The sequence below is a fragment of the Dasypus novemcinctus genome, chromosome 7, assembly GCF_030445035.2.
Source record: "Dasypus novemcinctus isolate mDasNov1 chromosome 7, mDasNov1.1.hap2, whole genome shotgun sequence".
NCBI lineage: Eukaryota > Metazoa > Chordata > Mammalia > Cingulata > Dasypodidae > Dasypus > Dasypus novemcinctus.
This window is the reverse complement of record NC_080679.1, coordinates 134,168,620-134,239,046: the sequence shown is the minus strand read 5'-3', so window position 1 is coordinate 134,239,046 and position 70,427 is coordinate 134,168,620. Positions and strand designations below refer to the sequence as shown.

Sequence of the window (70,427 nt, the reverse complement as noted above, 5' to 3'; positions counted from 1 at the left end):
AGGCCTCTGTTCATTTATCTTCAGTCTTTTTTCCTTCTGATCATCAGACTGCATTCAATTGCCTTATCTTTAAATCCACTGATGGATTCTTTGACCAATGCCAGTCTGCTCTTGGACCCCTCTAGGGAATTTTTAAATTGCTGTTACTGTGGTCTTCAGCTCCTATTTCTTTGTCCATGTTTTCCTTTAGCTCTTTAAGCATATTCAAGACCATTTTTAAAAAGTCTTTGGTCTGTATCAGGTCTGGTCCTCTTTGCTGATGGTTTCTGATAGCTTAATCTTCTCCTTTGCATGGACCATCACTTCCTTTTTATTTGTATCTTTTGTAATCTTATGTTGCAACATGGACATTCTTATATTTTAATGTGTTATATCAGAAACTTAGACTCTGAGGCATCTGCTCTGAGACACTGTACCCAGCTAGTCTTAGAACAGAGATTTCCTTGAAAGCCAGAATCTAAAAGGCTCAGGCAGCTGCAGTTTGACTGTTCTCTTACAATGTTCAGTAACAAAGCTCTTTGAGCTGCCTCTCGGAGCAGGGGAAGTTCTGGTATGGTAACTCTCTGAGGGGTGACCTAGTTCAGTTCTTAGGTTGTCACCAGACTCACTGGGGCAGACATACATTGACTATAAAGGTTCCTCTTCTTCTAAACCGGCCCCTGGGACCCACACCAGGAGTACTGCCTGGCTCAAGGCAGCGAGGGCTACGGGAGGAGCCGGCAAGGGCGCCATGAAATCCTACCTTTTTTAGGTTACCTTTTTCTTGATTCAGTGCCTTCCCTGTTGCTGCAGTCCTTTAACTGTTTGTTGTTGTGTGGGTTTTTTGTTTTCGTTTGTTTGTTTTGAGGCACCACGGGGCAGGGATTCAACCCAGGACCTTGTATGTGGGAACCTGGTGCTCAACCACTGAGCCACATCAGCTTCCCTGAGTTAGGATGTTTTGTTTGTTTGTATTTGGTTGCTGTGAGGGCTTTTTTGTTTGTTTTTTTGTTTTATTTTGTTTCAGGAGGCACTGGGAACCATACCCGGGACCTCCCATGTGGGAAGCAGGCACTCAACACTTGAGCCACATGTACTCCCTGTTTTTCAGAGCTTTGAGAAAGATATTTCTGCATGGGAGCTGGAGCCCTGGAGCATCTCACATTACCATCTTGACTGAGACAGGACTCCGAAGCAGCATTATTAATAATAGCTTTTTTAAAAAGTGGACACACCCCAAATGTCCATCCACCAGAAAATACTTAAATAAAATGTGGCACATGCACACATGGAATAACACTATTCAGACTCAAATGAAATTAACCACCATTTATGCTATAACATCATTAAACCTCAAAATCATTATGCTAAGTGAAAGAAGTCAGACACATAAGGCTACATATTTCTGAAATGTTCAGGAAAGGCAAAACCTATAGACAGAAATGTATTAGATGCCTGGGGTGGGAGCAGGTTTTGAGCACAAATGGGCACAAGAAAACTTTTTGGCGTGAGAGATATATTCCAAAATGAATTTTGGTGATGGTTGCACAGCCCTAGATATACTAATGACCACTGAATAGTGTGCACTTCAAAAGGGTGAATTTCATGATTTGTGAATTATACCTCAAAATGGTTATTTTTATTTCATTCATTCATTCATTCATTCATTCATTCATTCATTCATTTCTCTCCCCTTTCCCCCCACCCTGGTCATCCATTCTGTGTGTCCACCCGCTGCGTCCTCTTTGTCCGCTCCTCTTGTTATCAGCCGCACAGGAATATGTACCTCTCCCCGCTGTGTCATCACACTGCGTCAGCTCTGTGCAGGTGGCGCCACTCATAGGCAGGCTGTACTTTCTTTCGCGCTGGGCAGCTCTCCTTACTGGGCGCACTCCTTGCGCGTGGGGCTCCCCTTCGCAGGGACACCCCTGCGTGGCAGGGCACTCCTTGCGCGCATCAGCACTGCGCATGGGCCAGCTCCACACGGGTCAAGGAGGCCCGGGGTTTGAACCGTGGACCTCCCATGTGGTAGATGGACGCCCCAACCACTGGGCCAAGTCCGCTTCCCAAAAACTGTTATTTTTAAAAGGACACATGAAACAGTTGTTTTACTTGGATTTTTAAAAGATTTGAACAAGTTTGTTTTTCTAGTTTTCAGCTTTTGAAAGTGATTGTGGGGAAGTGGACGTGGCTCAACTGATAGAGCATCCGCCTACCGTATGGAGGGTCCAGGGTTCCATCCCCAGGGCCTCCTGACCCATGTGATGAGCTGGCCCACGCACAGTGCTGCTGCATGCAAGGAGTGCCCTGCCACGTAGGGGCACCCCCATGTAGGGGTGCCCCACGTGCAAGGAGTGCCCCCCGCAAGGAGAGCCACCTGACATGGAAAAAAAAAGGTGCAGCCCACCCAGGAGTAGTGCCACACACATGGAAAGCTGATGCAGCAAGATGACGCGACAAAAAAGAGAAGCAATTTTCCAGTGCCACTGGATAATGCAAGCGGACGCAGAAGAAAACACAGTGAATGCACACAGAGAGCAGACAATGGGGGTAAGGGGAGAGAAATAAGTCAAATAAATCTTTAAAAAAAACAAAACGAAAGTGATTGTGAAGGAAGCAGTGAGATCAGCCTCTTGCTAGAAAGAGGCGGCTAAAGTCTGCCTTGGGAATCACAGGCTAGACTGACCCTCCTCATAGCAAACCTGGTCAGAGCTTAATTCCCCATCCCTGCACCCCGTCGTTTTGTCAAAGATGAATTTTCTAAAGATCAAGGTGGCAACCTTGTTTACCATCATGGCCAGGGTTTGGTACAGGAATGACTCAAAAAACCCTTTCCACTGATGCTCTGGGACCTAAAGCTTTGTTGACCACATGGAAGAGAAAGGCTGCACTCTAGATTTCTGCAAAGAACATCCTGAATTTCCTGGCTAGTCCCACCCTCCTTATCTTCAAAGTTAATGTTTTAGCCTGTAAGAGCTAATCTCAAAACGCAGGCAAGCCCCTTGCATGCACCACTTGACCTCTGATCCCAGCAGCAGTTCAGCAGGGCAGACTGGCTAGTGTTGGTTAGAAGAAGTGTCCCTTGAGGAAAGACAATTCCCAAGGTACTGGAATGGGTGTGGCCCGAAGGCCCCAGATCCAGCTCCTGCTCCTGACACGGGTGGCCTAGGCAGGTCGCTTGACCTTTCTGAGCCTCAGTTTCCTTATCTGTAAAATGAAAACTTTGCACTGGATAATTGCTAAATCTTGGATTACATTATGCTTCCTGTAATAGATACAGTCATGTGTGGTTTATCGTTGAAAAGAACGATATCCAAATTTTGCGTTTCCTTCTCTCATGTTACAAGTAATTCTATTTGCTTGTTTTAAACAAAATAATGCCGATTCTGAACATTTTGTTTAACTTGCATTTGTTCATTTACACTAGTAATGTTTACTTTTATTATTAAAGGAGTACAACCTGTAAAAGAAGCACTGGCTAATACAGATGGAACCCCACTGAGGTTCTTGTCCCTGGAAGGAAAGAAAACGAGAGCCCCATTCACCTCTGCCCTGCTCTCTGCAAATTCCCCACCAGAGGAAAAAGCTGTTAACAGCTGGTACCTACCCTTCCAGTCTCTTTTCCCAAAGATAAGCATATAGGGAAACATGGCAGTGTTTTTACACTAATGGAATCTGGACTAAAACGCTTCTCGTGCGGCTTCTTTTCACCTCACCAGTTCTTAGAGCGTTTTCCTCATCTGTGTATAGAGAGCTCTGCCTGGCTACTTTTGCCGGCTACAGAGTTCCACAAGTGGATGTACCAAGGTATAGACTGCTTTTCCTTGAGGATGGCATTAGGTGGTGGGTTTTTTTTCCCACCTCACAAACACAGCTGCCCACCTCGTTTTAGTGCCAGTGTGTCCCTGCTGGGACACCCGGAGATGGGGCGGAGGGGAAACCACTCTGGGCAGCTGGCACGTATCCACCCAGCCTTTCCCACGCAGTGACACTTGGAGAAACGCACCGCAGTGTCTGCACCAAAGAATGCGGGACTGAGGATGGCTTTGGCTACGGGCTGCCAGGTCACCTTCCAAACAGGCTACGCCACCACACTCCCACACCCCCTCCTACTGAAAGTGTTGCTGCACCGTTTTAATTTTTATCAGTTTATATTGTGTTCATTTTTGCCAGTCAAATGGAAACGTTTTCATTTGCATTTTCCTGATTACTAGTAAGACAGTGCTCTTTGGTATATGGTCCATTAGCCATGTGTATTATTTACACCATCCATTGCCTATTCACAGACTGGCTGGTTTTTCTTTGAGGTCTCTCCTTACTGATTTGCGATTATTCTATAATCATGCTGAATAGGAAACTTTTGACTGTTGGAAGTGTTATACAAATATTTTCTTCCAGTGTAAAACTTTTCTCTTTAACCTTGTTTCCCTAATATTTTTACTACTTCCCTTTCATTCACAATCATATTAGTAAAAATTTACTAATGCCTTCATGTTATCTCCTAAGAAGAAAAAAAAAAACACACCAACTACCCAATTTGCCCTCTTTTAGGAACACTAAGTTATCCTATGCCTGGAAATGAAACGTTCATGCAAGTCAGCATGGGATTACATTAACCAAAGACGTTTTCCTCAGAAAATTCAGGACCGTTTATTCTGAACCTACTGGGGCAGGTCAGTATAGTGGAAGTGAGGCAGGCTAGATTAGGGGGGAAACAGACAAATCTGGGACGTGGCAGAAAAACGGGCCACGGGACAGGCGGCCAGCACCCCTACCCCCACCCCCACCCCCACGCCCTGCTCGGGAAAGACCTGACAAGACGCTGCTGGAGGAACCTCGCCAGAATTCCCCATTGGGAACAGAATTTCCTCCAGAATCAAGGGAAAACCCCAGATGTTCTAAAGCAGCCTTGCCATTGGGCCCCCCAGGGGAATTGACAGGTGATGTAACCAATCAAAACAGCAAACTGTTGTGACCCTGTTTCCATCATTAGCAAAGGGGGGGAATAATTAATGGTTTAAAAAGCATGTGTGAAAAGTGGGCGGTAATTCTATACAAATTCAAATATAAAATCTGTGAGTGCTCAGCTATTTTTAAGATCTATCCATTTTAAATCATTTTTTATTCATTGTGGTTTTTTTCCTAAGAAAGAGAAACAGTATAAAACTATCAGAAGAATTTGAGCAAATTAATATATGTTGTAGTTAAAAACAGTAGAATACAATTTCAATTTCACTTGCATTTTTCTGATGATTTGTGAAACAAAGCTATTTTACAAATTTTAATTTTTCTCAGTACTGAGAATTTTTTTATCCAACTGATTAATATCAATACTGATACTGAGGTGACTTATCGAAAGTTTTCTCTTTTACATTCTACATATTTAAATATTTTAGTCTGGTTCACCTTTAATGTGTGGTGTATTTCTACTTTCATTACTATTTCATTTTTATGAACTAAAATGTCTTTCAGTGCCATATGTGGTCATGATTTCCCCCTATCCAAGATTAGTAAAATATAAGTAAATATTTTTAGCTGGAATATGTGTCATCCCTTATTTTTAGATCCTGTTTTCAAAGCTCTTTAATGTATAAGGTCAAATTTACTTCTTTATTTTCAACTAAGTTTCAAAAATTTTAAATGATATAAGTAAATTATTTTTGCAACTAATTTTAATCAACTTTACAATTATATGTGTGTGTGACTCCCTGTTCTGTTCCACTGACCTGATTGTATATTTCTATAAAAGTAAAAATGATTGTGAATACACTTCATCAAGGCAAATTCTCTTCATTGCATACTTAAAATTTTTTATTTCTACTAATGTCTTAAAAATGTGAAATTATTAGAGGAATTTTAGATTGCTATTGATTAGATAATATAATTATTTTTGCATTGAATTATTTGCCGTATTGGATTTTTCTCTCTCAGTCATTGTGTCTTCTGGTACTTCATTTGGTTCTTATTATGAGTTCTTACTTTGCCTTCAATGTCCCTTACAATTATTTATAGTGCTACTTTGCAACTTTTAATTACTTTTACATAAGATAATATCCTTTACAATTTAAAAGAGAATATCACCTATAGACAGAAACCTGTTGATTTCTGATTATTTATCTAGCAAGAATGTGTGTCCTAACCTATGCTATTAATTCTAATGTTTTTTATTCTACAGAATTTTTAAAATAAATGATCATTTCAGCTCCTCCTCTCCCAAAAAAAAAAAAGCAAGAGTGGAGACTAAATCACCCCTTTCCCTGCCCTGCCTGGACCAGCCCGCAAGTATGCTGGGGACCCCTAATCTGTTATCTTCTCCCACTTCTCCTCTCAGTTCCTTAATAAATTACTGGCCTAACTGAACTGGCTTGCACCTAAAATTCCATTTTCGTCACATAGCCAAGGACCTAGAGGAAAGTCGACCACAAGAGGGGGAAGGCGGCTGGCTGGGCAGACAGCGTGGCCGCAGACCCCACGGCTGTGAGACCCCGCCGGGAAATCTCCTGAGAGGAGGGCTGCTGGGGGACACTGGGAGATCCCAGCTGCGGGAGTCTCATCTGGAGCGAGAGAGGAGGCCCGGGTATCCTCAAGGGGACTCACCACTGGCCCCCTGAGAAATGACAGGTGGGGCCACCAGCCAGAACAGCAGACTTAGAAATGCCCGGACTTAGGGTCCCAAGCTCGCCACTCTCCATGGCGCCTGCGGTCCCCGTGTATTTTTCTTGTTCTCTTTTTCTTAATAAACTGTTTACTCCTTTGCCTACCCTACGGAGTGTCCTTAAATTTTTTATGCAACATAAACCAAGAACCTAGAAGCCAGAACCCAGAGCCATCCAGTACCACGACCACGAGCATGACCCCAGAATGCCACTTCTTCCCAAGGAAATGCGCGTTTCAGAGTGCCTTTGACCCCTTTTTGTGTAGGAATTTAGTCCAGTTCCTTCCTTCCGCAAATACGGGACCAGAAGCCTTCCTCTCAGGTGAAGCAGCAAGGCAAGGGGCCAAGCCAGAGCTGGAACTTCCGGGCACGTCTTCTGGTCACTGTTCCACGGCCCCTCCTCCTCCTAGAAAACGCTCTGCAGATGCGCTGATATGGTCTGTGTCACTCTAAATGCCACTTCCTCGAGGGCACCTTTGTCTGGTCTTGGACACTTTTACCTGTTTTTTTGTTTTGTTTCTCAGCACAGGGCTGGGGATGGAACCCAGGACCTCGTACGTGGGAAGACGGCGCTCAACCACTGAGCCACATCGGCTCCCCTGGGTTGGTTTTTTCATTTGTTTACCTGGTGTTTGTTTTTTTCATTTTTAGGAGGCTCCAGGAACCGAACCTGGGACCTCCCGTGTGGAAGGCAGGTACTCAACTGCACCACATCCGCTCCCCCTGCTTCACCTTTGCTGTGTGTATTCTAGGAGTGTGTTGTGTGGCCCTCATACACCTAGTAAGAGGTGAGAGGCCGACTTTCAGCCCTTGCAGAGCCAAGACACACTGGAGAGAACAGGGGCCGTAGGAAGTGGCGCTCCTCCTCCCCTGCGGTGGCTAAGTCGACACTGGACGTTGCCGCTGTCCACGTGAGGTGCGGGAAACGCCTGCTGTTATGTCCGTTTTAACGCAGCAGGGCGTGAGGGAGCGGCGGCAATTATGAGTCTGCGCCTTCATAAACGTTTGTGACTGGGTTTCCATGGAAACTCAGTTGTGTGACTCAAATTAACGGTGCAATTAAGGAGCATCTTAACGTGCGCCGCCACAACTTCCTGCCGAGCGTCCTGGACTTGCGCAGGCGGAGGCGCAGGCAGGCGGCGGGGACGGCGCTCGCTGGCCCGCGGGCCGCCTCCCCGCGCCACGACGCGGCCCCGCGCCCGACCCGGTCCAGGCCCCGGGAGGGCGGGGCTTGGCACCCACGCAGGGGCCGCCTCCACGCGAGGCGCGGCCGCGGCCCCCGCAGGTGCGCTCCCGGGAGGCCCCGGAACCGCGTTGCCGGAAGGGCGTCTTTCTAGGGCAGCGGTGGAAGCTTCGGGAACGAACGCCGGCCGTCAGTGGCCGCGGAGGCCCCTGCTCGTGGCGCTCACGAGCCCTCCCCGGCCTCTTGGCCGTTGGGGTGTGAGGAAGGACGCGCGAAGCCCGGTGAGGGCGGCGGCGTTCCACGCGCAGGCCGCCCACGCGGGGGCCGCTTCCGGAGCCCACTTCCGGGGCCCACGGCGCCTGCGCGTCAGCTGCCGGCCGGGCCTGCCCCGGGCCGGGCGAGCCTACGAGGCCCCTGCAGGGAGACTGGGTGCGGGGCGAGAGCGCCGACCCTAGAGGTCGCCCCTCGTGGGCGTGGCGTTCCCGCCGACGGGCCGGTGACCTGCCCTATGACCTGTCCTTGACCCCAGAGGAGACAGGAAGTAGCGCTGCCGCCGGGCGGGAATGGGGCGCCTCGGGCGGGCGAGCGCGTCTCGTCCTCGCAGTTCTCAGGGTGAGCGGTTTTGAACCTTTACTGGTTTTTTGGTCTACTATCGTTTTACGTTCAAGTCTTAAGTACGTAAGACAACTGCACAAATCCTAAGTACAAAGGCCAGGGATTTTCCTAAAGGGAGCACACCCACGTGGTCACAGCCGCACGAGCAGCAGAGCCTGAGCCGTGCTGGGGCGCCTGCCTCCAGGGCCCCTCCCAGTCACCCATCCCACCCCCAATCCTGAACACCACACCTCCGCTTGCCTGGCTCTGGAACTTTCTATAAAATGGGACTCTACCTTCTTCGGCTCCACAAGATGGGAGACTCGCCCATCCTGGAGGGAACATGCCCAGCTGATTGACCCGTTCTGCTGGCCCTGGACACTGGGGTGTTTGTAGGAGGAAAGCATCCATCCTTTTTTAACAAGAGAAGAAACCTGATGCCCCCAAAAGATAGAGGAATTCGGCCACGGACCCAGAGTAAATGGACTTGAACTCTGATTTCCAACATAGCACAATGTCACCATTACCTCCAGATGCAATAAGAGAACCCAGAGCTAAAACTTGGGACTCACGGCACTCAGAGCAGATGGAAAGGACAGCAGGGCTTTTCCATTACTCATTCCAGGCTCCAACAGGTAACCCACCTCCGTGGACAGACTTTTTCATATAAATATATGTCCATTACGCAAATTAGAAAAGTCAAAAGGAAATAAGTCACTTAAAACCTCATGCAGGGATAAACACTGATATTTTATTATTAATAGTAATAACACCTGCCATTCATTGAGTTATCTGTGTGCCTCCTCTGATGTTTACATCCATTATCACCTAACACCTATTTATCAGATGAGAAGGTTGAGACTTTAGGATTTGGAGATCAGGTCTCAGAAAGCTCTGGCTTGTAGCCATTATTGTTTCCTTCTGTCTCTATAAAATGTATATATCCGTGTGACAGTCTGAAGTTCTTTAATGAATCCCAAAAAGAAAAAGATTTTACTTTTTAACTACTCCATTCCTGCGGATGTGAGGCTTTTTGATTGGACTACGTCAGTGAGGTGGCCAGGTTGGATCTGTCCTCTTGCTGGGTCTGACGTACATGGAGACACTGCCAGAGACTCAGGAAGAGGGAGTGTGGCCGTGCGTGTCTGATCCTGCCGTGTGACAGAGGTCATTTCAGCACGAAGGCCCCAAGAAGCTGGACTCACACGGAGCAGCTCACGGTGAGCAGACGAGCCCGCCGTAGGCCTAAGGGCCACGGGCAGGATGCCAGGGTCAACAGCAGTTGCCTTTGATGAGAGAGCATCTCTGATGGTGCCTTGATTTGGACATTCACAGCCTAGGAACTGTAAGCTTTACCCCAATGAATCACCTTTAAAGAACCAAGCCATTGGCAGTCCTTGGGCACACTAAGACCATCTGTTTTCATAGTTGTGACCAGACTGGATGTAAGTTTCGTAGTCTCCTTCCTTGACTTAACCTTACATCACGGTTTTCCACGTCTTGCAAAGAGTGTCTGCGAGCACCTGGGCAAGTGGCTGCACAACGTGAAGGAGAGAACGCTCCCAAGATCCTGGAGACGCCTTGGCTTGGGTTCCCCCGGTTGTCTTCTTTCAATCAGCTCCTTTTCGGTTATGGGTCGCACAGTCATTTGGAAGTGAAGAAGTGGAGAGATCATTTGGAGTGTGTTGGGGGTCTCGTCTCACCAGGTAACAGCCATGGCCGGTGGAGGAACTGGTGGGGCCGCGTGGCTGACATGGCATGGGTGCTTAGCAGCCTGCTCAGCCGGAACCCTCTGCTGGCACAGTGTGGAAGAGGCGCCAGCACTCATGACCCCAGGACGCCAGGCACACACCGAGCCTGTCCCAGGCCCACGGGACACACATAACGTAGAGGGAGAACAAGAACTTCACCTCCGCCTCCCTTTGCTACCCAGGAAGCCTTACTTTTAGTTGTTGCCTCCTGGGGTTCCACAAATAGGTGATTTTCTTCCAAAAGAGGGTTTTGCCCCTCTAAAGTTCGAAAACCCCTAAGTTGAGTCCAGTTCCTTCCTTCTGCAAATTAAGGAGCCAGGAAGTCTTCCTCGCAGGTGAAGCAGCAGAGCAAGGGGTGAAGCCCCCCGTAAAGGCCGGGGTGGTCGGCACGCCCTGGACTGGGGAGGCCAGGCTTCCAGAGCACTTCCCGCTAGGACAGGGCCCCGGGGGACCGAGTCAGCTCTGCCAGAGGGCCCCTTCCGTGGGCAGTTGTCCCTTTATGCCGGGAGCCAGCACGCCTCCCCCCTTCCAGCCACCAGGAGGTAGAGGGTGCCGGGCCCTGGCCCCGTCCGGCAGAGGCTGGTCCAGGGGACAGCGCCGCTTCGGTGTTGCTACCCCGGTCCCCTGATGCCACTCACTGCCCAGGGGGGCAGACCCACAGTCTGAAGCCGTCAAGCCCAAATAACCCATTTTCGAGCAGTTTGCCTTCCTTGCCTTCCTCCCACTCATCCACCCCCGCCGGCTAACACGTTTATCTCCCGGCAGCTTGCGTGAGGTTTGTGTGTGTGTCTGATTCGGAGTCGGTTGCCAGTCATCGAGGAAGTGGCTTTTTTTTTTTTAATACAGGTTTTATTTTCCTACCAACTCAGGAGCTCGATAAGCAAAGCCTCTCCCATTCTGTTGGTTTAGTAGCAGATCGATGATTTTATATCAAAATCTTTGCTGTGTCACATTACCTAGAATACCCTAGATATTCTCCTATTGCAAAGCATTTCCAGCAATGCTGATTTTAAATAAACATTTGTTCGACAAAGTATTGAGCGCCTTTTCTGTCCTTTCCCTCAGACATCTCCTTTTGGAACCAAGGAAAAGGCCTGCCAGTAATTGTGGTCCATAAGAATTTTGTTTCGGGGGGTGGGGTGTGGGGTATATGGGAACCTCATATTTTTTAATGTAACATTTTTTGTGATCTATGTATCTTCAAAAACTAAAAATAAATATTTTTTTAATTAAAAAATTTTTGTTTTGAATTTTGGCTTTTATTGGGAGTGTATTGGACTGCAGTTGAGTGACCCCCTCCCAGTCCCCCCCAGGGTGAGCCTGGGGTGCTGCCCGTTCCTTCCCAGCCTGGCAGCAGAGGCGAGCTCTTGAGGACTCGGGCAGCTTCCAGCCAGTGCTGTGGTCCCTCAGGCCGGTCCGCGCTGCAGGCATAAGCTGCTCCCGTTACTCCCTTCCAAGAGATCTGAAGAGGTGTTTATTTAAGGTATCTTGGGGACAGTTCCCTGTCCCCACCACAGTTCCTGAAAAGATCTCAGGAAAAATGCCACTTTGTAACAAGAATCCTGGCCACAAGCAAGTGCAGTGGACAGGCCTTAAAGATGGTGCTGGTTGCTACAACTTGTGCCGACCCAGCAGTTTGAATGTGAGGGCCAGGACTAAGTTTCAATGGGTAAGCAGGGCTGGCTGTTCGCTCAGGTGAAGGGCACTGGTGCCCGAGCGCACCCATCCCCTCAGTGTCTTGCTCTTCTTGGTAAAAGCCGGAGCAGGTGGCCCGTCATGGGGAGGGCACAGGTGTGCTCCACGGAGAGACAGCACAGCCAGGCCCTGGGCCAGCCCCTCCACCAACCCCGGTCACAGGACAAAACCAGCCTGAGTGCCCCTTCTCCAGAGAATCTGCCTGCAACGTGAGACACTGCCCTGCTGGGCCTGGAGTCCCCTGTGTCCCCACATGCCCTCTAGCGGAGGGAAGCAGCACCGCACTTCTGCTGTGGGGTTACCCACACTTGGGGGTCCTTCTCTGTAAAGGAAAAAGAACCTGATTCTGCCTCCCCAGATGCAACTGGCAAGTTATTCCTGAATGAGACTGCCACAAATGGGGACCTGGAAAATGGGCAGCTGCTCCTGAAAGTCTTCTGCCTTCTTTAGGGACCCTCCACTTTCGGGAGAGGGAAGGTGGGGCTTAGGTAACAGAATACCTTTTTTGTCTAGCATATTCTCTCTTCCCCGTAAACTTGGGGAGTAAAGAAACTCCCGCATTCAGACAGGGGCTGAATTAGTCAGCCAAAGGGGTGCTGATGCAAAGTACTGGAAATCTGTTGACTTTTACAAAGGGTATTTATTTGGGGTAACAGCTTACAGTCACATGGTCCTAAAGAGTCCAACTCAGAGACTCTTGAGTTACCAAACTCTGTTGCCACCTGTTGAAGCAAGATGGCGGGCGACGTCTGTGAGGGTTCAGCCTTCCTCTTCCTGCTTCTTCCCATCTCAGCTGTAGGCTGGCGTAAGGCTCACATCTCTTCCTGGGGTTTGTTTCTTTCTGGGCTCAACTGCTGTGGTCTCTTCACAGGTCAGCTGTAGACTATGAGGCTCATCTCTCTTCCCAGGCTACAGGATCCTCTTTGTATCTTTGTGTAGCTACTTCCATATGAGTCTGTTTTATCAGCCCCAGGGGGCTGGCACTCAATGTTGAGTCGCACTCTAATGACCTGGTTAACTCAAGCCCTAATCTTAACACAATTTAATCAGACGTCTCAGCTGAATCTAATATATTCAAAGGGAGCTCATGCCCAGGGGAACAGACCAGTTTACAAACACAGTATCTCCTTTTGGAATTTATAAATAATATCAAACTGCCACAGGGACATTTTTGTTGTCTGCTATTGTTTTGAGACATTTGACTTTCATGTTTTATAAAAAGGACATAGTTTATTAGTTCCTGGGGCAGTTTGAGACTCTATGTACTCCAGAAAATCATGTCCTTAGAGCTAGCCCATTCCTGTGAGTGTAAATCTATTATTATAGGTGGGATCTTTTGATTGGGTCATTTCAGTGGGGCGTGATCCAGCGTGGGTCTTTGTCCTCTTACTGGAGTCTTATAAATACAGAGAGAGAAAGCCAGAGAAGCCAGAAACTGAAGTAATGAAACCGGGAAGAGAAAGGAGAGCCAGCCGCCGCCATGTGCCTTGCCGTGTGACAGAGGAGTCCAGGATCACCAGCAGCCCGTCTTTGGGAGGAGCATCGCCTGATGAAGCCTCGATCTGCACGTTTTCAGGGCCTCAGCACTGTAAGCTTACAAGTTAATAAATTCCCAGTGTAAAAGCCAACCCATTTCTGGTATATTGCATTCCAGCAGACTTTAGCAAACTAAAACAGATCCCGTAAGTGACAGATCTGGAGGTACTCTCATCTCCAGGCAGAGTCTCAGACAATGTCACTGGCAGGGATTCTCCCCCCAGCAAATCCGGATGCCAGGCCTCTCCATTCCAGGAGAAGGAGAGCCACGGCTTTTGCTCAGAACCTCCTGGGCCTGAGGGGTCATGGGTTTCTGCCTGAGTCAAGCGCCAGAACCAGGGGACCTCTCAGAAATGGGGCTCCCAAGCTGTCTTAGTTTGCCACAGGGCTGCTGAAGCAAAGTACCAGAAACGGGTTGGCTTTTATAAGGGTATTTATGTGGGGTTAAAGCTTATAGTTCCAATGCCCTGAAATGTGCAAATCAAGGCACCATCAGAGATGCTTTCTCACCGAAGGCAGCTACTGTGATCCTGTTGTCCGGTCACACGGTGAATTGAGATGGCCACTGATCTCTGCCAAGTAGATTCCCCTCCAGAATCTACTGTCTCCCAGAGCAACGGGAGAGGCAGCCAGGCACAGGGCTTGTCTCTTTCTGGACCTGCTCTATCAGCCTCAGCTGCTCTGCTTCCTTCCCGAGTCCAGCTGCGAGCTCTCAGGTAGAGAGCTCACCTCTCCCTGAGCCTCCGCTCCTGCAGCCTCCCGGGGCATCTCTCCTGGAGCTCAGCTGTGGGCAAACCTGCAGTCCATTCTCTCCCGTGCCAGGATCAAACATGGTGGCTTCCTTTTCCCATGTCTCTCTGTGTCTCCATCTGTATCAGTTCCAGTAAGAGGGCGGAGACTCATCCTGAGTCACACCTCACTGGCATAGTCCCAATCTAATCAAGTGACCTGAAGTGCATCTCCTGGGAGGCAGACATGGCTCGACTGAGAGAGCATCTGTCCACCAGCAACACGAGAGATCCAGTTTCTCTGCATCGTCTCCAGCATTTGGTGTTGTCAGTATTTCTTATTTTAGTGATTCTGATAAGTGTGTAGTGATATTATGGTTTTAATTTGCATTTCCCTGATGGCAAATCTTTCAGGTGCTTATTGCCATCTGCATATGCTCTTCATTGAAATGCCTGTTGAAGCCTGTTGCCCATTTTCTAATTGGACTTGGTTTTTTACTATTGAGTTTTGAGAGTTCTGTGAATATTCTAGATATAAGTGCTTTATCAGATATGTGGTTTGCAAATATATTTTCCCAGTACGCAGCTTATATCTTCTTACTCTTAACAGGGTCTTTCATAGAGCAAAAGTTTCATGAAGGCCAGCGTATTGATTTTTTTCTTTCATGTCTCATGCTTTTGAGGTTATGTCTCAGAAATGTTTATCAGACTCAAGTTATGAATGTTTTCTTCTGTAAGTTTTGTAGTTTCATATTTTACATTTAAACCTATGATCCATTTGGAGTTAATTTTGGGATAAGGTGTAAGGTTTAGGTTAAGGTTCTTTTGGGGGGAAGACCTATGACTATCCAATTGCTTCAGCATAATTTTTTAATATATAAACATTTTTATTAGAGAACTTATGGACTTACAAATCATAAAATGTGCAGAATTCCCATGCAACACTCCTCCACCAACACATTACATTGTTGTGGAACATTTATTATAGATTATGAGATAACATCATCAGACTATTACAGTTCTAGCATCATTTGAAAAGAATATCAGGGGAAGAGGACTCGGCCCAGTGGTTAGGGCGTCCGTCTACCACATGGGAGGTCCGCGATTCAAGCCCCAGGCCTCCTTGACCCGTGTGGAGCTGGCCATGCGCAGTGTTGATGCACGCAAGGAGTGCCCTGCCATGCAGGGGTGTCCCCCACGGGCAAGGAGTGCACCCCATAAGGAGAGCCGCCCAGCACGAAAGAAAGTACAGCCTGCCCAGGAATGACACCGCACACACGGAGAGCTGACTCAGCAAGATAACGCAACAAAAAGAAACACAGATTCCCATGCCGCTGACAACAGAGTGGACAAAAACAAGAACACGCAGCAAATGGACACAGAAAACAGACAACTGGGGGGTGAGAGAAATAAATAAAATAAACCTTAAAAAAAAAGAGAGACAAGAATATCAGTCCTCCCCATTCAATTGCTTTTGTACCTTTGTCAAAACTCAGTTGGCTGCAGTCCTCACCACTGGCACCCACCATTGGTGGGGTAGCCAGCAACAGCTGGTCCCCTCCCCTTAGCATTACAAGGGGAGGAATAATTACTAGTTTAAAAGGTAACTACATAAAGTAGAGCTCGCTGTCTAGAGGAGCCCATACCAAATCCCAGTACATATCTCCATCCTTCTCTCCCATTTCTCAGCAAGCTTTGTTCTTTCCCCTCACTGCCCAATAAATTATTTTTACTGGCTTAACTAAAAAAAAAAAATCAGTTGGCTGGGGGAGTAGATGTAGCTCAGGTGCTGAGCACCTGCTTCCCACGTACGAGGTCTTGCCTTCCATCACTGGTACCTCCTGAAAAAAAATCAGTTGGCTGTACTTGGGTGTGTCATGGCTGGGAACTATTTCTGGGTTCTGGGTTCTAGGACCTATGAGCCTGTCCCTCTGCCAATACTACACTGTCTTGATGACTGTAGCTATATCATAGAGTGATTCCTTCCACTTTTTTCTTCTTTTTTTGAAATAGTTTGAGCTACTCTTGTCCCTGTGCCTTTTTTTTTTAAAGATTTATTTATTTCTCTCTCCTTCCCCGTCCCCCCCCCCCCCCAGTTGTCTGTTCTCTGTGTCCATTTGCTGCATGTTCTTGTTTTTGTCCACTTCTGGTGTTGTCAGCGGCACGGGAATCTGTGTTTCTTTTTGTTGCATCATCTTGCTGCGTCAACTCTCCGTGTGGGTGGCACCATTCCTGGGCAGGCTGTACTTTCTTTCGCGCTGGGCAGCTCTCCTTATGGGGCGCCCTCCTTGCACGTGGGGCTCCCCTACGCGGGGGACACCCCTGCGTGGCAGGGCACTCCTTGCACGCATCAGCACTGCGCATGGGCCAGCTCCACACAGGTCAAGGAGGCCCGGGGTTTGAACCGTGGACCTCTCATGTGGTAGATGGACACCCTAACCACTGGGCCAAGTCCGCTTCCTGTCCCTGTGCCTTATCATATAAATTTTAGAATATGCTTCTCTATGCCTCCAAAAAAACCCTATCCTATCGAAACACTTGTGATAGGAATTACATTAAACTTATTGATCAATTTGAGAACTTCCATCTTTACTATTTTGTCTTCCAATCCATGAACACTGTATGCCTCTTAATTTATTTGGATCTTCTTCTTCCATTTCTCTGTTTTGTAGTTTTCAGCATACAAATTCTGTATGTGTTTTGTTAGCTATACACTGACGTGTTTTGTTGGTTTTTTGTGGTTGTTGTTGTTGTTCATTGGTTGGTTTTCTTTTCTTGTCTTTCTTTTTTTTTTTTGAGATACTGAGACCAGGACCTCATATGTGGGAAGCTAAGCTCAACCACTGAGCCATATTGGCTCCCCGGAGTTGGTTTCTTTGTTTGTTTTGCTTGTTGTTTTGTCCTTGCTTCTAGGAGGCACAGGGAACAGAACACAGGACCTCCCATGTGGAAAGCAGCCACTTAATCTCTTCAGTCACACCTGCTCCCCTGTTGGTCTTCTTGTTTAATGATTATAAATGGTATTGTATTTTTAATTTTGGCTTCCACATGTTCATTGCCAGTAGGGAGACATACAGTTGATTTTTGAATGTTGATCTTATATCCTGTGACCTTGCTGAACCCACTTATTAGATTTTTAAGAAAGATTTCTTGAAATTTTCTATATACACAATTATGTCATCTGTAAATAAGGACCCCAGTTTAATTTGCTCCTTTGTATTATATATTCCTTTTATTTCCTTGTCTTGCCTGATTACTCTGGCTAGAATTTCCAACATTATATTCAATACATACTCCCATTTAAAAGAGAATAAATAATTTTTCTCCTCTTTTACCTAAACCAATTTCAGCATGTTTTTTCCTCTTCATTTTATCTGTTAAACATTAATTGAGCATGTACTATGTACACATCCCTAGGCTGAGAGCTGTGGAGATGGCGGTGAGTAATGGCAGTTCAGTTGTGGAACAGCTCTCATCCCAGAGACAGAAACAGATAAGGAATCAAATAATAACAGAACAGGGAAAAACTGGAAACCGAGGAGGTGAGTACAGGCACTAGAGAGGGCACTGGTTGCTCCAAGGGACTGCATTCCCCCTGACCTCTCCTCTCCAGCGGACTGGGCAAGGGGTGGTGGGAGATGGGCATGAGCCATGGCAGAGTGGTCCAGGGACATCGGCAACACCCCTCCTGGGACCATCGCTTCTCTACAAGCACAATATATTAGAAGATCCTTGAGATCCAAAAGCCTTGCTTGTTTTAAATTCAAGTTTATTACTAAAGAAAGTGAAAAGGCAAAATGCAGTTCTGACTTGGGGGCATTCTAAGTTAACTCCTCTCTCTGAGTAGGCAAGAGATAGATATATGTAGAGGAGGCCTCACATCTAAATTGGGCAGCTGGCAGAAGCCGAGCTATTGTTGTCCTGTTGCGGTGCTGAGTCAAAAATACCTCTGTGCTCAAAGGCTGGAAAAACCATATTCACTCCCTGCCAGACAGTGTGACGCGTCCCCCTTGCATGTCTGTCCCCTCCTGCCTCACCGTGAGCAGAGCATGCTCCGGCCCCATCCGGCTGCTGGACTTCCGAGGCCTGTTATTCCTGCACCCTCCTTCCTGCCTGTTGGTGTAGCTGAGTATCTGGGTTCTCTGTATCTCTAGAGAAACATGTGCTGGGGGTTCCAAGGCTCTACAGTTTCTTCATCAGGTAAGATGCCTGCCCTGATAAGGAAGAAAATATCCTTGGTACGTTTAGTCCAAATCAGGCGCATTTGTGCCCGTGCTGTAGATGTGTGTTGCTTCACCTTTTGACAAGTTGAACCCACCAGCTGCATAGCTTCAGCAGGCAAGTCCAGATACTTGTGAGAGCAGGGAGACAGCGCGGCGGCGGCGGCCCTCTGCCGTGGTGTCGCCCCGTGTTTCAGTGCGCTGCGACCCTGTGTTCAGGGCTTTCCGTTGGACGTGGCTGCTCTCTGTGATCCCTGAGCAGGCCGTGGTGCTAGCTGTCATCTTCCTCACTATGTCAGTATCTGTTGTGTAGCTTCCTCTGGGTCCCGGGATCCTTACTTTCCCTTTATGGTTAGATGTTAATTGTCTAGTCAGTCTAGTTGCCCCATCCTATGTTTGGACACCAAGGCCTCCTACAAGAGCATCTCTGAAAAGGTAACTTTTGTAAGGCATTCACCCTCAGGCTGTGTCCCTCTGACTCAGCCAGGGGCAAGAAGGGACGCGCACAGGACCTCTCTTTCCTTCTCAGTTCATCCAACAGCTGCCAACCAAGGAGCCAGAAAATCAGAAGTGAGGGCCAGCCATCAGGCACCAAGTGCTTCAAGGACAGGGACGGCCTACGGCATTTTGGGAGAAGCCCCAGGATTTCTAAGGTTTCAGTAGAGATCAGTAAGAGTAGCTATTGACATATTCCCAGAAAATCAACAGCTAGCAATCTTACTCAGATTAACCCTTGGTTAATGGTTATTTCCCTATTATTGCTCAGGGCAAGCCCATCTTCTCTGTTTGCTGCACTGCTGGGCCTGGATCTGCACATGACACCTCCCAGGCTCCTTGGCCCCTTTCCCTTGAGGTTCTGCCCACGGCAGGCGCTGGAGGAAGACTGGTTTTCAGCAGCAAGGGCTCTCCTCTGGCTGCTGGCGCCCGCACCTGTGGGCTCTTTGAGCATAGGCCTAGGGTGGTCTCTCTTGCCTGGCCCTAACAGACACAGTACTTGGTACCAAGATCAGGGTTCCTCTCCCACCTTCTGGATGCCATGTTGCTTTCAAAAGCATCTACAGCACATGTTACTTTCTGCTCATTGGGTCATCAATGTCATGGGCTAAAGCGATGTTCTTTGGGACGTCAGGATGGTTAAGTTCCCCACAGCCGGGCTGGCAGAGGGCAGGACAGGCGGAAGCCTGGGGCCAGAGAGCGAGAGTTTTAGTTTGCCAAAGGGCTGCCGATGCAAAATACTAGAAATGTGCTGGCTTTCATTAAGGAGATTTACTTGGGGTAAAAGCGTTAAGTTCCAAGACAGTGATACGTCCAAATCAAGGCACCATCAGGATGCTTTCTCACCAAAGTCAGCTACGGCGGTCCAGGCGTGCTGCCAAGTGGTGAAGAAAGATGGCGGGTGATCCCTGCCAAGGTATCTGCCTTCCCCTCCAGAATCTACCATCTCCCAGAGCTCAGCTGTGGGCAGCAGGCCACAGGGCTGGTCTCCTCGACCTTTAGCTACTCCAGGGACCCAGCTCTTGAGCGCCGGTTTCCGCTCCTCATCGCTCTGCTGGTTCCAGACCCCAGGACCTCAGCCCTCGGGGCTTTTCTGTTTCCCTCAACATGGCAGAATCAATCCAGTGACTTCCTTTTCCTATTTCTCTCCCTGTGTCTCCATTTATATCAGACCTAGAAAGAGGGTGGAGACTCAGCCTGAATCATGCCTCACTGACATAATCCAGTCAAAAGGGTCTCACACCCAGAACAGATTAGTTTAAAAAGGTAATAAGGGGAAACAGATTTGGCCCAATAAATAGGGCATCCACCTACCACATGGGCAGTCCAGGATTCAAACCCAGGGCCTCCTGACCCATGTGATGCAGTGCCCATATGCAGTGCTGATGCACACAAGGAGTGCCCTACCATGCAGGGGTGTCCCCCACATAGGGGAGCCCCATGCGCAAAAAGTGCACCCCGTAAGGAGAGCCACCCAGCACGAAAGAAAGTGCAGCCTGCCCAGGAATGGCGCCGCACACATGGAGAGCTGACGCAGCAAGATGACACAACAAAACGAGACACAGATTCCAGGAGCTGCTGACAAGAATACAAGCGGGCACAGAAGAACACAGGGAATGGACGCAGAGAGCAGACAACTGGCAATTGGGGGGTGGGGTGGGGAAGGGGACAGACATAAATTTAAAAAATTAAATTTAAAAAACATAATAAGCAGCAGATGTGGCTCAAGCAGTTGGATGCCCACCTCCCACATGGGAGATGAGCAGATGCAATGAGCAGACACAACAAGTATACAAATGAGCAGGGAGTGAATGTGGCTCAAGTGGTTTGGGCATCCACTTCAAGCTTGGAGGTCCCAGGTTCTGTTCTCGGTGCCTCCTAAAAGAAGACAAGCTGACACAAGGAGCAGACAATGAGTGGAAACGAGCAGACAGACAAGGGAGCCATCTTAGTGTGGGGTGGAGAAGGGAAACAATCTTTTTCTTCTGGGAATTCCTAAAAGAACTTCAAACTGCCACAGAAGGAATATGACTTTCTCTGAAATACCTGTTTTCTGCCTGGGGAACAGCTCATCTTTGAACTCCAGTGGTCTGAGGGTGAACTACTTTTACTGTGTAAAGGAGCCATATCTGCCTGCCTTCCCCTCCCATGGCCTTCCCTGGGGTTGCAAAAATCATGAAACCTTGTAATGACTAGAAGGTAGCAAAAGTGTTTTAAAACAAGGCAGGAAATTTAAAAAAATAATGTGGGATAAACATTGTGGCACATTCATGCAATAGAATACAGGGCAGCAAAGAAAAAAATGAACTGTAACTGCACACAGAGGAATGAATTTCTTCAGCATAATGTTCTACCAAAGAGTAGAGACTGTATGGGTCCACTATGACATCCACTAACAGGCAAAACTAACAGTGAGAGAAGTCAGAATAACAGTGACCTTTTGAGGGGGGTTATGAACTGGGAGGAGGGGCAGGGGGACGTGTGGGCTGCTGGGAATGTTATACATCGTGCTTTGGATGGTGGCTAATGGGTACACACAAATGTAAGGCACCACCATGCTGTACACATGAGATCTGTGCCTTGTACTGCATGTATCTTTCAATAAAAACCACAACACACTAAAGCACAGCATACTGTACAGTCGTCCTTAAGGGAATATTTATAGAATTAATCACTGTGTGACTTGAGCCCTTCAATTGTGTTCCATTTATTTCATTGGAAATGCTAGTACCTATTTAGAATCTTTTGATGTTCAAATGTGTACTGAAGGGACAAACTAAGTTTGAAAACACACCTTCTCAGAGTAACACGGTTTAATTACACCACATACAACATACTGTGGGATTTATCAATTTATTTAAACTTACTTCATATTTCTGAAATCTTCAACCCATGTACACATCTGTATATATGGACAAAAGCTTCTTATAATCAGCCAAGTGTTGTTCATCCTTTGAAGTGCTCAGCTGGTCACGGTTGTGGGGGATACAGAAGAGACAGTCTCTGTGCCTGGAGATGATTACTGTCTCTTGTGCCAAAGGACAATTACGGACTCTATGTCCAGCCAAGAGCATACTCACGTCTGGAAAATGGGATGGATAAAATGTGCATCACCCCTCGTTATCTCCTGTGAAGACTTAGTCCATTCCTATGGGCTGGAAAATGTCCATTGCTCACCAATTCATTGCTCACCAATTCATCACTCACACAAGAGGCAAATCCAAAATAGTGGGTAGGACTGGTGTTCAGGCTGACCTCCTGCTTTTCTCGATACCTTGTTACTAATGAAGCTCAGGTTTGTCAAGCATTTGTGACATGCCAAGACTACAGCAGACTAGTATGTACTAATTTATTTAAATCTCATAACAACCCACTGAGGTAACTACTGCTATAATCCCCATTTTACAGAAGATAAATCTGAGTCATTGACATATTAACTTGCCCTAAGTTATAGCTATTGTGTCAGGACCGGAATTTGAACCCATGCAGTCTCATTCCAATGTAGTCTCTTAATTATTGCCATATATTCTCAACCACTTGAGGTAAGTGAGAAATGATAGAAAGCCGTGCATTAGTAAGCAGACAATCTGGTTAGGGCTATTTTGATAATGAACCGGACAGCTGTATCACAGCAGATTGGGGTGACATTTCAGGATCATGCAGGATCAAGCTTGAGCCACTTAACTCTTCTTTTAAAAAAATTTTTAAAGATACTTAGATTACATAAATGTTACATACACCTAGCTTTTCTGCAGTTCCCCTCTCCCAACTATATTATCTTCCTACTGCTCACTGCCTTCCTTCTTCATTTCTTCAGTGACACTACAAATAATTATTATACACCTATTATGTACCAGGTTTCTGTATGATGTGTAGGAAATGAAGAAGAAAAAAAAAAAAGACACAGCCTCTTCCATATTTATGGCATATATAACCTTCAATTTCTTCCTCTTGTGCCTAACTTCATATTGTTTCTCTTTGATTCAGTTCAGGCTGTTGCTTGGTGACCTCAGAGTAACTTTTGTGTAAGTCCTGACCCTTTGCCTTTCAGCATCAGTTAAATTCTGCAGAAGCATCTGGATCCTACTTTCCAGTAAAATGTCTTTTTAAGCTCAAAGCAAGGTTTGTTTTTATTTTAATTTGGGAGTGTTTCAAGTCCAACTTAGTTCCATCATTTATCTTCTGGCAGCTGGATAACCAGGGAGCAATAACTCCCTTATCTGTAGGCTGTTTAATGACTATATAGCACCACCCTGGGAGCAATAGACTAAGGCCTGTTTCCAGATGCCATGTTTTAAAACTTTCAGCTGAAAAGACCTTCACTATGTGAAATTTATTCTGCTGATTTTAAGTCAGGATTTGGCCTTCTTATTCAGAAGCAAAAACAAAACAAAAAAAACTGACCTCTCTGGCTTGCTGCCTCCTGCATTTCTGGCTTTAGGCCATATGATCATCTAATTTGTAGTTTTTCAGACAGAGGAGGTTAGAATCTGGCAAATGTAGCCTCAACAGCAGATAAGCAAAGCCAGTGACAGGAATACTGAAGGCTACTCTAGAAAGGTTTGTTTGTTTTGTTTACTTTCTGCTCCACAAAACACAGCTATCTCTTCCTTCCAGTTTCCTTTGTCAGGCTCTGTGACCTCCAGGACCAGGAGGCACCAGACATTCAGTTGCCTTGGTTTTTGCTGCCCTAGTATATCGTATTATGCTTGCATACATTATGCATTCTGGAGCAGAAATTTTTGCTGGAAAGCTACACCACTAGACTTGATTTGCATTTTTTACTAGATACTTTTCTTTGGCCCTTAAGGACAAACATGCTAAGGATGCCTTTGTGCAGGAACAGAAAATAAAACACAGTCTACTTGTGAGCTTGAATTCATGTTCTTAACTCAGAACACTTCTCTAAAACAGGGCATGCCTAGACGGTTTATGTTTGGAGCAGAAAGGGTGAAAGAATAGTGCAGAAATAAATCCTTTTAAGTGAAATCCCATCTATAATTTTTTAAAAAATGCTAAGCCATAAAGTCAAACTTTGTCAAAATGACAGGTATTTTAAATTAAAATAATGTACTTCCAATTAAAAGGAAAATAATATTGTTGTGTTTGAGGCCCTTGCTCTGCTAGTCCTTAAGAACGTGCTTAGTCGGTCTGCTGGATAATCCTGTACTGTGGGTAATTCTACTACAGTAATCTCTGCCCTACAGACCGGGGGTGGGGGGTGATAGAGATCGACTCCTAACGCGTGAGGGGGCGCCGCTTCCACAGCTAAAACAGGGTGCATGGCCCCTCCCCAGCTAGTCAGGCGCCTCGGCCGGGCCGGGGGCGAGGGCCTGGGGTCTGGGCAGGCGGGCCGCGGCCGCAGCTCGGCCTCCTTTAAAGCTGGCCTGTGCGGTCCTTCCCGGCTGCTTTCTAAGGCCGCGGCCGGGTCAGGCGAGGCCACGGGAGCGTGACCGCTCCAGGAGGCAAGACGCGCTGACAGCGCGTTGGGCCGCGGAGGCTAGAGAGGACCCGGTGCCGGGCTGGCGTTCCCCAGCGGCAGGGCCGGGGGCGGGTCTGAAACCGCAGGGAGGTGGGTCCCACCCGGCCCCGAGGCCCCAGCGCGCACAATGCCGGCCCCGACAGCCGCACCACAACTCCCGGCGCGCCCCGCGCGCGCGAGCCGGCGGCCCAGCGTGCACTGCGCGGGCGGCCTGACAGCTGGCAGCGGCGGCGGGCCGCTCCGCTCCCTGCAGGCCGCAGGCCCCCTCTCGGTGCTCCGGGTGGGAACGCTCAGCCAGCACTTGCCTCTTCCAACTGCCGGGGACCCGACCCCGCGAAGTGAGAGCGGCCTCGCAGACTCAACCCCGTGCAGTCGGCGCCAACCAATGAAGCGAGGGGCCCAGGGCCACGTGACAGTGGCGGGGCGGTGCTCTGGCAGCTCCCCGCTCTCTATGGTCGTCGCGATTGCTAGAGGGCGTGTGGCCCACTGGAGGACTGCTTTCCTCCCTCCTCCATTACCTCACTGCCTCCGGGGGCTGCTGGGATAGCGGAAGACCCGGGTCCCGGCTCGCTCAGTCCTCCAGCCGCTCGGGGACTACCTCCAGCCGCGACTCCCGGCCGCCGCTGCCGCCTCCGCCTTCTCCTCCTCCGCCCGCAGCCGGCCTGGTGAGGCCCACTCCGCCCGCGCCGCGCGTCCGGCCCGTCCGCGGGCCCGCTTCTCTCGGGAGCCCCCGCCCAGGCGCATGGCTCCATGAAGCAGCAGGAGGAGGCAGAGCGCGAGAGGTCCCGTCCGCCCCGGCTGCGTCTGGGCCAGAAGGAAAGGTGGGGAACTCGGGCGAGCGGGAGGCCGTCGGGGCGCCCCGACCCGCGGGCCCCGGGGAGGGGGTGGGTGGGCGCCGGCTCCCGGCGAGGGTCCGGCGTGGCGCTGGGAGGCGCGGGGGCGCGGGTGGGTCTCGCCGAGGGCAGGAGTCGTGGGTAGCCGCGGGGGCCGGGGCTGAGGGCGGCCGTCCCCGCCCTGGTCGCGACGCGAGGTTCGCGCCCGGACTCCCTCCTGGAAACAGTCCCGGGCCCCTGGAAAGTTTGGTGGTCTCCGGCGCCGCCTGGCGGCCCCCGTCCCGCCGCCCCCTCCCCCGCCGCGTGTCGGGATTCCACCCCCGCGGCTCGGCCCTCGCCGCTCTACCCGTCGCTCGGTCTTCTCCCCAACTCTCCCCAGCTCCCCGCGCTCTCCCGCCCCACACCCTTTTCCCGCACTTCTCTCCTCTCCCTCCGGCCTCTCTCTCCCCATCATCACCTCTTCTGGCTTAACTCTGCTCACACACGCGCTTCCTCCTCTCCCTCTCACCACCCCCAACCCCACCCTCCAGTCTTTCCTTCCTTACCCCCCCGTAGCCCTCCTTTCCACTTTCTCTCCGCCTTACCCTTCTTGGGTTTTATGCCTCGCCGCTTCCCGGCTATGGGTTTTGCCCTTCATTCCCTGTCCTGATCTGAACTCCTCTCTTTGCCCCGCTGCCTCACCCGCATCCCTTCGGGCCTATCCTCTTTCACTGCCCTCTCCTCGGATGGAGTGGGTGGGGCCTGGAGTCTCGTGTTTACGTCTTTGGAAATAACTCAGTTCTCAAATACTGGGGTGGGGGTAGCTGGGACTGGGAAGAGCTGGTTAAGAGCAACTGTCAAGGAGTTTATCCAAGACTGAGAGTAAGGATGGCTGATTGTTACTAACCAGGATTCACCTCGACCTGGATAACAAGGCGAACTGTCTGCGTGCCCTGGCCCTACAATACTGTCCAGTAATTCTTCAGAATCGTTTTTGCAGAGGATTTGGGAATATGTTTGTATTCTGGAACCAGTGGATAGCCCCCAAACCGTCTATATTCTGGCCTGAGAGCAAGTTTTGGTGTAAATTGGTAGTGGGGGAAGTTTTACTGTGTGGCTCGTGTTCCAAGTTCAATAAAACCTTTGATCCTCAGAGTCCTTCCCCTTTGATGATGATGCTAAGGACGAGGTGACTCAGATGGGACTGCCATCATACCCTTATCTTGCGATCTTGAAATGTTTTGAAGTAGGAGGACCAGTTGTCTAGCTATGTTTGTTTTCCAGAAATGGCTCTGTTAGGTTGTGATTTTTCAAAAGCTGTCTCTTGCACACCTTGATTTTATCCGTTCACTGCACGTGCATTCCCACCTTAGGTACAGGAAGAAGGGATGGAATCCGAAGGAAGAGAGTTCATTCCTGAGACAAAATAGCTCCTCTCTTCTGTTATAGCTGTTTTCCTCGCAATACAGACTTTCTGCTTTCAGTGAGTATTACCTTGGATATATTTAGGGTAGAATTTCGTTGCTGTTTTTGGCTTTAGGCCTGTGTTAGGACTTCAGAATGTAGGTGCACTTTGCTCCCTTATATTTTTTTACTCCCACGAGGGAGTCCAATGTTGACAAAGTTCCTTCCAGTTGCTCTCTCTTAAAATAATTTAAGTACGCAAAGATAAGTTTATTTTCCATAACCCTCTGGAGTGACCTAGATGGTGATGAAGTTTTACACTTCTTTTGCATTCTAGTACATAGGGGCTTGCTCCCAGCTCTTCCCGTTTTTTGAAAGATAACCAAAGATCATAGCCCAGAGGGTAAGGTAGTTCTGGATCAAGGTGAACTGTTGGGTCGTTTTCACATGGTCAGAGTCTTCAGAGATTTCTGGAACTTTATGCTCTAACTCCACGCTTTTACTGGAAATCCAATCACAGATTTGAAAGTAATTGAAATTCTACATGTAAACTTTAAACAGAGTTCTCGGGAAAAGTTTGTTACTGCTGCATCCCCTCTAATTTATTGAAGCTATTTATGGTAACATTTGTAAGATGAGTTTTTCCAAGTGCCTCTTATCACACCCCTCAGTGAGGGAGGCAGGGAACAAACATTTTCGTTTCACGAATGAAGGGGAGGCTCAAGACAAGACTTTTGATTCATGTTTATGTTTTTCTTAAGCTTAGTTGACAGGAAAATGCATAGTTGTGCATATTTTTCTAAATATGTTCATTTAAAAAGCAACCATATAGGAAAGCGGATTTGGCCCAATGGGTAGAGCATCCGCCTACCATATGGGAGGTCCAAGGTTCAAACCCCGGGCCTCCTGACTTGTGTGATGAGCTGGCCCACGCGCAGTGCTGATGCGCATAAGGAGTGCCGTGCCACACGGGTGTCCCCCATGCACAAGTAGTGCGCCTGGTAAGGAAAGCTGTCCAGAGCTAAAGAAAGTGCAGCCTGCCCAAAAATGACCTTGCACACATGGAGAGGTGACGTAGCAAGATGACGCAACAAAAAGAGACACAGATTCCCACAGAAGAACACACAGCAAATGGACACAGAGCAGACAACGGGGTGGGGGGGGGATGGAGAAGGGGAGATAAATAAATTTTAAAAATAAATCTTTAAAAAAAAAAAAGAAAATCAACTGTATAGTGGAGTAGTGGTGTAACTCAGTGGTTGAGTGCACACTTCACATGTATGAGGTCCCCGGTTCAGTCCCCAGTACCTCCTAAAAAAGCTAAAAGGAAAGAAAAGGCAATTGTATAGGTAAATCTGTATTTTGAGGGGAAATTTTCCACATACCAAGTATTTTTGGATATGTGTATGTGTATGTGATGGGGTTTCAAAAAGATAGAAATGATTTTTCAAAATGCTTGTCAGAATGTTTGTGGGTTTTTTTTACTCTATTTCCTGGAATAGTTCTATAAGTAGGCCAGAATTGTAGCTCAGGTGCCATTTCGGTACCCATAATATAATTATTAAATTGAATTTCAGTTCAACTCTGTGTCACAAAGGAAACAACAGCCTGTTCCATTCTGTGGAAAGCTTATTTGAGCAGACATTTGGACATTAAATAATAACAGAAGAAAATGCAGAGAACCCCTTTTCTCTTTGCATTTTTCCCACCTCCCAAATCTGTTTTCTTTATATGATGTCATGTCCTCCAATAAGCTGTTTTGAAGTTTCTCTTCAAAAGGTAAAATCTAGAGATTTTTTAATCTCCAGACTTGTCTAGATCTTTTAATCTGGTTATTATTTTGAAATGAACCCCTGTCTAACCAGTTTTACACCATAGTTCCTATTAGTACTCAATATATATCATGACAAATTTAGTCTCTTTTAGTGTTTGTCTGTAAGCTTAAATGAGGATCCTAATAGAATAGAACTCTGTACAACTCAAATACAACCCAAGATTCTTTCTGTAAATTTCCTTGCATCTCAAAGAAAAGAACGGCAGATTTATTATTATAGAAGCCATTACTTCCAAAGAGGGAAATCATCAAGGTCATCGGAGTGATACTTCATGTTAATAATATGATCATTAGACACTCGATCATTCTTAATAGAGTTCTTTCAGGAGGGTGTTTGTTTCTGTAGAAATGGTAAGAACTCAGAAGTAATACAACTTTTATTAGAATGGGTTGTGGTGGTATTAGTAAGAGCGGCACTCAATAAATAGTAGTTGCGTGCCAAGGAACTGTGCCAGGTCGGTTCATTGAATGCTCGCAGGGAGTGCTCGCAGGGTAGTGGGAGCCCAGGTCATGCAGAGCTGTGGTAACTTGCCCGAGTTTACACACCCAGCCCACGGCAAGTCAGAGGAGGGCTTTAGCCCTAGACTCTCCTCAAAACCTACACTGTCTTCCAAAGATGGGAGCTGCTCTGGGAAGCGGTCAGCTTGTTTCCAGTGGAACTTGTGCCTAGGGAGGGCCCTGCAGCGAGAAAGGAAGGTCCCCAGTCAGCCAGCCACCTTGGTCAGGTCACCCACTCCCCCTCTCGCTACTGGGCTTGAAACCTTGTTTTACAAACATCACCAGTTTATAGAAAAGGGACAAATAAATGCCCCAGTGCGTAGCTCTTAAAACACCCCCTCGTTCTAAAAGGGGAAGAATTCTTCTCAAGTGCAGTTTAGGTTGCCTGACCTGTCAGGAAAGCCTTGAGCCACCTGAAGTTGTCCCCCAGTTAGAGCACTGGAAGCCAAGTCTCACCTCGCCATTTATTGGTGGACTTCAGTAGAAGGTAGTTACTAGTGTAAATTGGGTCAAGAAGTGAATTTTGCTGTGAATAATCACAAAATCATCCCTTTTGGGGCTGAATAGAGTTGGTATTGTTGCTAACACAGATCCTTGCAGTTCTGTCACCCTCCCCTAAGGAGACACCCCATGGTGAGCATCTCACAGTAGAACCAAGGAGCTGAAGACCAGGTTGTGCCGTAAATGTTCTGTTTATAAAAGAGACAAACTTCAGTAAAATTCCTGGGAGCTGGGTATTGAAGGTTTTTGGTGAAGACCATCTTTTCAGTCACAGTTTTGCTTCTTTTGCGTGCCGCCTCTGCGCAGGGCACCGTGTGCAGTGCTGTGAGAGAGAGCAGGGATGCCACCAGCCTCCACGTGGAAGGCGAGGGTCAGTTCAGTGCTGGCTGGACTCTCTAGAGGGCACTGCAAGCCGCCTGGCCCGCGCCCGCAGGGCCTGCTTGCTGCCCCGCACAGGGAGGGAGAGTCGTGCCTCTGTTCTCCATTGTGGACCCTAATGAAGCTGAGGACCCCACGCTTTGCTTGTGGCAGGCCAAGAACTGGGGAGCAGGGAGGCAGCAGCACGACTGAAGAGGGTGGGGTGGGGTTTTCAGAGCTGAGGGAATCCTCCTTTCTGACTCATGCTGAGCGAGTGAGGAGGTAACAGTTATTTCTGTTTCCTCCAGCTTTTTGTTGAAGTGTGGCTACTGGCTCCATCTGGTGGAAATCCGCTTGTAACTAGTTTATTCCATTGACTGCTGGAGTGGACGCACAGCTCTTCATGCGGCCCCTGGAGTTTAGCTCCAGGTGTGGCAGGGTCTTGGTAATACAAACATAGAAAGCAAGGATTTTCACAGCTGATTCCATCCAGTTATTTCAAATGAAATGTTGACTGAACAGCAATCATTAAGTTACTTGTACTATGCTCGAAAGCTCATAGATTGTTAATAGTTTTTATGAGGTTTTAGAGAATGGTGAAAAATTCATACACAGTTTTAGAACAAAAAGTAGGTTGTTGGACAGGGTAACTATTTTCAGCTGGTCAGACAGGTTAGTCAGTTGTATTAAAATGCTCCTACATTGGAGGTATCTTGTACTCTACCCGCAGAAGCCAAGCCTCTGGAGCACGCGTCTCTTTGATCATTGCAAGGCAGTCCTAGACTTGAGTGTAAGATTCCTTATTTGGGTGTGATGCCCACTTTGTTGGAGTCAGATTAGAAAAGTCTCAAACCTAGACAGGAAGCTTTGGTGAAATTGTGGTCGTTGGTTCATGTTGTCAAAGAAGCCTTTATTTATTTACCACCAGCACCCTGATTTACTTTACATTCTTTTCCTGTAGTTCATTGTAATATCTGCTTTCTCTTGGCAGTTAAGTAAAATGGTGCGCTTAAAAACGTACCTTCAAAATGATTCAGACCGAAGGAGGAGTGACGGAGTGAGTAGGTGGGTAGGTGGGGTATAGATGAAATAAGACTGAAAGTATATTGAAATTTGGGTATTGGGTCCTCTGGGTTCATTTCTATTTGTTTATGTTTGAAATTTTCCATAGAACTAAACTTATGGAATACATTTTTCTTCAAGAAATGCCTTCTAATATATTTTTTCTTTTTTTTTTCTAATATATTCTTTTTTTTTTTTTTTAAAGATTTGTTTATTTATTTAATTTCCCCCCCTCCCCTGGTTGTCTGTTCTTGGTGTCTATTTGCTGCGTCTTGTTTCTTTGTCCGCTTCTGTTGTCGTCAGCGGCACGGGAAGTGTGGGCAGCGCCATTCCTGGGCAGGCTGCTCTTTCTTTTCACGCTGGGCGGCTTTCCTCACGGGCGCACTCCTTGCGCCTGGGGCTCCCCCACGCGGGGGACACCCTTGCGTGGCACGGTACTCCTTGCGCGCATCAGCGCTGCACATGGCCAGCTCCACACGGGTCAAGGAGGCCCGGGGTTTGAACCGCGGACCTCCCATATGGTAGACGGACGCCCTAACCACTGGGCCAAAGTCCGTTTCCCTCTAATATATTCTTGATGCAGAATGTTTCTAACTCTGCCTTTGGTCACTAATTGAGAATATCAATTGAATTGTTTGCCTGGGGGACTCCAGAGAGATGCTTGGTCCTTCAGAGTCACAAGATTGTGCTTGATTCTGTTGGGTTCCAGTCACAGTGTGGAAGGGGTGGGGCTTGTAGAAGAACCATCACTTGATGAACTGTGGTGGGGTCCCGCCGCGGCCAGGGGATTGTGTCTGCTGTGGGAGAGTCTTCTGGACTTGAGGCCCCTCCTACTGCCCTGTGGCCGGTGTTGAGCCATCAGGTGGCTGGCCGCAGCTGCACCACCCAGGGGCATGGAGCTCTTCTTCAGGTGCGGCTGGGCAGGGGGCTGGCGGAAATGAAGGAAGACATTTGTTTTTTCCCCTGTGTGTCTGTCGTCCCTGGTTCCCGCTGCTGTGGCCCTGTTAGCCAGCCTTCTGGAGCTAGTGCTGTTGCTTCATCTGACATGCATGGCCAGAGCCCCCGCCCGCCCAGCTGTGCAGCAGGTGGAAAGTCAGGTGAGGACCCGGCACGCCCCGGGGACTCGGGCGCAGCAGGTGTGGAGGTGCTTCAGGAGGTACCGAGGTATTGCCTTTGGCATTCCTTGTTGATCGCTGCTTCCTGCTCCGTTTTGCTGGCAGGATTTTGCAAACTTGCAAACTATTAGATTACATTAGTTTTTAGTATGCTCAGGATTTTTTTCTTAATCGTGCCCTCGGGAAAGGGACTGAATCCAGTGGATACTCTCAGCAGGCCTCCTCTTCTTTGTGGCTTGCCGGGCAGGCCCCGGCCCTGAGGTCTGGTGGACCAGGAGCAGCCAGGCCCTGTTCTAGGCCCTTACAGACTTTCACTTACTTAACCCCGGGGAGGGGGACGGGTCGGAGTGTGGGGACTCCACTTCCTGCAGGATTTCTCTGTAAACCTCCAACTGCTTTAAAAAAAATTAATTAGGAAAAAACTCATTTAACTCTTTAACAGCCCCATGGGGCCACTACCATTGTAGTGTCCCCATGTCGAAGAAGCGGAGTCAGAGAGAGGCTAATCCTGGAGGAACTGAGATTTGAACCCAAACCGTCTTGCTTTGGAGGCATTTTTAACCAAGACCTTATGCTCCCTCTCCTAGCAATATAAACTTGACAAAGATATTGGGCTCAAAAGTAATCTACTCCTTGGAGGTTTTAGTATATCAAATGCATAAGGTCTTTGTTAAAAGCAAGCCCATTTCAAGCCAGTTTTATTCTTCAGACAACTCATATATCTTCCATTTCACAATTCACCAGTATGTTTATTCTGTTACGGATCAGCCTACATGAAGAACATAATGGCTGTCAAAATTTTACATCTCTTTCAAACTAGAAGGACAAGTAGTTGTAGTGGAAATGGCTTTGCCAATGGGTATGCGGTGTGCGAATATATGTTTTGATTTTAAAGGCTGTAGAATTTACAACTGAATAGGATGTAGTAGAGTCATGCCTGTGTGCCCAAATCATTGGGAAAACTTTAAGTAAGGTAACGTGCTTTTTTTTTTTTGCCAAAAATATCACACATATAATGAGTTCAGAAAAAAAAACAAAAGTTTTCCTAAGTTAGCAGAGTTGTACAAACTGATATATCAACATTGAAGTATGTAGGATCTATTTACCTGATTCTGTGTAGTATCAACACATAATACTACATTTGTAGTTCAGTTTTTAATGAATTTTATTGAAGCATATCACAGACTATACTGTCCATCTAAAGCGTACGATCAGTGGCATTTGGTATAATCACAGTTGTACATTCATCACTGCAATCAATGTTAGAGCATTTTCATTACTCCAAGAAGAAAAACCCCCTACCCTTTAGTAATCCTAAATTCCTCAATCTTTCCCCTGTCATACATAACTGCTAATCTGTTTCCGTCTCTATAAATTTATTTGTATTTATATATTTACATATGGCTTCTTAAGGGAAAAAAATTGAAGAAAAGAACGACCCACCTCACCCTCACATGATGAGATGCAGCGTGCTGGCCCCCTAGCCCTCAAATTCCGGGTCTTGGGATAAGTGACTTTGTGTCTGCCTTGCTGTGTGTTGTGACAGGGTAGACACGGCTACCTCATAAAAGGACTGGGGAGCTTGGGTCAATTGTGTGAATAAAGGTTGCTATGAGTTGCAGTTTTTTGTGTGGTTTTGCAAGGAGAGAGACATATAGAAACTAAAGTGAATTAAGAGAAGAACCAATGAGTCAGTGAATAAGGTGTTGGAGGAGAACTGTGAGTACAGAAGGTGAGCCTTGTGCTAAGGTGGGTGCTTTTCAGAATGGCAGCTAAGTGCTGTTCATCTTCATGAGCTCTGGCCTGAAATAACACAAATAGATGTCCATCAGGCGCGGTGAATTCTGAAAGGCTCTGCCTAGCTAGGAAAGCATAGAGGTTCTTTTGGAGTTCTTTCAAGTTAGGATGATTCCATCAGGGGCCAAAAGAAAGATGGAGAGCAGCCTCAGGAGGAGTCTGTCTGGAAATGTCCTCCTACAGCTTCCAGCAGGCTGCCACCCTACCCTCATCCTGCCCTGGGGAGAGGGAGCTGTTGGTGGCCGCCTCCATCGCACGGTTTTCAGCTGTATGGAAAAGAATTGTTTCCCTCAGGAAAGACGAGGAGGCTCCGGACTGGCCCTTGGCTCTCCTCAGGCCCTGTGGGTCTGCAGCCTTTGTGTGACCAAGGGGCCAGAGCTTCAGGAGGGAAAGAGAACTTGACAACTCTTACCCTCTCATGCAGGCTCTTTGCTCTTTGATTTTCATTTTCTCCTTTTAACTAGCCATTTGATTTAATGCTTACCTGTTCTCTTTTTGGTTAGGGTTCTGCAGCATTCCAGACCTCAAGCACCGAATCAGGATGGGAAAAAGACGTTGTGTTCCTCCACTCGAGCCCAAGTTGGCAGCAGGCTGTTGTGGGGTCAAGAAGCCCAAATTATCTGGAAGTGGAACGCACAGTCACGGAAACCAGTCCACAACTGTGCCCAGCTCTAGTTCAGGACCTCTTCAAAACCACCAGCATGTGGATGGCAGCAGTGGGCGGGAGAATGTGTCGGACTTAACTCTGGGGCCTGGAAACTCTCCCATTACCCGAATGAATCCCGCATCGGGAGCATTGAGCCCTCTGCCCCGGCCCAATGGAACTGCCAACACCACCAAAAATCTGGTGGTGACCGCGGAGATGTGCTGCTACTGCTTCGATGTCCTCTACTGTCACCTCTATGGCTTCCCACAGCCACGACTTCCTAGATTCACCAATGACCCCTAGTGAGTAGTTCACTTGCAGGGGCAGTGAGCAAGGCAGAATGGCATCTTGCAGAGGTCATCCTTTTGAGAGGGCCAGCTGCTTGTAAAAAGTTTTAACATCATTTGGGCAATGGGTAATGGGAATAGGATGGTGAGAAATGCCCAGACAATATTTAGAACATCCACTGGATTTGGTAATGGAAGAGGACCGATTACATGTGACAAGGACTGCTGGTTTTTGTTTTTGTTTTTGGGAGATGCTTTTGAAGCATCTGCTGACCCAGGATCCTTCCTTGCCTTTTAATACCACACTGAGGCTGTGCACGGCCCTGCTGGGCAGGGAATGGAGGGCATAGGAAGAGTCCTGCCTCTTTGAGATGGCAAATCACATGCACAGCAGAGCAAAATAGTGCTGCAGGGCAAGTTATTCACATAGGATTGAGTCAGGAGAGAAAACGTAGAGAGAAGTGTGAAGACTTTTTAGGAGAGTAGTGCCTGGCTGAGCGGGTGGGAGTTATGATCCTGAGTGGGATCGAGGTTGTCCATGCCGGAGAGGGACATAAGTTTGGAAGAGCAGATGGTGGTCCTCACATGCAGGCTACCCTAGTATACTCTGGTTTGTTACCCTCCTGCAGGCTGTGGAAATCTTGTGTGTGTGTGTGTGTGTTGGGGGGGGCGTTGAGGATATTTTAGAACAGCAACTCTGGCTGGTGCTGGTCAGGTGTTTTAGTGGTGGGGGATAAGCTGGGAGCCTTCGTAACACTGGTCAAAGACATGAGTAACTTTTAAGACTAAAGTGGCTTTTTAGAAATTCTTAACTCAGAAAAGAGGTAGGGCAGAGGAGTGTGGAGGAGGGTGGGAATTTCTGGAAGAGGAGACAGCCCTGTAAGTTCTTTCTGAAATATCTATCACCATGCACCTGATATAACCTGGTCAACCATGACTTTGTCTAGAAATAGCTCATAAAAAAATTTCTTGAGGAGACATTGGTTTTCTTTGCTGGAAAATCATGCCAGAGACAGGCATAATTATGGGGAACAATGTGATGTTGCAAAGGAAGCTTGCAGGATGGGCCAGGTGGGCCCTAACGAGGGCTGGAGCTGGGGAACATGGGTGGTTGTAAAAATAAGAGGAGAAAGACATGGAGAATTAGAAGATGGAGAAGTTAAGTCCTGGGCAGAGGAAGAGTTAAACAGCACATCCATGTGGTCAGAGGGCGTTAGAGTTGTCGGCATTGGGAAGGCAGCACCACGAGCGTTTTTCAGGCCACCTTGCAAAGTTTTTCTCTCCGTTTCAACCCAGGGGCTGTACAACACCCAGAAAGGCAGGGAGTCCTTCAGATAGCTGGCAACCCCAGATACAGTCCTCCAGGGGGAATAATAGAGATGAGCAGGGACAAAGCCAAAAGGGTATGATCTCATACATGATTAATGTGGGGCTGGAGACTGTTCTGTGTTTGCTTCTTTTAGTCCGCTCTTTGTGACTTGGAAGACAGGGCGGGACAAGCGGCTTCGTGGCTGCATTGGGACCTTCTCAGCCATGAATCTTCACTCAGGACTCAGGGAATACACGTTAACCAGGTAATGGCACCAGAAGTGAGGAACTATAGATAGATTTCCTATATCTGGAACAGCTGCCTGACTCTTTTTCTTCTAAGTGATCAAGAGGACCTGTAGATAAATTTGCTAGATTCGGAACAACTGCCTATTTCTTCTAAGTGATCAATTTTGAGCATTCTCTTTTTGGTAATCAAGAAATGGAGGGGTAATCTGTAACAAATATTCCACAACAGTGTAAGGTGTTGGCGGAGGGGTGATGTGTGGGAACTCTGCACCCTATGCATGATAATTTTGTAAGCTTAAAACTTCTCTGATTGAAAAAAAAATGCAGGGGCTTTTAATCTGGTGAGTCACTTAGCAGTTAAAGTGTAGAAAGTTCATAGCAACAAGTTTGCCATAGCATATAGCACGGATGGATAATAGATAGTAGCTCAAGATTCACAAATATTGAGGCTCTGTGCCCATGATGTTGGCTTCCAACTCCAGAGCAGTCTCACTTGTGTTTTCTGTCGCCCTCCAGTGCACTTAAGGACAGCCGATTTCCCCCCCTGACCCGAGAGGAGCTGCCTAAACTTTTCTGCTCTGTCTCCCTCCTCACTAACTTTGAGGATGCCAGTGATTACCTGGACTGGGAGGTGAGAACAGCCGCATTTGGAACTCTGCATCTCTCGTTGCATTTGGGTTCGGGTTAGTACATGGTAATGTATCTCCTTCATTGAGAGAGGGTATAAGGCTGGAGCCAGTTGAGGGGAACACAGTTGACTGGAAAAGTCTGCCATGTTAAGAATAGGAAAAATGTAAAGGCGTTCTTTTATTCCCATATTTTTCCAGTCCATTCTTTCTCATATCCTTTTACCATAATGGGTAAAGGAAGATATTCCAGATCCCTCTGAGTAAGCCCTTGAGTAGAAGTTTTTGTTAGGTATCAGATGTGAATCCTTGTGGCATGTTTATTTAGTGCATGGTACTAATGGTAAAATGGTAAAATATTTCAAATTATTGGATGAGCTATTTAAAGAATTTATGTCTAAAACCTTCACATGCTCAGAGGTGGCTACATATACTAAAGCTGAAACTTTTGTGGCATCCCTACCCAAGGGAGAGTTAGCCATGAAAAGCAAGAGATTCTCTTGTCCTTTTCCCAAACCTGGGGTCAAGCCAATTGAGGGGGCAATGTCGACAGCTATGTAAATGAGTGAAATGCCATTGAATAAGTCAGTGCCATTTAGTTGGTTGTATTTTTCTGTAGGTAGGGGTCCATGGGATTCGAATTGAATTCATCAATGAAAAAGGCGTCAAGCGGACAGCCACATATTTGCCTGAGGTTGCTAAGGAACAAGGTGAGTTGGATGGCTGGGATTTTGTAACAGTGCGACTAGGTTTTGCCAATTAAGGGGCAGGAAGATGAAGTACACTATCAGCCCAACTGCAACTAAGAATAAGTGCCTTTCTTCTTCCTAGTACATATCAAATCCATAGAGAACTAGGAATGAACTTTAAAAAAGAACTAGGAGCTAGGAAGAGATGGGGGATAAATACTCTCCTTATTTGCTTACTTGTTTCAAACATTTACTTTCATAGAACAGTTTTATTCCTATGTCCCTTAAACTGTAATGGTAATTGTAGGAAACTTCCAGCAATTAACTTGACCATATTATACAGTTTATTGTAAAGGAAGTTTCCCATATCAGTGCATCCTTAAACAGTGTTATACTTGGAAAAAGGCAAAAGGTAATCCCTACTATTTTTTAAAGAACTCAGTAGTTAATCACTTCTTATTATGGAACATTGAAAAGGTAGGAAGCTGATAGGGCATGAAGATTATCTGGAAAACTACCTTTAACTGTGGGTTCTGTAATATGAAACCCAGTTTGCTTTTTGTCTTGAAATTAAGTCTGTTCTTGAAAAGACTATGTGAAGCACAGTATTTGTTGGGTGTGAACCTGGAATAGAGAAAAATAATATCACTGAAAGGACTCATTATATGGAAAGGATTGCCATGTTAGTTTCTATTGTGGTTATGTTTAAATTTTTTCAGAAGCACGGTGGATTTGGCACCCAAAAAAGGAAGCCTTTTAGCGACCTCTTTGAGGTCATAACCAGCACATTCTGTAGAGGGGAAGCACATCCTAAGAGTTTTTAATAGATGAGATAACTGGGCAAACGACAAGCCATTTGAAAGCTGGTTGAGAAGAAGGCTTGGGGCACCTTATGCTGTAATTTAGGGGGTTTTCTTTGATTTTCAATTTGATGTATTTGGTTTTATCCATTAAAAGCATATCAATATATGTATAGGAACAACTTCCCTGTCCTTCCTAAAGGAACAGCTTCTTTCCTTCCATTAAATTCTCTGTATAATAGAAAACAGGTTTCCTAGCAGTCATCACACTGAAGGCAGGCCACACACAAGAGTACCTGCTGCAGAATTTAGCTGCTTTTCTTCTCGCAGAGTGGCCCTGGCTGCCAGCACTAGGCCAGTAGATCAGTCTGAGCTGGGACTGTGTTTGCTCATAGACACTTGCACTTGGGTCACATCTGGCAGAAGGGGCACAAAAGCAGGCACCTGGGCAGCCAGCGTCCATTGTCAGGCTGTCAACTCACCTTTCAGAGCCCCCACTCAGACTGTCAGAGGCAGAGGGGCTCCAGGTGCGTGAGCCGTGCTGGGATTCCGCTGGCCCCACACAGACTTGGCTGCTTCTCGCACCCCATTTCTCTCTTCACGCTGATTGTATGAAAGCACATGCCTCTCTCGTGGGATCCCATATCCTTCTCATTGTGGCCTCTCCTCTCCCTAGACTGGGATCAGATCCAGACAATAGACTCCTTGCTCAGGAAAGGTGGTTTTAAGGCTCCAATTACCAGTGAATTCAGAAAAACGATCAAACTCACCAGGTAAGCCACTGCCTTGTTTTCCTTGTCAGTTTAATCGGGGTTAGATGGAAGATACTTTGATGGAAAGGGGAAGGAAAAAAACCTCCCTGCTAAGATTCCTAAACTTAAAGAAGCTTGGGTGAGGTTTTAGCTCTGAGGAAGCAGTGGCAGCAGAGGCAGAGACTGACCCACAGGCCCTGTGCGTCGCCACAGCTGAACTGATGCCAGAGTTGGAGCAAGAGGCAAACGGCTCTGCCAGACCCGCTGGGTTGGGGGCTGAGGGCAAGGAGTGGAGTGAAGAGAGAAGGCCGCGAGTGCAGAAGTATGGAGTCTGAGAGGTGATGACTACCTCGCAGCACCTACAGCAGGTGGCAGCGGGTACAAGCGGCACACCAACAGAATAGTCTGGAAGTGTTTTCTACAGAAAGGGAGAAGGAAGCGCCTCTGCCACTGTAGGGCAAGTACTTCGTGGGGAGGCCGTCTGGTGCAGTCGCATGCACATGGACTCGGGCTTTGCGTCCCAGCTGTGCCACCTGCTAGCTGTAGGACCCAGGCATATTCTTCAGCTGCTCTGACCCTGTTTCCTCCCCTGTAAAAAGTGAAAGAGAATGTTTTCGGGTGGCTTACGGTGAAGTCAGGTGATAGCGTCTGTGAGGCGGTTACTACCTCACAGCATCTGCAGGCATGTGGCAGCGGGCCCAGGGCCAGGCAGCACTGTAGGTGGGCAGTAGTCGGCAGTGCTCTTCCCTTCCCTGTCGAAATCGGTAACACTGAGACGCTTAGCCTCTGTGGCCCCTCATCTCAAGGTACTGATGATCATGTACTAACCTCACAGGTCTGTTTGGAAGATGACCCAGTACTTTTGAAATGCTTTGGATTCCAAAAAGAGAGAGAGAGAGAGAGCAAGAGAGAGAGAGGAAAAGAAAGAACACTCTTCAAATACAAAGCATTATTATTATTACTATTATTATAATTTATTTGAACAGCCATTTCCCTGTCAAAATTCAGGAATAATCACCTTGCAGTGGAGGAGTGATTTCAGTGGGAAAGAGATGGCTCTGGGTAAGGATTGTCACACCCAGCTCCTGTGGTCTGTAGTAGGCTCCATAGGTTTGTAACACCCCATGCTTTGCATCCGACTCATGGCTCTTTCTGAGAGCAAAGCCAAAGTGCTCTGAATTCTGTTCTGATGACCCTGTGATATGACATACTCATCTGGGAATTGGGACCCGCCGTGTAGCCCCAGGATCCTTTAGCCTGCTTCATCAGGATTTGACCCAGAATTAGGTACCTGTGCCCCTTTCAGTTGCAAATAACTTGTTTGTTGCTCTTCTGCAAATTGAGGTACACACTGTTGCATTTCTGTCAAATTTATCACATTTTAACCTGAAAGTAGATTGTGCAGTTTAAACTGGACTTTGGTGTAACCATCTTTCAGTATTCCTCCCATGCAATTTGACACTGAAATTCTTCATCCAGATCCCAGTAGCAGATTGCTTAAGAGCAGCCTGATGTTAAGCTTATGTAGCTCTTAAAGGTGGGATGATCTGAAAATACATTCACAGGTGTGAATTGTGATTGTGCTTTTTCATCTTGTTCATTCGTAATAACAACATTGTTTTCTTGTGCTGTCTTTCATTTTTTGTAAACAAGATTGCTCTTGGTCTCCCATTTTATCCTTTCAAAATGTGGAAAAAGCTTTTGGTTTTCTCGGCTGAGTGATTCTACAAAATGAATGGTTGGCATTTCCTAATACTCTTTCCTGTTTGCTCATGCAGGTACCGAAGCGAGAAGGTGACAATCAGTTACGCAGAGTATATTGCTTCTCGCCAGCACTGTTTCCAGAACGGCACTCTCCATGCCCCGCCCCTCTACAATCATTACTCCTGACACACGGCTGCATGACCAGTCCCACCCCCCTGTGGCCGCCAATGGCTATGACATCATTGGAGCAGACGCCTCCTCTTCCTGGTCCAGTTACTTCTATTACTGCACCATTTTATGATGCTAGCTTCCGTTGCCAAGTCTGCCTCCAGCTGACTGAGGGGGGTGGGGTTCCACTGAATGAAAGAGAACTTGAGGGGCCCAAGCCTTATCTCAGCCTTGCCTCAGTATGGGGTTCAGTTGGATTGGGGCTCCTCCACGACTGGTAAGAAGTACTGTGTGGGTTCAGAGGACCGTTGGCCTGCAGGTGCCACTGGCGAGCTACTGCATGTGTGCTTGCCACACAGTGGAGGTGGAGTTGATGCTCTGTGAGGGCTTACCCCCACACACACCCCTGCCGCCTCCCCACAGCAAGGAGGCGTGTTCCCTGGCAGTCTGGCAACGGAGACCAACAAGAAACATTTTTAGGTTGTTTTAAATTCCTTTTTTTAAACTTCCAGTTTATTGCGTACCAAGAGTTGATCACAACCTCCATGCTTCAAAAGCGGACGCTGTGTTAGGGTTGAGTGTGGGCACCATGGATCCTTCGAGGCTCCTGGCAGAGAGAGACCCACAGCAAGCCTGGATGCCCTGTGGATGGCGTGGCTGTTCTCATTATGGCTCAGTACGCCGCCAAGGTTTTCCCTCACCCCGCTCGGTGGGCGTTCCCAACACTGCTCCTGCATCAAGTCTCTCCTGGTGTCGACAGCTCTGCTGAATGATCGGAGGTGCCCCCCGGAGGGCTGGCTGCATTGTGGCACGCGGGCACGAAAGGAGCAGCTCTTCCTGACCACCAGGCTACCTCACTCCTCCACTGGTAGCAGTGCCTATAGCCAGATCTAGGTTCTCAGAAGGCGGAGAGGTTCAAACAAGCAGGTGGGTTGGGCTTTAGGAGGGCACACTGGCATAGGAGAGAATCCAGGGTCTCCAAGCTCCTTTTCTTTTCAGGCAAGGGTCCCAAGGGACTTGGAAGCAGGGGAGTTCCTTTCCTAGTTTGCTTTGGAAGTGGGAAGACTTGAAGTTTTAGTCCTTTACAGGACTTTAGAACAAAGCTGTGTAATTAAATAAGATGAATCTTTATCTTGCCTACTACCATGCTGGGAACTTTCACCCCACCAGGGCAAATTTCCAAATAGCTTGTTTTATTCTAGATCATTCAAACTTTTATGGGATATATTTCCCTTTCCCATTGTTGCTGATTTCCAAGTATCTGTCAGCAATTTCCTCCTCCTCCTTGCCTATTCTTCATTCATTTGGTGGCAAAGTTCTTAGAACTAGGGGACTTGGAAGATGCTTTGGAAACACTGTCACAAAGGCACTGCTAAAATGATTCACAGGAGGTGGCCAGATGGAAGAAAGGATCCTAAAGATGACACACTGGTTTTCAAAATGCTTGAGAAACTCGTGAAGTGGATTGGGTATCAACCCATAAACACAGCATTTTGATTTAATATATTTTTTCTAGTTTATACGGTAATGGTGTGGCTTTCCAAAATGGGCAGATATTCAAGCGAGATCTTTCTAATTTTCTTCTGACAGAAAGGAGGGGGCAGGGGGAGCAGGGGCACCATCCAAGAAACAACGTGCATGCTATTCTAGGCATTGCTGTCTTGTTTCTTGGAAGACACGGAAAGGGTGAGTGGATCTGCTTGGCATCCTCTGCCGTTGGCGAGGAGGTGAAGAATGCCAGGGCAGAGGCTGATGTCATTGGGACACCCATAGCACGTCATCCCGGGCTTCCTGCTGAGCCGGGTTTCCACATCGTGCCATTTTCCCTTGCAGTGTTAACAAGGAAAAGCTTTTGAAGATGAAGGGATGGTTTCCTGATTTCCTGCTGCTGAGAATAAATGGGTCTTGTTACCAACCAATGTGATGAGTTGCTCTTAGGTGCCAGGGAGCGATGTCAGGGTGGTCAGCTCTGGACTCAGCCACCCACCTTTGATTCGTACAACAGTATCGATACATAGGGCTACACTCATTACTGTTCAGATGTTCTACGTTAAGAGTTGTGTTTAATTTCTAGAGATTAAAAAAAGCAAAAAAACTGGTGCTAAACTTTCACCCCTGAGCACGCTCAGTGAGACTAGTCATGCAAGCATCTATAGTGCCATGCTCTTAAAGCCTTTTTTTTTTCTTGTAGAATTATTGCCCTATTTGTCTTCCCCAACATAGAGTATGTTTTTTGTTTTGTTTTGTTTTATTGAGGGTGGGGTAGGATACCTGCCATTTAAGAAAATGAACAGAAAATTTTTAAACCCATGAAATGGGGAAAAAAAAAATCAGTGCACAAGAATCGGGCTTGTTCAAGCCCAGCACCACACTGAAGTGGGCTCAGTGGTTTTTGGAGTGAAGAAGCCTTACTCCCTGCACATTCCCTCATGCTCCCACACAGGTCCAGCAACAGAAATGCTCTAGGTCCTCTTGCCATGTCAAGAGGACGCAGGAGTCGACCAAGGAAAAACACCCTGCGAGGCATGGGCACGTCAGTGCCAGTCCTGAGCAGGGCCTCATCAGGAAGCAGCCTGCAAGTACACAGTCACGGCCACCTTGTGGAAACGTGGCAGGTGGCGCTCAGGAGAAACGCCAAGTCTGGGTCATCACCGCAGCTCTGAACCAGAACTGAAACTGCCTTCCATGTGCTTGACCAAAGCAGCGAGGAGGGTGGCCAAGTACCTGTGGTGTGATGATTGGTAGGTTTGAAGAAGAGGGAGTGTTTTCTGCTGTAGTGTTTCCTTTGTCCTTGGGCTGCTCAAGCTGAACAGTAGGTAACCACGGTTTTCAAGGAACCGGCCCAACTGTGCTGGCTTGGTTTGGAGTTGGTTTCATCCCTAGCTGTGAGTGCCTTTTGGTCTGGAAAGTTGGTTTGTCTCACGATACCCACAGCTAGGACATTCTCTCTCTGTAATTATGAAATGTCCTTGTTTTACATTAACTAAAAGAGAATGTCTTTGATCACTAGAGTTTGTCGGTGTTGGATTGTTTCCACTGTGAGGTTCTTAAAACTTTTTCGCTTCATAATATTAAAGCAACTCATGTTAGAGACCCTTTCAACATGAAAGGTTTGTAGTTGAAACATTACATATATTTTATTGTTTATAATAAAAATCTATACAAAACAAGTCCTGGATGTTAATATTTGCACAAGATCTGTTTTCCATGTGTTAACATCTACAATTTCACTAACTGTGGACGTTATTTTCTATCGGAATTCTGGAACCTAGGAAGCTATATGTTCTTTTTATTTGTTTCCACTCTTATTTCCCTGAAGCAAGAGACTGTATGGCCTTCATTACAAAGACTTCAGACCAATTCTTTGTATTACACTTGGTTGCCTCTTGGCTATATAACTTCTGAGTGCAAATCATTGAACTCTTTAATGAAGTATTGTAGAGAATAAATTATAATGGGTAAAAAATTGATTTTTTTGGTCCTTTTTTAAAAATCATGTCTTGAATTACATGTAGTAACAGTGTTGTGTATTTTAAGACAAGCAACACTACTGTATTCAGGCAGCTTATTCTGTGTGTTTATGATACAGACACCCAATAACTTGGCACTCCGTATACATTTTGTTTGGTGGCAATGCCAGTGGTTTTAGTAGTCAATTTTCCTGAGCTAGCATTCCCAAACCCTTTGAAATTGTATGCAGTCCTTTATATGTTTGTGGGTTTTTCTAGAATGAGGGCTTGTAGTTTTGATTAGGTTTTCAAATGAAACTGACCTTGCCCAAAAACTTAAAACTAAAGAGGAAAAAAATACCACTTCAATTTAAGAGATCATTTGGTGATGGTAGGCCAATTAAAGATTCCCATAATATGGGGATGATATGGCCTAAGGGGAGAAAAACTGTTGCCTTGGGATATCCCAGAAAGAATTAGGTGTAAATTTAGGAAAAACCGGCAAACTGAATTCTCTAACAAACAGTTTACTACTGGGGATTGTCAGTCTTTGGCTTAAATTCATACTTGAAGGAAGGTGAACTTCATTTTTTAAAATACGCCAGGTTCTGAAGCCCTTACTCCTGCCAGAACTCAGAAATACATGGCCACAGTTATTCATGCTCTGAGGCTCATGATAATTTTGGAAATAGGCTACAGATGGCTGGTTAAACATTGAGACTTTGGTAGTAACTGGTGTGTGCAAAGTGGAATCCTGTTTCTTCAGGAGAAATGGAGCTTCTAGAGACTACAGTCACAGTGCCTGTGGTTAAATAGCATGTAATTCCTTCTTGCCTGCTTTTTCTTAAGATTAAAGGGCAGCTTTAAGGAACCCATAGGCCTTTATTCCTATGGTCTTTTTAAATGGTAAAATACGCCATCTGGTCTGAGAGCTGGTGGGGGCAGGGGATGTGCTCTAAAGCTGCTTCCAGGGCCTTCAACCTAGGTGCTGGGACCCTGTCTTGAATATCTGGTTTTGGTTGACCAAACTTGACTTTCTGAATCATACCACACAAAGAATCACAGTAGAGACCAAAGGAATGCAATGCATTGTGCAACTGCCTGCAAGTCCTGTTCACTTCTGACACTCTTACTCCTCATGGTAAAACAGCTGTCAGGAGGATGCTAGGGTCTCTTCCTGCTCCTTAACTTGCTCCATTCCTGTGCGTGCAGGTCCTGGATGCCAAGTCCAATTGAAAAACGAGACCCTCCAGTTACAAAACAGCAGCACTGTTGGATCAGGAAAAGGAGCAGGAGGCATGTCCAGTTTACCCCATCACCCAAAAAATTCCTGCTGCCATTATACACTGCCCCCAGTATCCACACACTCTGCTGTTTCTTTGATCCGACAGTGGCTCCCAACCTAAGTTGCTGCGATCTGCACAGGTTGGACTCTTGACAAGCCTGAGCCAAAACCCTGCTCCTGCCAGACAACTCACTAACGCCACTGAGCCTGATCTGCTTTGTGTCAGAACTGCCCATCTTCACTGCGGCCTGTTGGAAACGCTTTGCCCTGGCCCAGCAAGCCAGTGGTCCCCAGTGATTCAACGGCTAGGTGGCTGTGGTTGTCTGCACCATCATCCAGTGCTGGGTGTATGTGGGGACACTTGGACGTGTATCAACATTAAGCTTCTCTAGGCCCTTCAAGTTGCATAATCAGGTGTGCATGGCCCTACACGTCAGCCTGTGCTTAACAGGCTGGAAGTTTAGGGAAGGCTCCTCGAAGGAAGCCTAGCTTCTTAGGCAGATAACAGATTTTTCAAATGTATGGGAGAAGATCTTTAATTGGGAGGTTCTGAACACAAACTTCAAGTGTATAGAAAACCGGGACATGCTGTTATTTTAAGTTAAGAGCAGAACACCTGGGTCCATGAAGGACTCAGCTCACAAGGGGTCCTTCGAAAAGTACTGTAAAAGGTTATAAAAAGTGGCTACTTATTATCTTTTTATTCTTTTGATTGAAAACTTGATAGAGTGACATTGATGAAAAGTTTATTATAGCAAACATTGATCAATGTTTGTATAAGGTCTGTATAATGTATTTTTCCTTCATTTCTTAAGAATGGTACCTTGAAAATGACATTTAAGGAAGTTGAAATTTTAATTTACCTTGAAGAGTGAGTATTCCTCTTATGTACCTGATGATTTCTTTCTTAATACTCCTCTCCCCATCACTTTGACTAAATGGAAGGGGAATGATTCCAATGCCAGTTCCTGCCCCAAATCCTCCTGTAGCTTACCTATCCCAGCTAGGAGTGGAGTGACTTCTTTCCTCTGTAGCCATCCATAGCACTTTCTTTGACTTCCCACATACCACTGGTCTCTTTCTGTTTTTTATTATATATAATCACTAGTCTTTGTGAGCTAGTTGTGGTTTACGATCTGTGACTAACTGTCCCAAATGTAGCAAGGAGAGGCTGTATAAAACGACAGCTTCCTGCCAAACTGAAAGGGATACATCAGACAGAACGACTTGGACAAGTCCAGCTTGGCAAGCAAGCGAGCATTTATTGGGGGCTTACATGGGGTCCTTGGCCTCAATGGTTGGAGGAGAGGTGACAGTTCTGTGCTCGACTGTCCACACTGGCCACAAACAGAGAAGGGCCTTTATAGTACGTGTCTACGTGCCATGGGGAAGGTGAATGAAGGGGATAACAAGGGAATAAACATTTACCATGTTTATCAGTAGGGCAGAAGTTACACATTCAGGTGACTCCTTAAAAGATCTATTGATACGAGGGTAAAGTCAAGCATTTCAAAAGAACAGGTTGCTCTGATTGTCTCTGGGAGAAAAGGTTAAGTATTTATGATGCAGGGACACTGATCAGTCATCACAAACAACTCGTCCTTGCTTGCCTTTTAACCATTTGGGAATGGAACTTTGCTGTGACTGCAAAGGGAAAGAACTGAAAGGGTTGGGGGGAGAAAATGCATATATCCCATAGTTGGGGCAGACAGTGCACATGTATATACCACACATGATTTATCTAACTTGCAAATAACTTCATAAAGATTTCAGAATGAAAGAGTGTCATGAACAAATGGATCTATGAAACATCTTTATATGTGTTATGTATTATTTTCCTTTCCTCTTTCTTCACATGTTGACATCCTGCTATGTGCAAGAGGAACCAAGTGTTGGATATCAGGCTAGCTCTTGGGCCAAGGTGTAGTAAGGTCTAGTAGTAGGTGTTCCATAAAGGCCTACTGGATGGATAGATGGAAGGATGAGCTGGAAATCCAACACTATATAATCTACTATGACTTGACTCAATATATTAATATTTCTTCTGGAAATACAGATACAGAGCAAGTCAATCTTTTTGAAAAAAGTATTTATAAAGAAAAGGAATGTAGGCGCATATTCTTGTATGGTATATTTTGATTCACTGTTGCTGAAATCAGTAGAGTTTACACTGTGACTACCTAAATATTGTTCACTGCTAAGCTATGTCCTGCATTACGATTATTTTATTGTACGACCTTTTGCTTTTCTCTGGAGTTAAAAAAAAAAAAAAGAAAACATCACTTCCCGTTTGCTTAATTTTCCCTGTACCACCCAAATGTTGCAAAAGGTCTGTTAGAGGTCTGCCAGTATTACTCAGAAGCATCAGACAATCCACTACAAATCAATCGCAAGTTGTAAATGGTTAAGGCATTTACAGAAACCCCACTCTCGGGGTCAACTGCTCAGTTCTCCATCCGAGTCTCACCTAGTCCTTTCCTGGGCCCACGGAGGTCGGTGTAGGGGCCACCCTCTGCAGGTGAGGAAGCTGAGGCTCGTGAGCACTGTCCCGGCCCAGGACGCGCAGCAAGGGTGCCTCCAGAGGGGGAGGGGAGCGCGCTGCTCCAGACCCCGCCGCCCCGCAGGCCTCCGGCCGCCGCGCCCGCGCGTCGCGGCTACCCACGCGGCCCGCTGAATCCGCGCCGCCGCCCAGGCCCCGCCGCCGCCCAGGCCCCGCCCGCCAAGGCCGTCCTCCTCGGCCCCGCGCTTCCGCTTCCGGCGGCGTGCGGCCCGGCGCGCGGCGCGGCCATGGCGGCGGGCGGCGGGGACCCACGCACCGGCGACGTGGAGGAGGATGCCTCGCAGCTCATCTTTCCCAAAGGTGAGGCAAGCTGGAGACGGCGAGCGCTCTCGGGGCCGCCCGCGGCGCGGCGAGAGCCAGGGAGGAGGTGCGGCCGCGGGAGGGGCCCGCCAGGGACCCGGGCGCCTTCGCGGGGATGGGGCCAACTGCACCTCCCGCCGCCGGCCCTGGCGCCCTGGGCGTCGAGCGAGGGCTGCGTGCGTTTTCGGGCCGACCCGGCTGCGGGAAGCTGTAGGAGTCGGGCAGCTCCCGGAGATCCGGTCGACACTAGCCCGCGCCGGGACCTGCGAGGTCTCGTAGGGGGTGGCGGTGGGGCGCGAGGGCCCCGTTTGCGGGGAGACGGTAAGCCCAGCTCCCGCGCTGCCCGCTCGGCCTCGCGGGGCGCTTCCCCTCTGTAAGACACTCCCCGGGGCCAGAGGGATGGTAGCTGGGGAAGCACACTTGGTTGTCAGGGAAGTTCCTCTGTGAAGGGGGAGGTACTCGATTCGTAATTTAGAAACCCAAAACAGCAGGAAGCTTAAGATTTTTAAATGCCATATCTTACTATAGGTGCTGAAAAATACAGTCAGTGGGGAAAAATTTTTTTCCCGTTTAGAAAAATTTTATGTACAACGTAAAACGTAGAAGTCTTCACCCTTTTCGTCCAGAGGAAGCTACTTCAAAGAGTTTAGTGCCTGCTTCTACTTCCGAACTAATCTTAGGCTTTTTCGAATATCATACACTTACACTTTCTTTTTTTTACAGAAATGGAATTACTCTCTAGAAATCCTACAGCTTGTTAATTTAAAGATATGTTGTAAAGAAATGTTCTGTTCTTTTAAAGGGCTGAATAGTACTTAATGGTTCCTCTATAGAACTAATTGCCACTTACCTACTAGTAGACATGAAGGTTGTTTCCAATGTATTTCACAGAATTTGGAAGTGGTAGGCAAACTTCTGTGCTATTTCCATAGGAAAAACGTTTGTTTTCTTTTTAAGGGTTAAAGATATAATTTTTATAACTCAAAAAGAGACCGTTTTTTTAATTTCATTACAAGTTAACCTAGTTTTTTGTATTTGGCTTTTGTCTAGGTACTTTTATTTAGTTTTTAAAAATACTTTTGAAAATATTTGTTCTGATAAAATTAGTAACATCTGGTACAATGAAGTTTTATTGAATGAGAAATAATTAGAGGGAAGCGGATGTGGCCCAACTGATAGTGTCCGCCTACCATGTAAGAGGTTCAGGGTTCAAACCCAGGGCCTCCTGGCCCGTGTGGTGAGCTGGCCCATGTGCAGTGCTGCCCCGTGCGCATGCAAGGAGTGCCGTGCCATGCAGGGGTATCCCCTGCATAGGGGTGCCCCACAGGCAAGGAGTGTGCCCTGCAAGGAGAGCCGCCCCGCGCGAAGAGCGCAGAGCGCAGCCCACCCAGGAGTGGTGCCACAGGCACGAAGAGCTGATGCAGCAAGATGACGCAACCAAAAAGACACACATTCCCGTGCCACCTGATGAGAATGCAAGCAGACACACAAGAACACACAGCAGATGGACACAAGAGCACACAACTGGGCAGCAGGGGGGAGAGAAATAAATCTTTAAAAAAGGAGAGATAATTAGAGCTTAGATCCTATGAATTTGCAACATCAGACTTCCAAATGTCTCTTAACTTTTAACTTCTCAGCAGCTGTAATGATAATAAAGTTTATATTATGTATTTTAGAATGTATTTAGATATTTAGAAACAGCAGTAAGCGCTGAAAAAGTTTGGAATGCCTTTGCTGTGGGATGGAAATTAAAAATGTGTAATATTTCATTTTAAGACTAAAAGTAAACTACTGGAAGTTTCTGAGAGTTTTTAGTGGTAGTCTTCACAAGCCTATTTGCTCACAAAATTTCCCCTCATCTTTGTGATGTAATTAACAGCAATTCTATTAAAGATATAAGGTAGGAGGCTAATTTTTCCAAAAGGAATGAAACAATTTCAGTCACCCCCTCCCTTTAAAAAATCCCTTAAACTATTTTTTTCTTGAGAGAAAACATACTTTATAATTGAGTGCCTTCTGAAATTGCTACCTGTTAGGCGTGAGTCGTGTCCCCCACCAAGACATGTTCAAGTCCTCATCCCCGGTCCTGTGGGTGTGAGCTTATTTGTAAATAGGCTTTTGGAGGATGCTTTTAGTCAAGGTGAGGCTATGGCTTGAGGGTGGGCTTTGAGCCCATGTGCCTGGAGACCTTGCAAGCAGAGGGCAGACTCAGAGGCAGATGTGTTGGGTGTCGAGACTGAGTTATGCCGGCGTGGCACCACCAGAGCCTACAGATTTCACAGAAAGCACAATCCTCATGACACATAATTTTGGACTTGTAGCCTCCAAGACTGAGAATTACAAATTCTTGTTGCTTAAGCCAGGCTGTAGTATTTGTCACAGCAGCCCTCACAAACGAAGATACCACCTTTACAAAATACATACTAATGGTTGTAATGGCAGGAAAATTCCCTGCCAGGGAGCTGTTTTTCCTTTTTAAAGGAACAGGGATTAGTAAATTTTGGCAATTATTCTTAAAGCATCTGCACAGAGAAAAGAATAATATGCAGGTAACTTGTGAGTGGCCTCCAAGCTGCCCACTCCTTCCTCCTGCCATGGGAGACAGATCTCCTTGGCCTGTTTTCTGTTTCCCTTTTGTTTCCCAAATGAATGTATACACATTATATATAAAAAATGGAGTTTCACCTAGAAAAAGTATTTTGGAATTAGCCATGTGGCAAGGTCTTGGGTCCCTCCTCTCTCCAGTTTTCAGAAAAGGTCTGCACTCCATCCTGCCCACCCCCATTTGTTTGTGCCCAAATCTGGAAATCCCCCACAAGGCCCTGTGGCGTTCCAAGTGGGTTTGATTCAGCAGCACCATGTTTGAACTTTCCTTGAAGCTGGGTGCTGAGAGGAGCAAGAGTAATGTGTAAATAGCACACAGCCATCGCTGAGTAGTCTCCTGGGATTCTGAAACTTGGGTGCCACTACTCTTTAACAGGTGAATTGGCTTCAGTGCAGAAAAGGAGGCCTCCCTAACTATGGCCCTTTTTCTAACAGTATTTAAAGCATGAACAATTGTAACAAATTTACTGCTGATTCTCATTAACTCTTGTTTAGCCTCTTAATTCCCATTTTCTAAGACTGCATTAATACTGACCAGCTAATTGGCATTTTTTGACCCTATGCGGGTTGTTACTCTCACTTTGAAGTTTTGGGGTCATCCTGTTATTTAATGCCTTCTTCACTCTCCTCTGAGGCAGTAGCTTTTTCACCTGTTTCAGCAACACCTCGGAGGGTTGAAGGTGAGAAGTAGTAGTTTTAGGCACAAGATAGGCTCTCAATGAGGTATTATGGGATGGAAAAGAAGGTGCTCTGAGGTTCCTCCTTGTGGAACTGCTGCCCTCAGGCTGAAAATAGTTGGGATGCTTAGTCTATTCAATAGCAGTAAGTACCTTTCAAATAAAAAAGTTACTCCCTGACTTAACACAGAGGCTGTACATGCTGTGAAAGGAGCGGGCAACTTGTCAGCGAGGAGATGCTGGTACTTGGAGTAGAACTACTAGTCTGACTGAGGTGTTAGTGGGTTCCCCAATGGCAGCACACCCTAAATCGTGTAAAGGATAAGTTACAAGTAATTTGGGATTTTCCTCACTGTTGCTTCCTCTTCAGTGTGGGAATTATAAACATGAATAAGACATGGCTCCTGATGTGGGAAACTCACTGGTAAATGAGAAAGACAGGTACAAACCAGCTCTTCATCCTTTGTGATAAGTATTATGAACATGTGTTTTTATGAGAATGTAAGGGGGAGAATGATTTTCAAAGGGGGATAATTTTTTTTTACAGTGTTTATCTGAAAATTCAGGAGGTTGGTGAATATTGTAGAAAGGAGCTATGTATTGTTTTTTTTCTGTCTTTCAAACCTAATGTTTAAAGATTGTGTATCAGTATTCCCATTGGTTGATTATTTTATTTTATTTATTTTTAAAATATTATTTCTCTCCCTATCTCCCGTTGTCTGCTCTCTCTGTCCATTCACTATGTGTTCTTCTGAGTCCACTTGCATTATCAGGTGACACCGTGAAACCGTGTCTTTTTGTTATTGTTGCATCATCTTGCTGCATCAGCTCTCTGTGTGTGTGGACGCCACTCCTGGGTGAGCTGCACTTTTTTCACGCAGGGCAGCTCTCCTTGCAGGGTGCACTCCTTGCATGTGGGGCTCCCCTACGCGGGGGACACCCCTGCGTGGCACGGCACTCCTTGCACACAGCAGCACTGCTCATGGGCCAGCTCACCATACAGGTCAGGGAGCCTGAGGTACTGAACCCTGGACCCTCCATATGGTAGGCGGACATTCTATCAGTTGAGCCACGTCCACTTCCCAGGAATTATTTTAAGTGAAGATAAAGGGCAAGAAATTTTTTAATGGGGAATATTTGAAATGGGTTTAGTTGATAGGCTACATGAGACTGTCAGATCTGGAGGGTGGGGGCTTCCAGGGCAAACTAGGCAGTGACCTGGTCGAATCAGTAAATAAAAATTAGTGCAAGTGCAGAATTAGAATTGGGGGTACATTATTAATATGCGTAGTCATACCTTGGCTGTCTCTAATGTGATAATCCTTAAAATTGAGAATATGATATTAACATTATAGAAGTATGAAAGATGAGCTCATGCAAACTAGAGGAAAATTGTTGGCTTTGCTCCATTTTGAAATCCGTAACTGGACTTTTATGATAATGTATCATTAATTTATAGTGTGTGTCAGGTTCCTTGATGTTAGAAACTCCCTTATCCCCATCTCCCCCCCCCCACATTATCTAAATTGTAGTATCTGGTGGACTCTAACGTACCTTGTGGTGTACTAGTGTGAGTGAGGGTAAGCACGTAGAGTCCAAAGCCTTTCAGTTTCAGCAGAGGCAGAGACAGGCCGTTAGTGTCAGGTGCAGAATGAACGTTTAGAAGCAGACTTTTGAATGGGTATTTTCTGCTGTTGTTTCTGTGTCTCGCAAACAGAGTTTGAAGCAGCAGAGACTCTTCTCAATTCAGAGGTTCATATGCTACTGGAGCATCGAAAGCAGCAGAATGAGAGTGCAGAGGATGAGCAGGAACTCTCGGAGGTCTTCATGAAGACTCTAAACTACACAGCTCGCTTCAGTCGGTTCAAGAACAGGGAGACCATAGCCAGTGTCCGGAGGTGAGTGCTAGAAGAAGGTTGTTGTTAATCCAGGCGCCTCGCGTCTGCTCGTGGAAAACCTTCTGTTTCCCCGCCGCCCGCTTCATGTGCGAGTTCACTGTAACTAAACTATAATGGCTTTGTCAGAAATGTTAAAACTACTTATAAGGCCAAAGTCTGCTTTGACCTCCTTCTCCTCTAATCCAGCTATCTTCTGGCAAAGTCAGTGCTCTCAGGAGTTGGGTGAGTGCAGCCATCCACATCACTTTCCATGTATTCAATATATACCTGTAAGAAATATGTAGTATTGTTTTGTAGGTTTGTTGTTTGCTGGTTGGTTGGTTTTTAATAGGACAGGCTTATTTGTTATTCACCTAAAATGTTTATAGGTCCTTTTTTTGTTTAAGATTTGTTTTTATTTATTCCCTCCCCCCTTGCCACTTGAACTCATTGTCTGCTCTCTGTGTCCATTCACTGCGCATTCTTCTGTGTCTGCTTGTCTTCTCTTTTCATCGTCTCTTTCAGAGGCACCAGAAACCAATCCTGGGACCTTCCGACATGGGAGAGAGGCACTCATTCACTTGAGCCATCTCACCTCCCTGGTTTGTTGTGTCTCTCATTGTCTTTTCCTCTGTGTCTCTTTGTTATGTCATCTTGCTGCGTCAGCAACTCTCCACATGGACCAGTTCTCCACATGGGCCAGCTCTTAACACAGGCCAGCTCTACCGATGGGCCAGCTTTGCCTTGTGGTCCAGGTCACCTTCACTAGGAGGCCCTAGGAGTCAAACCCTAGGCCTCCTGTATAGTAGACGGGAGCCCAATTACTTGGGCCACATCTCTTTCCCTCTTACAGGTCCTATTGTATCTTGATGATTACAGAGGCCTGTATTAGTCAGCCAAAGGGGTGCTGATGCAAAGTACCAGAAATCGGTTGGTTTTTATAAAGAGGTGGTTTTTTTTTTTTTAAGATTTATTAGTTTATTTGTTCCCACCCCCACCCCCCCATCTGTTTTCTGTGTCCATTTGCTATGTGTTCCTCTGTATCTGCTTGTATTCTCGTTAGGTGGTTCCGGGAACTGATCCAGGAACCTTCCAGAGTGAGAGAGAGGTGATCATTCTCTTACACCACCTGAGCTCACTGATCTGCTGCATCTCTTATTGTCTCTCCTCTTTGTCTCCCCCATTGGGTCATCTTGTTGTGCCAGCACTCCTGCACAGGGCAGCACTCCTGCATGGAGCAATACTCTGTGCAGGCCAGCTCACCACACGGGCTAGCTCGTCTTCACCAGGAGGCTCTGGGCATCAAACCCTGGACCTCCTCTATGGTAGATGGAAGCCCAATTGCTTGAGCCACATCTGCTTCCCTATAAAGGGTATTTATTTGGGGTAGGAGCTTACAGATACCAGGCCATTAAGCATAAGTTACTTCCCTCACCAAAGTCTATTTTCACGTGGTGGAGCGAGATGGCTGCCGATATCTGAGGGTTCAGGCTTCCTGGGTTCCTCTGGGCTCAGCTCCTCTATTTCCTCCACAAGGTCAGCTGTAGACTATGAGGCTTTCTAGGCTTTGCCTCTCTCCACAAGGTCAGCTGTAGATTATCAGGCAAATGGCTCTGTCTCTCTCCCTGGGGCTCTTGCTTCAGCATCAAACTCCAGCATCAAAACTCTTAATATTAAAAGCCCCCAACTCTGTCCTTTGCCGTGCCTTTTATCTGTGAGTCCCCAGTCACCAAAGGGTGGGGACTTAACACCCTACCAGCACAAGAGGTTTACATGATCACTTAATAAAGCAAACCTCTGAATCCAATAGAATCTAATATGCCCAGAGGAGATCAGTTTGCAAACATAATCCAATATTTCCTTTTAGAATTCATCAGTAATATCAGACTGCTACCAAGCCCTTTCGTATTAATGAATATAGATTCTCTATCGACTTTTGCTTTACTTTTCAAAAGGTGACTGACTTCTAGACTTGTTCCTAAGGTACCACTTCTTGCATTGGGTCAAGTGTGTCTGGGAAACACAGCAATGTGCTGGAAATATAGGAGACCATAGGGAGAACAAAAGTATAGGAATTTTTAAATCATGAGACTTAAAAGGTTGATGTTGCAGAAAGCCACTTCAGCCTGTGCCTCCAGGTCCCCTAGGGGTATTCCTTTGCTCTACTTTTGTGAAACAGTTTAAGAAATACTGTCCTAGGGAAAAGGCAGAGACAGACAAAAAGATGTAGATACATGTAAATTCTTCAGAGAACTATTTATTATCGTAGGCCAAGGATGTAAAACAACTTAAGCCTTTAATGGTGATTAAATAAATTGTGGTAAATCCATTTGATGCACTACTCTATTGCTGTTAGATGTTGTGGTAGAAAGTGAAATTGAAAGGTATTCACATCTATTAAGGATGGGGACAATGAAGGTGGTAAAGTGTCATGTGAAATATAATCTGCCTTAAAAAGATTGGAAGGAAACATGCAGAGCTTCCATACAAACTTCAATCTGTTCATCTAAAATAGTGACTTGCATTAAAGAAGGTAATATAACGTGTTCAGGAATAGGAGATTTTAATAACATAAAAATGTCATTTCTCTGGATACATAAAATGTGGCTTATACATACAGTATGTCTACAATGAAATAGTCAGCTGTAAAAGAATACTATTATTCAGGCATCTGATACATGGGACAACATGGAAGAAGACCTCATGTTCAGTGAAATTAGCCAGACGGAAAAGAACCGATTTGAAACAATTAAAATAAGCAAATGCGTAGAGTCAGAACCTAGAGTGTTGGTTACCAAGGGACAGGAGGGGAATAGGGAATGAGAATTGTTAAGGCTTAAAATGAACAGGGTTCCTGTGTGGAATGATGATTGATATTTTCATAATGGACGGCAGTGATGGTAGCATAACGTTATGAACACAACAGTACTGAAGTATATATATCTGACCTCCACATGGGAGGTCCCTGGTTTGGTTCCCGTGTCTCCTAAAGAAGAGAGGTGGTGCAACATGATGACGCAACAAGAGGCACAAGAAGAAAACAATGAGAGACACAACAAAGTGGGGAAGGAAGGTGGCTCAAGCGATTAGGCACCTCCCTCCCATATCAGGTCGCGGTTTTGGTTCCTGGTGTCTCCTAAAGTAACAGGGAAGATGAACAGACACAACAAGTGCAAACAGTGATGGGGTGGGGAGAAATAAATAAAATAAATCTTTTCTTAACAAGAAAACAAATGAAACAGCCAACTCAAGGGAGCTGATGTGGCTCAGTGGTTGAGTGCCGGCTTCTCACATACAAGGTCCCATTCAGTCCCTGGCCCTGATACCTCAAAAAATAAAAATCTTAAACTTGGAAGAATGGTCAGTAAAGTTATTTAAAAGAATAATGAAGGGGAATTTGCCCTACAAGATACTAAAATACATTAATAAACGACAGTAATTACATGGTCTCATATTGGTGTCAGAATAGACAGATAAGTGAACAGAATAGCAAGTTTGGGAATGCACAGAAATATGAATCTGCTATCGTAGTTTTTTTTAAAGATTTGTTTTTCTCCCCTTCCCCTGCGTTGTCTGCGCTCCATATCCATTTGCTGTGTGTTCTTCTGTGTCTGCTTACATTATCAGGTGGCACCGAAAAACTGCATCTCTTTTGTTGCATCATCTTGCTGCATTAGCTCTCCATGTGTGCGGCACCACTCCTGGGCAGGTTGTGCTTTTTTCATGCAGGGCAGCTCTCACGGGGTGCACTCCTTGCAGTGGGGCAGCCCCAGGTAGGGGCATGGCACTGCTTGTGCACTGCAGCACTGCACGTGGGCCAGCTTACCACACGGGTCAGGAGGCCCTGGGTATCACACCCTGGGCCCTCCATATGGTAGGTGAATGCTCTGTCAGTTGAACTCCGTCCACTTCCCTGCTATCGTAAGTGAGTCCAGTACATGAAAAAGGTCACACTGTTTTGGATTTTTTTTTTTTTAAGAATTATTTATTTATTCGCCCCCTCCCCTATTTTTTTTTAAGATTTATTTATTTTTATTTATTTCTCTCTCCTCCCCCCGCCCCACCCCGGTTGTCTGTTCTCTATGTCTGTTCGCTGCGTCTTCTTTGTCTGCTTCTGCGGCATGGGAATCTGTGTTTCTTTTTGTTGCGTCGTCTTGTTGTGTCAGCTCTCGGTGTGTGCGACACCATTCCTGGGCAGGCTGCACTTTCTTTCGCTCTGGGCAACTCTCCTTACGGGGCGCACTCTTTGCGCGTGGGGCTTCCTTATGCGGGGGACACCCCTGCGTGGCACAGCACTCCTTGCGCTCATCAGCACTGCACATGGGCCAGCTGCACACAGGTCAAGGAGGCCCAGGATGTGAACCTTGGACCTCCCATGTCGTAGAAGGACGCTCTAACCACTGGGCCAAGTCCACCGCCCCCTATTGTTTTTGCTTTCACTGTCTGCTCTTTGTGTCCATTCGCTGTGCCTCTGTATCTGTCTTCTCTTTAGGTGGCCTTCAACCTTCTGGAGTAGGAAAGAAGTGCTCATTCTTTTGCCCCACCTCAGCTCCCTGGTCTCCTGCATCTCTTATTGTCTGTCCTCTGTGTCTCTTTTAGTTGCATCATCTGGCTGCACCAGCTCTCTGTGTGGGCCAGCACTCCACATGAGCCAGCTCGCCATGCAGGCCAGCTTGTCTTCACCAGGAGGCCCCAGGAATCGAACCCTAGACCTCCCATATGGTAGGCCGCAGCCCAGTTGTTTTCAACCACATCGACTTTCCCGGAAGTTTTTTGAAACCGGCTTTTTTTTTTTTTTTTTTTAGGGGAGTGGGTGAAGCAGCTGATGAGAGCTAGAGCTTTTGAACGTACAGGCAGTATATCACACATAGTTTCTCACTGAGATTTTCTATTTGGAAAGAGAAGAAGCCTCCCTCCTCCATGGGCTTCCCTCTCCCCTTGCATTGAAGAGGGTGGAGGACATACGCGCATGCTCTAGTTGGCTAGCCAAAGCTAGAGCTAGCCAAAGGGCACCTTGCTGCTATAGGGGCTGTTTGGATTTGGGGCTGCTCTGTCAGCTTTCTCCACCCCTCCCCTGAAACAGGCTTTTTTTGTATGTACTTTTTTTTTTTAACTTTACCTTAAAACTTATGCCAAGAAAATAAATTCCCAGGGATTAAATATTTATATGTAAATTATAGTTAACAAAAGTGCTTCTAAATGTCGGGACAATTGATAGTTTATAGTTGAATTTATTTATTATTTTTAGTTGTTTGTTTTTTTAAAGTGGTACCAGGGATTGAACCTGGGACCTCATACTTGGGAAGCAGGCATTCAACCACTGAGCTATACCAAATAACTCCCCTGGTTGAATTTTAACTTCATAAGGACAGGAACTTAGGTCAGAATTACCACTCAGTGCAGGCATTAAATAAATATTTGCTGAATAATTAAATGAATTTGCACAGACATCTTTAAACTTCTCTGTGTCAAATGCCATCTGTAAAATTTAAGCATGAGCAAACTAGGAGTCAATATCCTTAATCTTAAGAACTCTTACAAATAATTAGGGAAGAGATGGGAACCCTAGATCTTTTGCCTGACAGCATGTGATTTTACAATACCCATCCTCTTCCTTCTACCACCCGGATATGTTCCACTTGGCCGTGGTACCTCCAGGTTTAAGATTCACTTTGTAAAACATTTGTAATGTGATGATTTGTTTTATTCTTTCTGCATATGTGACTTTATACCATTACATATAAACTTTAGGATGGCAGAATTCTTCAGATTTGTGATCTTCTCTCAAGGGTGCTATTAATAATAAACATTTCAAATATGGAAAAAGATGACAATTTTATTAAATGGACTTAGTCTGTAAGAACTTCAAATGGCTAGCTTAGTCACGTGAAATAATGTTCAACCTCAAGGAAATCAAAGAATTGGTAATACACCAAAGTGTAATAGATTTTAAAAGATTGACCAGAAAGGGAAGCAAATTTGGCTCAATGGATAGAGCGTCTGCCTTCCACATGGGAGGTCCAGGGTTCAAACCCAGGGTCTCCTGACCCCTGTGATAAGCTGGCCCACGCACAGTGCTGATGCACGCAAGGAGTGCGGTGCCACACAGGGATGTCCCCCGTGTAGGGGAGCCCCACGCGCAAGGAGTGTGCCCTGTAAGGAGAGCCACCCAGCGCAAAAAAGAAATTGCAGCCTGCCCAGGAATGGTGTCGCACACACTGAGAGCTGACACCGCAAGATAATGCAACAAAAAGAAACACAGATACCCAGTGCTACTGATGAGAATATAAGCGGACACAGAAGAACACACAGTGAATGGACACAGAGAGCAGACAACTGGGAGGGAGGGCATGGAAGGGGAGAGAAATAAATAAAAAAATCTTTAAAAAAAAAAAAAAAAGATTGACCAGAAGGGGAAACCCAGTGTAACAAATAGAGGAAGCACTTTACTTGTTGTTGGTGGAAATACACATCAGGAAAGTCTGCTTAGGGCACAGGCTGGCCCTGCATCTCAGAACCCTTCAAAATGGGCATGTCCTTGGTCTGTGTAAATCTGCTTCCAGGAATTTATCTTCTAAAACCAAGGTAATCACAGGCACAAGGAAGTGGATTTGCAATTATATTCAAAAGGTGTATTTTAAAATAGTGAATAATAGGAAATAGCAGGAAATTTGATAGAAAAATCATGGCACAGTCCTTCAGTAGAAGGCTACATTCAAGGAAACCGACTTGGCCCAGTGGTTAGGGCGTCCGTCTACCACATGGGAGGTTCGTGGTTCAAACCCCGGGCCTCCTTGACCCGTGTGGAGCTGGCCATGCGCAGTGCTGATGCGCGCAAGGAGTGCCCGGCCACGCAGGGGTGTCCCCCGTGTAGGGGAGCCCCACGCGCAAGGAGCTGGCCATGCGCAGTGCTGATGCACGCAAGGAGTGCCCTGCCACGCAGGGGTGTCCCCCGTGTAGGGGAGCCCCACGCGCAAGGAGTGCACCTGTAAGAAGAGCCGCCCAGCGCGAAAGAAAGTGCAGCCTGCCCAGGAATGGCGCCGCCCACACTTCCCATGCTGCTGATGACAACAGAAGCGGACAAAGAAACAAGACGCAGCAAATAGACACAGAGAGCAGACAACCGGGGGAGGTGGGGGGGGGATTAAATAAATAAATAAATAAATAAATAAATCTTAAAAAGGGGGGCTACATTCAAAGCAGAGTTACGGGTGTACCAACATGAAAGCCATTTACTTTATTGTCAAGTGGAAAAGAAGCCAGTTACAGAATAGCATTTGTTAGGATTTCTTTTGATTTAAAAAGTTGTGTTTTTTTTGTATTTATGTTGTTTGTGAATGCATGTTCATTATATAACAGCCTCTCCATACACAGACACTGCATTGTGAACCACTTCCCAAGTTGCTAAGTCTACAGTATTGTCTTTACAAACTGAAAGTTGCTTTATTTAGTGACAAAAAGTTTAAAAACTGAAACGTGTGAGTTTATGTTCAAAAACAGGTGTTTGGAATGGTATACTAAAATGATAACGTTGGCTGTGTCTAGGTAGCAATGTGGGTGGATGTCCGTATTTGTCAGTCAAAGGGGTGCTGATGCAAAGTCCCAGGAATCTGTTGGCTTTAAGGGTATTTATTTGGGGTAGAAGCTTAAAGTCACAGGACCCGAAAGAGTGCAACTAAGGGTACCATAAGAGGTACTTTCTCACCCAAAGTCGTTTGCCACGTGTTGGAGCAAGATGGTGGGTGATGTCCGTGAGGGCTCAGCCTTCCTCTTCCTCTTAAGGCTCTGTGGTCCAGCTGCAAACTGTCCCGCTCATCTCTCTTCCTGGGGCCTCTGCCTTCTTCCTCCCTGTTCTTGTCTGTGTGTTCTTTGTTCTTGGCTGAGCTTTGTTTCTGCAGCCCACCAAGGGTGCGGGGACCCAACCTTGCATGTCCTAATGACGTGGTCAAATCAAAGCTCCCAATCTTTTTTTTTTATTGACTTTGTAATAATATTACATTAAAAATATATATATGAGGTCCCATTCAACCCCACCCCCCCACCCCACCTCTCCCCCCCCCCCCCCCCCCCAGCAACACTCGTTCCCATCATCATGGCACATCCATTGCGTTTGGTAAGTACATCTCTGGGCACCTCTGCACCTCATGGTCAACGGTCCATATCATGGCCCACACTCTCCTCCATTCCATCCAGTGGGCCCTGTGAGGATTTACAATGTCCGGTGATTGCCCCTGAAGCACCATCCAGGGCAGCTCCATGTCCCAAAGACGCCCCCACCTCTCATCTCTTCCTGCCTCTCCCCATACCCATCAGCCACCATGTCCTCTTTTCCCAATCCAATGCCACCTCTTCTGTGTGGACATTGGATTGGTTGTGTCCATTGCACCTCTATGTCAAGAGGAGGCTCAGATTCCCAATCTTGATTTAATAAAGTAAGAGTGAAACCTCTGAATTCAATACAATCAAAGGGGATCACGCCTCGAGGAACAGACTAGTTCCCAAACATAATCAGTATCTCTTTTTGGAATTCATAAATAATGTCAAAACTGCCACAGTAGCTTTTACTTTTCTGCCTTTCTCTGTTTTCTATATTTTGAGTATTGACTAATATTCTTGTAGTAGAGTGATGAGCACAGTAAATGTTTTTGTTTCTTAATGGAAAAGGTCACTTGGGATTCATTGAGATTATTGGCAGTCCTCGCTGAAACCAGTTTTTACATAGATGAGCTCAATTTTTAAGAGGTGAATGCATGAAAATCCAAGGTACTTTTTCTTTTAACATTCCTTTATACAGTTGGAAGAAATCTAGTACATTAAAGGGAGATGCAGTTTGCACATGTATTTTTACAAAATAAGGCATACCTATATTTATTTTTAGATAAATTTTAAAGAGAATTTCCTTAAGTCAAAATACCTGATGGATTGGAGATATTTAACATCATGTGTCTGACATAAAATTTAAAACAAGAAAAGCAAGGTAAAGCAGGGAGCAGCTAGATGAAATTCTGAGCCAAAGGTTGTCTAGCTCCTGAGTTGTACATATAGTAGCTTTCCAAAGTTGTGATAACAGGCTGCTCTGCCCTTGTGTGCTATCTTCATTGTCATTGTCTCTAGCTGATTTCTTGGCAGCTTCCCTGTTCTGCAGGGATAGGAACAGGAGGGGTTGGAAAGCAGGGCTTTGCAGCCATACCTGCCGAAGTGGAAGGATTGCGAGTGGCCACTTCCTCTCCTCCTTGCTGGCTGTATTTGACCTCCCTTTTCCTATTGATCATGCCTTGATTTTTTTTTTTTTTTTCTTTGTTTGGATTTTCTTCCCCATGATCAGCTTGTTGCTCCAGAAAAAGCTTCATAAGTTTGAGTTGGCCTGTTTGGCCAACCTTTGCCCAGAGACTGCCGAGGAGTCCAAGGCTCTGATCCCAAGGTTAGTACTGGGGGTAATAGGTTCTATGTGTATTGGATTACGTTTAAAATTTGGGTACATACAGCCGACTTTGAATGAAAGTGCCATTTTGACAATGTATGAGAACACTGGCTTTATACTACACCAACTGTTAGCAGAAATGTGGAGCAGCTGCTGGTAGGAGTGCAAATTAGTACACTTTCAAGAGCAATTTGGCTGCATGTGGTAAGGTTGGTGATATGCCCTGTGATCCAGGTACCATTCCTGGGTATGGAGCCCCTCCCTAAAGCAGCTCAGGCAGGTTCACAGGAAGACATGTATTACCATGTTCATTGCAGTTTTGTTAGTAATAGCAGAAATTTGGCAACAGTCCGTCAGTCAGCAAGAGGATGGATGAATAGATCATTAATAATCATACAGTGTGTACTTTACAGCACTAAAAAAATTAATGGGCTAGAACAACATGGAATAATGTGTTAAAATAAATTTTGAGAGAAAAAGGTGCAAGAGGAGATGTAAAAGTTGAAAAACAGTGCTACATATCTTATGGATAAATATATATAGTAAGTGTAAAAATAGGTATAAGAATGGTAAGTACTCAATATAGGATAGCGGTTACCTCTAGGGAAGGAAGGGAAAGTACTGGGATGAGCCTACATACACAGGGCCGTCCATTGTTTTTGACAAGTTTTAGTAAAGAAATCTAAAATAGGGCTAACTGCTAAGATTAATCTATTTTTTATACCTTTCATATGTTTGAAACTTTTCATAATGTTTTTAAAAGGAAAAGAAGCAGATAGAAAAGAAATATACTTGGTATAGGCATAAATGTATGGTGGGCTTAAAGATAAGTGTGTGTTAAAGAAGAGTGAGGAGAATTGTTGATTACTAATCACCATTTCTTTTGGATTTCTTGTAGCCTGGAGGGGCGGTTTGAAGATGAAGAGCTGCAACAGATTCTTGATGATATCCAGACAAAGCGTAGCTTTCAGTATTAATCTCCAGACCTTACAGCAGCTGGACAACATCCCCAGCACAGGGGCTGGGCCAGAAACTATTCCAGAAAACACGCAGGCTTCCTATGGCTAGAATGACTCCGCTTGGTCCTGGCTTGTTGCCATCTGAAACCAGACTCTTGGACCCTGGCAACCATGTGGTCTTAGAGGGCCTTGCCATGGAGCCTGTGGCTTCCAGAGCCTGCTCAGTCTTCTCTAGCTTCTGGGAAGGCTGAGGTGGGATGATTGGACTATAACCCACACTGTTGACTACCTCGTACCATGATATTTGGCCCCTGCCTATGTTTTTCGTTTGTTTTGTTAATTTAGAAACTCCATTTCTGAAATCAAACCCATGTCCCTGCATCATTTTTGTATTTCATGTTTTAGTTTCAACGTGTATGTAGTTTTGAAACCAGACTAGACTGTATAAAATAAATTTGGGGAAAGTGGATGTGGCTCAACTCTCTGGGCATCGTCCTGCCACATGGGAGGTCCCAGGTTTGGGTTCCAGTGCCTCCTAAAGAAGATGGGCATGTGGCTCAGGCCGCTGGGCACGCGCCTCCCATGTGGGAGGTACCGGGTTCTGTTCCCAGTGCCTCCTGGAGAAGGTGAGCACACGACGAGCAGACAGACCAGAGAACCATCTGGGGAAGGGGAGGTAAAAAAGAAGTACATAAATCTTTAAAAAACTAACGGGAAGCAGCTGTGGCTCAAGCAGTTGCGCTTCTGAGGACCTGGGCTCGATCCCCAGGACCTCCTGGTGAAAAAGGAAGGAAAAATGGTGTCCCAGATCCGCACGGTGAGCAGCAGGCTTCCATGCAGCATGGAGGCGCAAGCCCCTGCGTGGGGAGCAACACGTCAAGAAGATGATGGCTGCAACCAGACAGGGAAAAAACAGGTTTGAGGGAAGAACAGTCTTGCCTAGATGCACAAAAGCAAAATTAAACCAGAACAGTGTGTTGATTCTTACAGAAAGGATGACTTAGACACGAGCGTGCCTTGGCGCCTTTGGGCGGTGGAAGGCAGCTCCGCCTGAAGACAAGGTGCTGGGCGTGCGGAGCCCAGGGCCTTGCGGCCAGGCAGGGCCTGGCCTTTGTCCTGGACTGGGACTTTGGAGGAAGTGGTCCTAAAACACTCCTCTTGTTATCCCAAATTAAGATGTTTCCTTCAGAGGCCAGGCTTTGTGCGTCTGAGCCCTAGAAGGCTCCCTCTTCCTCTGGAGGGCAGCGGGCTGAGTGCTGGGCTTGCAGTTAGCACAGGGTTCTTCAGTGGGGGGCATTTGGAAGGAGAGGCCATTCCTGGGCCATTGCGGTGCCCCTTGTTCTCTGGGTGAAAACCTAGTTTTTTTCTGAAAGGAAATAAGCCTGTTTTTGTCACAGTTTGGGGGGCTGGGGGAACGGGGGTGGGTTTGGAGCACTTGCTAACTACATGAATTCATGATCCAAGGAAAATGTTGGGGGAAAAACAGTTGGCTTGGGAGTGGGTGTGGCTTGAGCAGTTGAGCACCTGCCTCCCACATAGGCGAGCCCAGGTTTGGTTCTGGTGCCTCCTGGAAAAACACATGAAAAAACCAACTCGGGAAAGCTGATGCAGCTCTGGTTGAGTGAAGTCATAATAATTTTATGTCAGCTGCTGGCTAAGGCAAAAATAAAATATTCTTATAAGTTCGTGCTCTTTCTGAAATAATGTTCTTGAGTTGCCAATATCCTTGATTGCTGTTTAGGGGAAATAGTCTTACCTTTTTCTCCTTGGGCAACTTCACTTCTTGGAGCCTCAGTGTTCTTGATTGTAAAATGTGGATAAAAATTTTACAATATTATGTCCTATCTAGCCCAAGGATTTTTTTACAAGATTTAGAAAATTATTGTAAAGAGCCTAGTGATATTTGACATACAGAATGCCTTCAGTTAAAAATTGCCTGTTAACTGGTATCAGGTGAACAAGTATATAAAGATGGTGAGTCAGCTTCTCCAGATGGAAGTTACTGCAGGCATTTGGTCATTTGGCAACTGCTACCCTTATCAGACTGAAAATCAAGGAGCTTCCTCAAGTCTTTTTTTCCTCCAGCTAAGAGGGTCATTGAAGAAGCACCAAGAAATACTAATTGTATTAAATCTTGACCTTCGAGTAGGTGCCTTTTATTCACAACCTATTTTTTTAACTTAATGTAACAAAATTTCCCATTTTGACCACTTTCAAGTGTACAATTCAGTAATATTAATTACTTCCACAATATTGTGCTTCCATCACCAATATCCGTTATCCTACCTTTTTTATCACCTCAATAGAACACTGCACCCAGGATGCAGTAACTTCCTCTTCCTGGCCCCTGGTCATCTGTTCTAGGATTACTTCTTAAGAGGCAGTTTTGTGGGCAGGGCCAGCCCCACACTCCCTGGCGTTTGGCCGCGGGGGGACCGCCAAGCGCACCCTGCCCCTGTCGCACGCCGAGTGCTCCCGTGTCCTGGCGCTGGATGGCGCGTCCTGATGGTTGAGAGCCGATCCCCGACCTCGTGCGTGTGCGTGCCTGTACCCGCTGGGGTGGCCCGAGAGCTGGGGCTGGTGCAGGGTGGACGCCGTCACTACACCAGCATCACCAGGAGCCGGCACGGTGCTGCTAGGCCCACAGCAGCTCGGGGCGGTGGCGGAGCCATCAGCATCAGGAGGCGGCGGCAGGCCCTCCAGCCTGCTGTCCGAGCACAACACTGACCCAGCACGGGGCAAGGACCTGCAGGTGTAGGAGTCCAGCTACCGCTGCGGCATTCCAGAAAAGACCTGCAACAGCTGGGCCAAGGTCCGGGAGGGTGCCAAGTTCAACCGGTGTAGGACATGCTCGAGAACCACCTGCAGGAGAGAGGGCCGCTACAGTTCCCGAGGAGGGTGAAGATGATGGAGGAAATCTATGCAGAGTCGGGTCAGCCGTAGTCTAATGCCAACAGCATCCTGGCAGCATCTACCCTGAGTACAGTGAGGTGCCCTTCATAAACTGTGTTGTTTGTGTGCTTGGGTGGGGTGTCAGCAATGGGCCCTACTACTGGAATGTCCAGAATTCATGGGGTGAACCATGGGGCGAAAGAGGCTGGATGAGGATGGTCACCAGCACCAACGAGGTTGTGGAAGGTGTACGTCACAATCTTGCGGTCAACTACTGTGCACTGGGGAACCCCATCGGTAAAAGTAGATGTCTCTCAAAGAGCAGGTTTAAAAAAAAAAAAAAGGATCAGGAACTTTAACCAGAGGGCTCCTAACAGCACAGATGCCAGGCTGGTACTACTGTGGCTTGAAGGAGCTGGAGTGTGATATTCAAAGTGTTTGACAGCTGGTGACAGCATGGAGAACTTAGAAGGGGCGCCTGCCGAAGTGAGGACCGGGGGAGTATTACTTGAAAGAGCTTTCTTGAGAGGAATCTAAACGAAGGACAAACAGCTGCACAGGAAGCTCCCCTTTTAAAAGGGCTACACCGAAACCACCTGGCAAGTATGGAGTCTGCAGGAGGCATCACATGGTGGGACCTCAGACTGTCTTCAGTGGCTTCGTATTTTCTATTTGGCAATCATGATCACTAAAGTGGCATTTAAAAAATAAAAGAAGGAAGCAGACTTGGCCCAGTGGTTAGGGCGTCCATCTACCACATGGGAGGTCCGCGGTTCAAACCCCGGGCCTCCTTGACCCGTGTGGAGCTGGCCCATGTGCAGTGCTGATGCATGCAAGGAGTGCCCTGCCACGCAGGGGTGTCCCCCACGTAGGAGAGCCCCATGCACAAGGAGTGCGCCCCATAAGGAGAGCCACCCACCGTGAAAGAAAGTGCAGCCTGCCCAGGAATGGCGCCACCCACATGGAGAAATGACACAACAAGATGACGTAGCAAAAAGAAACGCAGATTCCCATGCCACTGAGAACAACAGAAGTGGACAAAGAAGAAGACGCAGCAAATAGACACAGAGAACAGACAACCGGGGCGGGGGAAAAGGGAGAGAAATAAATCTTTTAAAATAAAAATTAAAAGAGGGAAGTGGATGTGGCTCAAGTGATAGGACTTATGCCTACCATATGGGAGGACCCGGGTTCAATCCCTGAGACCTCCTGGTAAAAAAGAAAAAGAGGAAGAGTGCCCAAATGGCAAGCCGTGTGCCCAAGCGGTGAGCCAGTGCCTGTGCAAGTGATTAATGCAGCAGGATGGCGCAAAAAAAGAGAGTAAGGGGAGAGTCAAGGTGGAGCACAGCAGAAACCAGGAACTGGGTGGCTCAGGTGATAGGGAGCCCTTCTCTACATCAGAGGTCCCCAGGTTCAGATCCCGGCGAATCCCAGAGGAGAAAAAAGCAAGAAAAGCCAGGAAAAGAAATAGTTACATGACAGTATGAATGGACACAGCAAAAACAGCAGGGTGGGATGAAGGGGAAAATGAATATTAAAAAAAAAAAAACTTTGTTATCCACTAAGACGTATCCATTAAGATAAGTAAGCAAAGTGGTGGTATCCCGCTTCAGAAAATAAGTCATTAAAGATTTCACAGTCACCCACAAAAGCATATATTCCCCCAAAAGCAAATAAGAGGGAATTTTTTGCAAAGCAGTCTCATGCAGTATTACAGGGCAAAGTTTGGTTAACTCATTCTGCTGAAGAGTCATTGTCGCATTTGGTCCTACACCCTGCAAAATATTTAATCCTCTTTAATCACTACGTTCACCAAATCATGTTTGCAAAAGCAGGAAAGAATTTGGGGACATACTGAAAACAAAAAGGTATTGCCCTGGCAAACGCTCACTTCACCAGAAAACTCAGTCAACCAGAAGAGCCTTTTCTGAAAACCCTCGTTATTCTGGTTTTATTAAAATTTATAAAAGTTGAAACTTGAACAAGGGTTACTAGGTTGGTTCTGAGCACAAGCCATTCTTAGTGATGTTATGAATGTTCTAAGCCTACTGGTGAAACCACTAAAGCCTACAGGATAAGCCATTGGTTTGAGGTTTTTCTTTTTTTCTGACTTTTTCTTAGGAAAAACTTTTCACTGACAGAAAAGTTGAAAGACTAGTACAGTGATCACCTATGTGTTTACCATCTAGTTCTAAAAGATAATATTTGCTTCATCTGTATTGTATGTTTTGCTAGGAACCATTCGAAAGCACTTGATTCTGACATACTAAGCATGCTTTTTTTTAACTTTTTCTCAACTTTATTTTGTACATTTAATAATTGAAAATGCACACAATTAAAAACTAAAAAGAAAACACAGTTGAATAAAAACGTACCTTTGTCAATTAAATATACTGGATACCTATAATTTTTTTTTAATCATATAATATGTTGCACAATATATTTGGTTCATAGGAATGCAGTCATACAGTATATGTCCTTTTGTTAAGCATGCTTTTTAAAAATTATTCATAAAGCATTCACCTTTATAACTGGCACTGTTCACACCTCGGGAATTTCCTGATATTTAATATCTAGTTCATATTCAAATTTCTGAAGTTACCTTCCAAATTGATTATAGCTTTTAAAACTGGATCTAGGCAAGCGGACTTGGCCCAGTGGTTAGGGCGTCCGTCTACCACATGGGAGGTCCGCGGTTCAAACCCCGGGCCTCCTTGACCCGTGTGGAGCTGGCCCATGCGCAGTGCTGATGCGCGCAAGGAGTGCTGTGCCACGCAGGGGTGTCCCCCGTGTAGGGGAGCCCCACGCGCAAGGAGTGCACCTGTAAGGAGAGCCGCCCAGCGTGAAAGAAAGTGCAGCCTGCCCAGGAATGGTGCCGCCCACATGGAGAGCTGACACAACAGGATGACACAACAAAAAGAGACACAGATTCCTGTGCCGCTGACAACAGAAGCAGACAAAGAACACACAGCAAATGGACACAGAGAGCAGACAACTGGTGGGAGGGGGAGAGAAATAAATAAAATAAATCTTTAAAAAAAAAAAAGAAAAGAAACAATACCAGGTAGCTTTTCACCACCATCCATTTCCAGGCCACTTTCATCACCCAAACCGGAATGCACACTAATTCAGCAACAACCCCCCAGCCTGCCTCCCCCCGCCCTCGCAACCATTTTTCCTCTATGAATGTTCCTAAATGAAGTGCCTCACACAACAGAAATCAGAGCATCTCTGTCCCCTTGAGTCTGTTCATCCACGGTGTAGGCCGTACCAGCACTTCACTTCTTTGTTACGGCTGGATAATACTCCATTATGTGGATATACCTTATTTCGTCCATCCATTTAGCTCTTGGTGGACACTTTGGGCAATTGTGAATAGTGCTGAGATGAACAGTCGTGTTCAGATATATGTCTAAGTCCCTGCTTTCAACTCTTTTGGTACATACCTAGGAGTGGAAATTTCTGGGCCTTAT

The 70,427-nt window shown here is 46.5% G+C and overlaps 2 protein-coding genes across 6 annotated transcripts; both read left to right on the top strand.

Moving 5' to 3' along the window:
* Window positions 1-24,511: 24,511 nt before the first annotated feature.
* Window positions 24,512-44,097, top strand: AMMECR1L (AMMECR1 like). Of its 4 annotated transcripts, none has more exons than XM_023589011.3 (8): window positions 24,763-25,139; window positions 26,504-26,613; window positions 34,202-34,646; window positions 36,095-36,205; window positions 36,705-36,819; window positions 37,434-37,524; window positions 38,980-39,076; window positions 40,834-44,097. In XM_023589011.3, exons 3-8 carry the CDS (start codon window positions 34,240-34,242, stop codon window positions 40,943-40,945), a joined length of 933 nt encoding a protein of 310 aa, XP_023444779.2. In that variant the 5' UTR covers window positions 24,763-25,139; window positions 26,504-26,613; window positions 34,202-34,239; the 3' UTR covers window positions 40,946-44,097. The 4 variants fall into 4 exon arrangements, with proteins under 4 accessions (XP_023444778.2, XP_023444779.2, XP_058157167.1 ...); XM_058301184.2 differs by lacking the exon at window positions 40,834-44,097 and adding an exon at window positions 39,891-40,117 and having other exon boundaries at window positions 24,785-25,139; XM_023589010.3 differs by lacking the exon at window positions 26,504-26,613 and having other exon boundaries at window positions 24,512-25,139.
* Window positions 44,098-48,417: 4,320 nt separating this feature from the next.
* On the top strand, window positions 48,418-64,529 carry POLR2D (RNA polymerase II subunit D). 2 transcript variants are annotated; one of them, XM_058301182.1, is made up of 5 exons: window positions 48,427-48,521; window positions 53,523-53,703; window positions 58,282-58,404; window positions 63,008-63,103; window positions 64,002-64,529. In XM_058301182.1, exons 1-5 carry the CDS (start codon window positions 48,449-48,451, stop codon window positions 64,078-64,080), a joined length of 552 nt encoding a protein of 183 aa, XP_058157165.1. In that variant the 5' UTR covers window positions 48,427-48,448; the 3' UTR covers window positions 64,081-64,529. The 2 variants fall into 2 exon arrangements, with proteins under 2 accessions (XP_004459362.1, XP_058157165.1); XM_004459305.2 differs by lacking the exon at window positions 58,282-58,404 and having other exon boundaries at window positions 48,418-48,521.
* Window positions 64,530-70,427: the final 5,898 nt, after the last annotated feature.

Coding starts and splice junctions, on each gene's coding strand:
- AMMECR1L (XM_023589010.3), top strand. CDS start 34,240: ATGGGAAAAAGACGTTGTGTTCCTCCACTCGAGCCCAAGTTGGCAGCA. Junction 36,206..36,704: donor AGGGAATACACGTTAACCAG/GTAATGGCACCA, acceptor GTCGCCCTCCAG/TGCACTTAAGGACAGCCGAT. Junction 36,820..37,433: donor GTGATTACCTGGACTGGGAG/GTGAGAACAGCC, acceptor ATTTTTCTGTAG/GTAGGGGTCCATGGGATTCG.
- POLR2D (XM_058301182.1), top strand. CDS start 48,449: ATGGCGGCGGGCGGCGGGGACCCACGCACCGGCGACGTGGAGGAGGAT. Junction 58,405..63,007: donor AACCCTAGACCTCCCATATG/GTAGGCCGCAGC, acceptor CCCCATGATCAG/CTTGTTGCTCCAGAAAAAGC. Junction 63,104..64,001: donor TCCAAGGCTCTGATCCCAAG/GTTAGTACTGGG, acceptor GATTTCTTGTAG/CCTGGAGGGGCGGTTTGAAG.